The sequence below is a fragment of the Narcine bancroftii genome, chromosome 3, assembly GCF_036971445.1.
Source record: "Narcine bancroftii isolate sNarBan1 chromosome 3, sNarBan1.hap1, whole genome shotgun sequence".
NCBI classification, from domain to species: domain Eukaryota; kingdom Metazoa; phylum Chordata; class Chondrichthyes; order Torpediniformes; family Narcinidae; genus Narcine; species Narcine bancroftii.
The window spans coordinates 150,467,207-150,539,295 of NC_091471.1; the positions used below are offsets into that span (position 1 = coordinate 150,467,207).

At 39.0% G+C, this 72,089-nt stretch overlaps 1 long non-coding RNA gene across 1 annotated transcript; it reads right to left on the reverse strand.

Moving 5' to 3' along the window:
• Positions 1–13,991: 13,991 nt before the first annotated feature.
• On the reverse strand, positions 13,992–35,216 carry LOC138756258 (uncharacterized). Its single transcript, XR_011352920.1, has 3 exons — positions 34,934–35,216; positions 17,233–17,357; positions 13,992–14,215 (listed from the first exon to the last, which is right to left on the reverse strand). It is a non-coding gene; the product is annotated as an uncharacterized lncRNA (long non-coding RNA).
• Between the last annotated feature and the right edge of the window lie 36,873 nt (positions 35,217–72,089).

Below are 72,089 nucleotides of genomic sequence, written 5' to 3' on the forward strand. Positions count from 1 at the left end.
TTGCCTGATATACATTTGTTAAATGAATGGGGCAATTTTACCATTCATTGCATACTCCAGGGTTCTGCCAATCTCCTTCTAGATCAGGACTGCCAGGCTGGGAACTTCTTCCCATAGATGGTAAGATTGATAAACAGTATGCTGTAACTGTGGCAATCATCCCAAATATTTTTTTTAATATATTTATTTTGATTATTTATTTGATCTTTATGTACTGTGTATTGTGTGCTTTTGTGCATTCACCATGGTCTGGAGAAGGAGAGTTTTGTCAATCAGATTATAATAAATGAGCTTGACTTGACAATCCCAACATAGACTCAAGGTAAAGGTACATAACTGCTTTAATATGACAATTGCATCTCTGGGGTACATTATAGATGTTGTATACAACTATTAGATTTACCCCTACAATATAAAATTGCAACTACGCACACACACGCACGCACACACACACACACACACACACACACACACACACACACACACACACACACACACACACACACACACACACACACACACACACACACACACACACACACACTCTCTCTCTCTCTCTCTCTCTCTCTCTCTCTCTCTCTTTGGAAATCCAATAGGCTGTGCAAATCCCCCATTGGAAATATGCCAGGAGTTCTACAAAATTCATCAAGAAACAGCTTAAATAACCATTGACAGCTATTTACACCTTTTCTGTGGAGGATTTTGACAATCTCCTGCTGAAGTGACAGTGGATGATTTCAAGCAAGAAAAACACAAAACAGCTTAATCAAATTTTTAAAACCACATACAACATATGCCTAAAATAATGGGAAACAAAAAGAATGTATTGCATTAATTTTGATTTGCATTATTTATCTCCAATACTGAACAAGGAGATTAGATTACAATATGCCACGTGAGAGATGTATTAAGATCTGGAGACAAATATTCTAAATATTCTTGGCTATCTAGTTTGAACTAAAATGATCCAAATGTATCAAGTTATAAATTTTAACAGTTGATTAATTAATCAGGTAAAATCTGCAGTGAATAACATTGGCTTATTTTGTATTACCCATAAAAGTCATGGGTCCAATATTGATAGTTCCAGTTGTATTATAATGAAATTTTACTTAGTGCCTTCAAAATTGATCAGCAAGACCTGGGATACAACACACCATAATATAATTGGATCCTAGATTTCCTCACCTCCAGACCACAGTAAGGAATGGCAAGAACTTCTACTCCATAATCTCCATCAGTAGCAGAGCACAACAGACCTCACTCTTAGACCTCTACTCTACTTGCTCTTTCACCTATGGCTGTGTGACTCTATACAACAACAAAACTATCTACAAATTAGCTGATATGGTAGTGGGCTGCATAAAAAGTGGCGATGGGCAGTGTGTAGATTTGATGTAATACTGATGTATTCCAGTGTGCAGGAGGAGAGATTGAAAATTTGGCTGAATGGTGTGCCAACAACAACCTCGCACTCAATGGCACCAAAACCAAGGAGATGATTGTTACTTAAGGAAGGGAAAAGCCGATATATACATCCAGTGATCATTGGAGGAGCAGAGGTGGAGAGCATTAGTAAATTTAAGTTCTTGCGAGTTACTATCTCAAAGGATTTTTCCTGGACCCAACACACAAATGGCATAATGAAGAAAGCATGTCAGCAGCTCTACTTCCTTAGGAATTTGCAGAAATTTGGTATGACATTAGAAAAACTGGCAAATTTCTACAGATGTGTGGAGGAAAGAGTCCTGACCAATTACATCACAGTTTGGTATGGGGATACCAATAACCCTGTGAGTAAAGACAAGCAAAGGATAGTGGGCACAGCCCAGGTCATCAGGGGTAAAACCCCCTTCACCATTGAGAACATCTGCAGGGAACATCTGCAGCAATCGTCAAGGATCCATACCACTTAGCACATGCTCTCTTCTCCCTGCTACCATGAGGAAAGAGGCATAGGTTCCACAAGACTCATACCACCAAGTTCAGGAAAAGCTGCTCCCCATCCACCATCAGATTCTTCAGCAACAAACTCAATAAGGACTCTTACTTTTACACTTTCTTGATATTTTTACTCTCACTTTATGCATTGCACAGTTAGTTCCTTTATACATCTTTATTTGTTTACATGTGTATGTTAAGTCAGTTTTTTTTTGCACTGCTAATGAGCGGTAATTCTGACTTGTTAGCAGGAAAAATAATCTGAGGTTTGTATGTGATGTCAGGTATAAACACTGACAATAAATCTGAAATTGAAAATTGAAATCAAATCAAATTTAAATATATTTTTTGTGCTTGGACGGAAGTATTCTGGATAGTTCTCTCAAAAAGAAACATGAGCAAATTAATTTTGTTCCATTTTCAAGTGCAGAGAAGGAAGATTGAAATTGATGCTAATTGTTTATATGAAATGGATATAAGTTTCCCATACTGTACACTCAACTAATGATGTATTCATTGCAATTTGCAGAACATTATTATATACAATAATAAAAAAGAAAATATTAGAAATACTCATCAGATTGAGGAGCACTTAAGAAGTAGAAATCAGTGCATGGTGCTAATTCTCCATTCGTCAATATTGTCTGACCTGCTGAGTATTTGCAGATTTTTTTTTTAACTTTGGGTTACCCCATCTGAAATATTTCATTTTCAGAGGAATCTTGCAAACTGGCTTCTGTTCATTACAACTGTGACATAATTTCAGCCATTTCTTGATGAAGGAAGCCATATGGGATATTTTACTGTTCTAAACACAGAATTGAATTGGTGTCTCTTCATGATGTATTCTACACTATCCTGAATAAAGTAGCAAATCAATTGTATCCAATTAAAACTTATTATTTTTTCTCTATTATTGAAACATCACATTTCTTGTACTTCAGTTTCAGTTTTCAAGACAAAAGAATTTAAAGAAATGGTGATGTGATTCTTTTGCCCACCCCAATGAAGCAAAAGCGACACGTGTTAGATCGAAAGATCTTGACATGGGAAAGGGGTATTTATCACAATACACACTTCCACTGAGGTGCTTTAATGAAATAAACCAATCAACAATGTCACGTTTCACAGAGAAATGTATTAATAATGATCTTTATAAATTGCATTTGACAATGAAGATTTTTCTTTTGAACACTTTTGAATGCATTTTATAGATTTTAGGCTGCTGATCACCAAAAATAACACCTTAATTTTTCCTATTATGTACCGTATTTTTTTTTTACCAATTTCTGTGATTTCCTGTCATATTTTAAGTCTATTTGTATATTTCCCACAAGCAAGCTATTTTTGTTAGTCCAAGCATGCTTGAGCATCCACTCAATGCAAATGTTGTTTTAGTCATGGGCAGAGATAGATGTAGACAGACCGTAAAAGCAGCTCACATAATCAAATGCTGTGCATTAAATTGATAGAGATGGAATGCATGTTGATGCACATGTTCTTCAGGCAATAGCATGGTGAGTGTACTTAACAATAGAATTTACTGCATTTCCACTTGGACTACTTCCCTGCTGATCTTGGTGAAGTCAATGACAAACATGGTGAAAGATTTCACCGGGACATTGCGACCGTGGAAAAGAAATAACAGGGAAACTGGAATCTATCAATGCTGGCCAACTACTTTTGGACACTGACATCAAAGATATCAGATACTGAGTACAAATAAAAATCAGTGGCAAAAGATTTTCAGGTGACTTGAACTAACATAATGTGTCAGTATTATTATGCAATTAAACATGCTAAATTCAAAAACAGTTTATTTAACATTTCTCCAACTTCCTATGTGATACAAAAAATATGAAATTATCTTTATGTTCAGTTTCAAGTTGTCTATCATAGTCCTCAATTTTCTTTCAAAAATCCCAGACCATCCAAAAATCTGGACTTTTAGAAAACTCTCGTACTTTAAAAAAAAAACAAATTAACGGGCTTTTGTGTGCATATGTGAATATGTCACTATCACAGATACACAGTGGCAACCATATAGGGCATACATATTTATATGTATTTATACTGCGCTGGGTAGGTCACATCTCCAGAATGGAGGACTATCGCCTTCCCAAGATCGTGTTATATGGCGAGCTCTCCACCGAGACAGAGGTGCACCAAAGAAGAGGTACAAGGACTGCCTAAAGAAAGCTCTTGGTGCCTGCCACATTGACCACCGCCAGTGGGCTGATATCGCCTCAAACCATGCATCTTGGCGCCTCACAGTTCAGCGGGTAGCAGCCTCCTTTGAAGAAGACCGCAGAGCCCACCTCACTGTCAAAAGACAAAGGAGGAAAAACCCAACACCCAACCCCAACCAACCAATTTTCCCTTGCAACCACTGCAACCGTGTCTGCCTGTCCCACATCGGACTTGTCAGCCACAAACGAGCCTGCAGCTGACGTGGATATTACCCCTCCATAAATCTTCGTCCGTGAAGCCAAGCCAAAGAGAAAAAAAAAATTTATAAACTATCACAATGAATCCTAAAGTAGATAAAAATCCATGGTGTGAAGTGAAAGAATAACATGTGGAAATTGACTGAAAAACTTTAAATAATTATAAAAGTAGAATGTGGTATGAGCATACTGTTCTAATGGAAACATACATCAGAAAGTCTACAATTTATGGTATAAAAAAGACTACTGCAGAAAGTTCTTAAATTTGTGGAACAGAACCATAGCTTCAGTTTTCTAGACATCAAGAATGTGCATATGATGTACAATAATCTTATCGCAAAAGTTGTAAACAAAGGTATTTAAAGAAGACAAAAGAAGCATCAAGTAGTGCGGCAGATACAATAGAAGATGCAAGTGTTCCATCCACATGGAGTGAAGCTTCATTTATTCTTAAATTTGAATTTTAAAAGTACTGTCCAAGGATCCAGAAAATCAGAAAATATAGACTGACCCAATTTTTAGTTTTCTACTGTATCTTGCTATTTTCTTTACCTGAAAATAACTGCTGTTACTTTTTCTTATCAAGGGAAAATACAGAAGACCTTTGTAAACCAGGATACAAAGAACAATACTGTTGCCTGATGTAATGCTAACAATTTGTCTTGATATTTAATATCTGGAAGGAACACCATGGATTCAGTGCAAGTGAATACTTTGAAGTTTCAAGCAGAGCTGTGGAATTCTGAGCAGTTGCCAGAACTCAAGCTAAGTTAAATTCAAACTTCGAAAAGTCACTTGGTAATTGTTGATTGGATCTGAATTCGAGCTTAAGGAATCACAACTGGTTTTGCAACAGAGCAACTTAGGTTTTCTTTCTGTTGATGTTCAAATGAATAGAGATGCACTGTCTTGCAATGCTCATAATGATGGTAACTCCTGCCTTCAGTAGCACTTTCTATGAGCCAAATGCTGCCTCCAAAGTTCCAAAGATCAACCCACAAGGAATTATTTTTGTTGTCTAGTCTGGAGCCAGAAACAATATAAGTGCTGGCATCTGAGCTGCAGTCTGTTATCCTTACTGTTTTTCAGCGGTCAGAATGAATTACCCCATCTGAACAAATCAACAGAGAGACTTTCTTTCACTGACCCTTGCACAGTTTACCCAGTTGGTGAGGGGAAATGGTAGCTAGGTAATAAAGCTGAGGCTTTGAAGCAATTGCAGGCATACAATTGTGGTTTACAACTTATTTATTCATCGCTATAGTGCTGTAGAAAACTGACAATAAGAAAAATATAGGTTCAAAAATATTGGCAATTTTGGGCTACGGTATGAAAATAATCATTCAAACATCCTGGAAAAAAATAGGATTATAAATAACATTAAAATCATTACTTGACTCGGTAAACAGATACAACGTTTTTTATAGAAGTATACTATCTCTCATTAGGAGAAAAATATGTGAAAAATGTCAAATTTACAAAGGATGAGATGAGATGACGATGAGAAACATTTATGCATAATTAAAATGTACAGATGTAATGAAACACTTGTTTGTTGCAACTGCACAGGTACAGAAAACACACTAACATATAATAAGTATCAATTAAATGAACAGAATGCTAAAAAAGAAAAAAAATAGAAACTATAATAAATATAAATGGAACAATAAATATTCACAATTGTGGTACTGTAAAACTTCATTAGAACGCGATAGTTGGGGACCAAAATTTCATACTGCATTACAGCCAAGTTGCAGAACAGATGCCAGGGCGGCAGGCACGGGACGTCAGGGCAGGGGCAGCCACCACAGGATATCGGGGCAGGGGTGGCCGCCACAGGACGTTCTACTTTATTCAGGATAGTGTAGAATGCACCAATTAAATTTTGTTGCTTAAAATTCTAATATACCCCATGTTGCAAAGTGAAAGCAAAAAAAAAATCTGCAAATACTCAGCAGGTCAGACAATATCGACAAATGGAGAATTAGCACTATGAATTGATTTCCTCTTAAGTGCTTCCCCATCTGCTGAGTATTTCTAATGTTTACTGTTTAATTGTTGCACGTAATAATGTTCTGCAAATAGCAACGAATTAACAAAATATTCAATCTTTCCCTCCGATCTTGGTTCAGGCATAAATGTTGACCTGGAAACTAGGGGAACAACCCTGCTCTTCCAGGGAAAATGACACAAGGTTTTTGCATTCTTCTTGAGAGGAAAGATAGTGTTTCGTTTAATGTGGCCTTGTCAATTAATCCTTTTCCATGTTACTTGGGGACCACGTAAATTTGGTGAACTTATAAATGGGAAACAGATGGGAAAAACATGCAAATACTGCCATGAAATTTAATGGACCTTCCTCTTTCTGTCTTATGTGTCTCTTCCCATGCATTTCCTCAGTGCCTTTTCCTTACATACTGAAACTAATGTCTCTCTCACCCAAAAGAAACATGAACCAGGATTAGTGATATGAATTCCTCCCAAGCATCTGCTGCTGTTCCACCAATCGCCATCGGAAAAAAAAATATTTTCAACATAATTCATGTTTTCTCATAGCAGAGTAAAATTAGTTACGAACAAAATAAAATTAAAATTAAATAACTAAAGTATATTAAGCAATATTCATATGGATTATATTTGCAGCAAACAAATATTCTCCATAAAATCAAATTAACATGGACTTACAAATGTTTATTGAACTCTACATTTATGCAAGTGACATGTTTGTGTTGAATGAATATGTTGCATGTAGGAAGGTGAAATGTAATATGAATATAACAAGATTTGATTTCAAAGTGAGTTTGATTCATAATTAAAAAAACACAAATGCTAGAGAAACTCACTAGGTCAAATGGTGCCTTTATGTAGCAAAGGTGAAAATACATCAGGCTTAAGCCCTTCATCAAGCTGTGGGGGAACATGAGAGATGTCTGAATAAAAGGAGGAAGAGGGGTGAGTGTGGAGGGGGGCGAAACACCGCAGGGGTGGGTGGGGGTAGGATTCTGGGCTGAGTGGAGAGAGCAAGGAAGTAGGAACTGGAATAACTAGTTAAAGTGGGGGGGGGAGGGGAAAAAAGCAAGCTGATCAGTGGAATGCAGTGAATTCAATGCTCACGCCATGGGGTTGGAGAGTGCCCAGACGAAAAATGAGGTGTTCCTCCAATCTGCTGGTGCAGGGTGGGGTAGTGTAAAAGCCATGGACAGTCATGTGAGCTTGAGAGTGTGACTCAGAATTGAAATCGTTGGATATGGGGAGGTCAATTTTGTTGCGAATGGAGAGGAGGTGCTGGGCGAAGTGATTTCCTAATCTGCGAAGACCTCAGAGGGTGCACCGGATGCAGTAAATGAGTTCTTTGGAGGTACAGGGGAAGTGTTGCTTCAACTGAAAGATCTGTTTGGGACTTTGGACCGTGGTGAGGGAGGAGGTGTGGGTGCAGGTAAAACACTTCCTACGACCACAGTGGTAAGTGCCGGGAGGGTGATGGGTGGGGAGAGAAGAGTGCACAGGGAGTCACAGAGGGAGTGGTCCCTATGGAAGGCTGAGAGGCAAGGAGAAGGAGAAATGTATCTGGTGGTGGGGTCCTGTAGTGAGTGCCAGAAATTCCGACGGTTAATGTGTTTGATGCGGAGGCTGGTGGGATGGTAGGTGAGGATAAGGGAGTTTCTGTGTTTATTGTTTCTGGTGGTGGTGGGGATAGGGCAGATTAACAAGGAATAGAGGAGATGCGGGTGAGGGCCGAGTTAATAGTGGTGGAGGGGAAGCCACATTTGTGGAAGAAGGCAGATATTTCAGAAGCTCTGCACTGGAAAACCTCATCTTGGGAGCAGAGGAGACGTAGAAATTGAGAGAAGGGGATGGAGTCCTTGCAGGGGACGGGGTATGAGGATGCGTAGTACAGGTAGTTGTGGAAGTTTGAGGGTTTGCCATGAATGTCAGTGGTGAGTCTATCTCCTGAGATGGAGACAGAGGGATCCAGAAAAGGGAGAGAGTCATCGGAGATGGACCAGGTGAGTTTGTGGTCAAGGTGGAAATTTGCAGTGAAATTGATGAAATTGACGAGCTCATCATGGATGTATGAGGCCTCCCCGATGTAGTCGTCGATATATCAGAGGAAGAGATGGGGGGAGGTCTTGACTGCGTAGGCTTGGAGCATGTTTTGCTCCACAAAACCCACAAACAGGCAGGCGTAGCTAGGACCCATGCAGGTACCCATGGCTACTCCTTTAATCTGGAAGTAGTGGGATGAGTTAAAGGAAAAAAATTTATGGGTGAGGATAAGTTCTGCCAGGCCGAGAAGGGTGGTGGTGGAAGATGACTGCTCACGTCTGATGTCCAGGAAAAAGCAAAGTGCTTTGAGGCCTTCTTTGTGGGGAATGGAGGTGTAAAGTGATTGGAGATCCATCATGAAGATGAGGCGGACTGGTTCAAGGAATCTGAAGTCTTGGAGGAGATGGAGTGTGTGTGAGGTGTCGCAGATGTAGGTGGGGAGGGATTGAACTAGGGGAGTCACAATAGGATGAAACTAGTTCCATGGGGCAAGAGCAAGCAGAGACAATTGGTCTGCCTAGATGGTTAGGTTTATGTATCTTGTGTAGAAGGTAGAAATGGGTGTGTGCGAGGATGGGAGACAATGAGGTTGGTGGCTGTGGGGGGGAGGTGCCCAGAGTTGATAAGGTGTAAGATGGTGTTGGAGATGGTGGCTTGATAGGTGATAATGGGGTCCTGTGTGAGGGGTTGATAGGAGGAGGTGTCTGAGAGCTGTCGACTGGCCTCAGCAAGGTAGAGGTCAGTGCGCCAGACTACAACAGCACCACCCATGTCTGTGGGTTTGATAGTGAGGTTAGGGTTGTTGTGGAGAGAGTGGAGTGTTCAACGTTTTGAGGAGGTGAGGTTGGAGTAGGAGGGGAGGGCAGTGAAGTTGAGCCGGTTGATGTCACAGTGGCAATTGGAGAAGGTTGAAAGCGGGCAGCTTGCCAGGAGGAGGTGTCCAGGAGGAGGAAGAGGGTTGGAAGCAGGAGAAAGGGTTTTGTGGGGGGGGGGGGGGTGTGGAGATTTGTTCTTTTCCTAATTTTTTTTTTGTATTCAAAATTTATGCTTAAATTTATGCTTATTTTTTTCCAAATGCCACTTTCAATACCATTTTCAATTAACATTATCGATCTAATCCGGCTACATTCTCCAGACTTAATTCTAGCATTTATTCTATTCTCATTGGGCCAGGATGTTCTCTGTGCACATCTCAGAAATATTACTTTACATTTTTACCAGTTTTTATTGAATAACATTTACGTTCCCCATCCTTAAACATTGGTACCTCTCTTGCTTCTTTAGTTTGTAGTCCATAGTGTACTCCCAAAAGCAAAAAAAAACCTCAATTTTTCTTCACTCTTAACTTTATACATATATGTGATCATTATGTGCTGTGCGAAAAGTGTTTTATGTGTATATGTGCGTGCACCATTGTCTGGGGAAATGCTCTTTTGTCTGGTTGTATATGTACAGTCAGATGGAAATAAATTTGAACTTGAACAAGAATCTGTCTTTGAATTCCACATCATCTTTCACCTGAATACCATGCAGGCAGGAATATTTCAATCTCTCTGTCTTGAAAACATATCTCAGTTATTGCCATTTATCTCTAGGTCTATGTGATTGCTTGTATCCATTGTTCACCAACCTTATAATAAAACAACCTAGATGCCTGATCATACTTGCAAAACAAAAGTGCTTTTAATGTAAAAAAAAACTAAATTTCTGTTGAACAAAGAAACACTGGGGATAAATTTGATGGTGTTGCAAAACATGATACAAATGAATGCCTGCTTGACCCAGTGTAAACAAAAATAAACCTACAAAGTGAGCTAAACCATCATCTGGCAAGATAAATCTGGATTGCTGCATCCAACACCAAGCCCAATGGTGGAGTAGACAGTCATCTTACTCCTATCTTATCTTGTACTTTTTCTTTCACACTGAGGTCCAAATGGCAGCTCGTTCTTACTCCCATCTTATCTTGTACTTCCTCCTTTCACACTGAGGTCCAAATGGCAGCTAGTTAATGCCTCCAGTCAGAGCTCTTCTCCTTACTTTGTCCTCAGGATCACGATTGTTTTCTCTAGTACTATGGTTCGATGATGACTGATGAGGTCAATGTGAGATCTGCATGTCCTTCAACAGACAGGGCTAAGGTGCATGAAAAGTAAACAGGTGAGTAATTTGTGAGGAACCCTGTTCCCAACATATAGATTAAGTATTCAACCTAAATGTTTTCTGGTGTTGTCCAAACTGCTGTGCATTGTTAGATTTCATATTTATTATCAGAGTACATACATGACATCACACACATTCTTTATCCTGCAGAACCAGCAAAATTCCCACTAATTGGAAGTGCAAAAAAAAACTGCACTCAGCGTGTACATGTATACAAACAAAGAACTGTTAACAGGTAATGAATGTAAACAAAATGACTGTTCAATACCGAGAAAATAAAAATGAAAATCAATAAAGTACACAAGTAAGACTCCTTAAATGAGTTTCTGATTGAGTTGGTTGTTGATGAGTCCGATGGTGGAGGGGTAGCAGCTCTTCCTGGACCTGGTTGTGCAAGTCTTGTGGCAGCTATACCTCTTTCCTAATGGCAACAATGAGAACAGAGCATATACTAGGTGGTGTTGATTTTTGATATTTGCTGAAGCTCTCTGTAGATGTTCTCAATAGTTGGGAGGGTTTGGCCTATGATGTCCTGGGCTCTGTCCACTACCTTTTGGGGGCTTTACGCTCAAAGGCATTGGTGTCTGCGTACTAGACCATGATCTATTGAAATTTGCCAGGGTTTCTGATGTCATACCAAACCTCTACAAACTCCTGAGGAAGATGAGGCTCCTATGTGCTTTCTTCATGATGCCATTGGTGTGTTGGGTCCAGATAATGACTCCCAAGAACTTAAATTATTTCAGATTTTTAGCATTTTTCCAGTTTTTTTTTTAACTGTTACACCATATTTATTAGTAACTAATAATATAACATATTAGTCAAATTATACGTGTGCACGTGTGTACATGTGTGAGTGTGTGTGTGTGTGTGTGTGTGTAATTTTAATTAGTCTATCTAATTTGTCTAATTAGTCAGGTTATCAAGGGTTATGGGGAAAAGACCAGGATTTGGAACTAGATGTGAGAACAATTTAATTCAGGGTGGAGTTGCAGAGCAGACTCGATGGACCAAATGGCCTACTTCTGTTCCTCTATCTTGTGAAGTTTTGTAAACATCTTAGAACCTTTCTTTTTGTCCTTCTAGAAATCTCTTCAAATAGTATAGCTCCAAATGGAGTGTCAATGTCAGGGACAAAAACAAAAGAAATTCTGGATACAATCAGCTGGTCAGGCAAGATCTATGGATAGAGAAACAGAAAGAACATTTCATGTTGAGGAACATTCTCAGATTTTCAAGAATCTTTTAGGGAACAAGAAAGACTGCAGACACTGGAGCAACACACAAAATCCTGGAGGAACCTCCCAAAAACATTGATTGTCTGTTTGCTTCCTCGGTTGTAGGTGTCGGTGTGGGTGTGGATGTGGGTGTTTGTGAGTTTGTGTCTGCATGTGCATGCAAATTGCTCCACAAGTTTCTATTTTTTATTTCGGATTGTTGGCATCTGCGGGATTATAGAGTACAATATATTCACGTGGACAATGTAATTATCACCAACAAAGGGAAATTAGATTATGGAGTTTGTAATTGTGGTCAAACTGTTGGAACAAAAGATATTTTAAAGGCTGGATTTTGAGGTAAATTATAAAATTAAGCACTGTCAGGTAAAAAAAATGATTTCCCATTGCTAATTGGTCAATGCATTTCTAAAGCATTCTTTACTTTTCCATTTCAGTTTTTATTTGTTTTATATTACTTTTGATATGTAAGATATAACCTAGAAGTTAGTTGATGGCTTCAATTAATGAAAAATTAGCATATTTGTATGATGTTTCTCTGTCTACTGGGTTAATACATCTACCACAATAGCAGACTGGTGAATATTACAGGAACCTATCTATCATTTGACTGTTGTTAATGTTCCACTATTCGCTTGATTTTATTAGAGTATTAATCAAGAGGAGAGAAAGGTTTGCATTGATAAAGTAGATTTTCAGAATATTTCAAAGTACTTGATAACCAGTTTATGAGGTAAATTTTCTGTCTCACTATCACAAAATAGCAAATACTGCTTTCAACTGTGCACAATAAAATTGCTTTGATTATAATCTGATACCGATTGTTGGTAATTTCTCTTGAATCTCTCTTCAGAGCTACACCTGAACCCATCCAGGAAGGTAAAATCAGTTGATATTTACATATTGAACACTTTGAGAAGTGTTCAAATTCAAAAGCAAACACCACAAATAAAATAATGAATAAAATCAAACCACACAAATAATAAAAAAAAAGATGCTGCATGAAATTACCAAAGATGTGATGCATCATTCAGTTTTATCTATTTGGATCTTTGTATTCAGTGCCTTTCTCAACTTTAATCATTAACTCTAACTTCTGGCCTGTCTTTCTTATTACAGGTGGACAATTCTGTACGCAGTTCTCTTGCAAATGACCTTTTACTTGTCACATTACTTATCGTTAATTCTAGATTATCTTAAAACTCAAAATAGTGATTATTCTCAATGTTCTTACTATGGCTTCTTTCAAGTTGTCCTCATTCTGTACATCTTCTTTCCTCATTATCCAAAATTCACTTCCATAACAATGTCATACAACCTTTCCGTGATTGTAACATCAGTCATTTCTCAGACTACTGAAAATTACAAAGAAAATATATTGATGCATTGATGATGAAATCAGGTCGATTAGTGCAAAATTGCTAACTGTTATGGCATATATGTCAGAATTTTTTATTCACACCAACAAGTGGTTGCACCTCAAAGGAAGAGATATGAAAATAAATCGAGCTTCTGGCTATGGTGCATTGATTAGAAATTACAATGAGAATAATATGTCTGTGAAAATAAATAGACAGCAAAATGAAACTATACTTTGCTTAATCTCCTTTCAAAATCTTATCCATTAAGGCAGCCAATTAGAGGAGACAAATTATTTTAATGTTTGTTTCTGGTAATGGGATTGGACAATAAAGCAAGGTCATTTCTTAAGGTTCTACAGAGAAGATATTGGTCATGATTCTCTTTGTCTCTAGATTTTGTTACATTGAACTGAAGCATTCATCATTAAGTTACACAATAAAATATACGAACAATGGACACAACATTTCAGACAACTGCTCTTCTTCCAGTCAACAGAGTGTCATAGACTTACAGGTCAATTGGACATGCAGATGATTGATCCCAAAGTAAGATTATTTTCTGAACTGGTCTATTTCACTGTAATCTCTGGTACAGATTTTGACGCAATTTTTATCGATGCTTTTCCCAGCTTCTCTTGCAATGTCTGAAGCTTGATATATGATAGATCAGCAGATTCTTTTGATTAGCAACAGATTACATCCAAGAACTTGCAAAGGCAAGATATTTTATTTGTAATAGCTGCTGGCTACATCATCTCAAGGATACTGAAATTTATTTCTTTTTTTAAAAATAGATGCAGGAATGACGCAGCTAGGTGGCTTTCAAGAAGTAATCTAATGTATTTGCACATAAAAGGAAGAGGTTCAAATTATTTGCCACAATATTGCAGTGTCAAGATATTTTAAAGAGCTATGAACAAAGATCCTCCTTTGATTTGCTGATATGAGATCAAGTTATCTGTTTTTTTCTGCTTTTCATTTCCACATTGCTGGTTTTCTTCTCCAAGAAAGTGATTAACTGGAAAAAACAACAACTGAATGAAGAATATTTTACATCTTTCTTACAGATTTATTTTTATTATTGAGATTTTAAGATCATTATGCGCTCTCCCAAGAAGTTTACAGCTTGATTTCTGATTGGATGACTAATACCTTCCTAATTTGCTTATTGACATTTTAAAAACTCTAGAAATATGATAGCTCCTTCCCAAATTCACAGACTTCACATTCACATCAAATCACTTAAGCAAGAGTAAGATAATCTGCTTAGCACTAATTGCACATTAAATATCTGCATAACATTTGTTATAATGAGTACATGACTAATTCATTCAAATATGCTATTTGATTTACGAAGCATGCTTACTAAATCAGAGTTGAAAAGAATCAAGTGAATTGATATAAAATATACAATGGAAGATATCAAAAGCAATATTTTTCGTATAAGTACGTCCCACACGCCACATTCTCAACAGCAGATTTTAATTTGTGCAATTAAAAGACTAAAAATCAATGACTGAATGTCATTCCATATCAATCCGTGGAGGTTGGACTGAACAGAGCTGAAAAGTGCTGATGGCTATTTGGCTATTGTTGGTTGTAATCTTTTCACAAGTAAATTTTTGTTGGAATTTTGCAGCATGCTCATCAAAATGCATAAGTCAAAGAGAAGTTGGAGTTCAAATCCTAGTGCCTGTGACCTCTACTCTGCCACTCAAGTCATAGTTGAGCCTCTAGTGAACACTAACCTGTTGAGAAGAGGATTTGGTTGCACCACATCTTGCCTGCCAGTCATATTGAATGTGACCCTATTCTTTTGAATGGACTCACAGTTTTGTGGATATACATAGATAAGTGAAAATCTATAATCGAGTGAACAAAGGGAGGTTGGAGAGACTCTGCTGGTCACATGATATCAATGGAAAGAATTGGTTAATCAATATTTCAGATCATTTATAAATGATTTATTTTGCTTTATTTCAACAACTTTAGTTAATAAATCTGTATTTTAAGATGATTGAAATTATATATTTTTTTCTTTACATTATTTAAATATACTTGAATAATTTTAAATTGTCTCATTTCAAGACAATTAAAATACTTTAACACATTTTGACAGGCCTGTCAAAGGCCACAGGACATTATTTTGGTGTAGGGTGGTGGCGGCTCTAAGTTTGCTGTCTCTGGCCATGTTGTCTCTCAAAGGGCCGGTTCACCTGCCACTCTGAGGTAGGATAAGGGAGATTCTGGAGGATGGCATGATGGGCAGCAAGCCAGGTGCAGACATAATAACTAATCGTAGTCAGCTGATGCCCACACCTTGATTTATGCATTATGTCTATTGCCACATTTATTATGTATTACTCTTTATTAAAGCTTGAACATACACAGGCTGTAGTCACTTTATTTATTCCAGAATGGCACTCACCGAAGCATGATGTATCACATCACGCAGACCTGTGCGCTTGCATAACACTTTTGGCCCATAAAATTAATTTGTTCTTACTTTATAATTGTAGGTACAAATTACTTCATACAATCACTACATATTTTAAAACAATTATAAAGCTCAACTTAAGTCTGTTAACACTTGTGGATACTACAGTGAATCTTAAACATAACTAACTAGTAACATTAAACTATAAATACAAAACAATCTAACTTGAAAATATACTAAACTAGAAAAACACACAAAGTCTTTACGTCACTGCACATAGTCTTTGAGTTACACTGGAGAGTCTTTTTATCTTTTGGATCTTAACTGGGACAAAAAACAAACCATGGGACAGGAACACAAACTTGTACTTTTCTTGGGCATGTAACATCTTATCACTGGCTGACCTTACTGACTGTATATCTGGTACTTGGCTAGAATCTTGCCTCTAGGTGAGTGGGCAAAGGTATGGCAGATGGAGTCTAATGTTAGTAAATGCAAGGTCATCCACTTTGGTAGGAAAAAAATAGAAGAGCAGGTTATTATTTAAATGGTGAAAAACTGCAGCATCCCATAGTGCAGAAGGACTTGGGAGGGCTTGTGCATAAATTGCAAAAAAAGTTGGGTTGCTGGCACAAGAGGTTATTATGAAGGCAAATGGAATGTTGGCCTTCATCGTGAGAGAAATTAAATTAAAGGAGGTCATGATGCAACTGTACAAGGTACTGGTGAGTCAGCACCTGAAGTACTGTGTGCAGTTCTGCTCTCCATTCTTTAGGAAGGATATATTGGCCTTGGAGGCAGTCCAGAGGAGGTTCACCAGGTTGATCAGGGAGATGAGGGGGTTGACCTACAAGGAGAGACTAAATCATCTCGGATTATACTCACTCAAATTCAGAAGAATGAGAGGAAATCTTGTAGAAACATAAAATTATAAAAGGGATAGATAAGATAGAGATAAGACAATTATTTTTATGGGTAGGTGAGACCAGAACTAGGGGACACAGCCTCAAGATTCAGGGGAGTAGATTTAAGACGGAGATGAGGAATAACTTTTTTTTTTCCCCAGAGATTAGTAAATCTGTGGAATTCTCTGCCCAGGGAACCGATTGAGGCTACTTCATGAAACATATTTAAGGTTCAGTTAAATATATTTTTACATTAAAAGTAAGGAATTAAGGGATATGAGGAAAAGGCAGGTAAGCGGAGTAGGGTTATAGATCATCCATGATCATATTGAATGGCAGAGCAGGCTGGATGGACCAGACGGCCAACTCCTGCTCCTATTTCTTCTGTTCTTATGGGCAGACACCAATGGTGGTGTCTCACCAACAGATAACAGGGTTATCCCTGAGGAAATCAGGTCAATTTGTGCCAAAGGAGAAATATCAGGGATCATCCGAAATTGGCACTGAAGTAAAATCCGTTATTACTCTTAACTGACCAGTAGGTTGTTTCCCTATTATGCCACCAATTATCACAGAATATGAACATGGAACTTAGTTTCTTGAGTAGCACACTTCTCATCCATGTTTCTTTACTCTCCCTGTAATCTTGCACTAATACTTGTTCTCTGATTTCCAGCAATATTGTGAACTTACTCGGAGATGTCGACAGTTGAATATGAAGTCCGATGTTTGGGTACACCACAGTAAGTTGGGTTCTCAGGTTACATCCTAACATCAGCTCTGCAGGCATGCATTTTGTAGTTGAGTGCAGTGTTGTTCTGTATGATAACAAAAATGCTGTAATATTGTGATTCTATTATGCTTTTGATAAACTCTTTGCTTTGATCGCACATTTAAAGTCTGAGCAAAGTGCTCAGCTTCGCCATGTGACACAAACAGAAGCGCAACAAAATGTTGTCAGTCACCTGCCAATTAAGGACATTTCCGTGCCAGTTGAGATGTTCACACATTTGGGAAAAAAGACTGAGGGAATGGGGCAGACTGTTGACAAATGCGAGGAAGGGTACCCAGTCCACACAATGTGTCACATCCATCCAGATGATGGTAACACCGACCGGTACAATTGCCAGCGCTGAACAACTTATTTGGGAAAAAAAATCACCTCTAAGAAATGGAAGAGGAGAATCAGAGAATGGAAGGAAGAAGCTCACAAAAAGTGGAATGAGCAAAAACATAAAACTTGGAGGGTAGACGCCTGTAAAAGAGGCATAATAGTTTGCAGTCCTCAGGGACGACATAAGACATGGCAGGTATTGCAGTCAGAGAATGACTGGCATGAGAAACAACAACAGAGGGAGGGTAACGAAAATCGAAACAGGCACCTGTTAACTAATAAAGTAACAAGTACTTCTATGTCAGGCATAGCGACCCTATTTAACCAGAATGTCAAGGAAGAGGAATCACTAGATCCTTCACGGGTTCCCACCCCACCCTATAGGCCCATTTACCCTCACAATCCAAACCATAGGGCCCAAGGATCGGACACCAACCCTCCAGCCCCAACCCCTGATGCCACTAATGAAAAGGGCCACACTGACTCCTTCCAAACAGGACAGTCTCCCACCCAAGGGCAGGACAAGGGAATCAACCTGACACTTTGCAATTATATACCCCCTGGAAGCCACAGGAAATTAGGCTAATTTCACAAAATGCACCCGACAGGAAAACGGACCCAGTGAAATTTGTAAACTACATACGGTCCACAATGACCACGTGTGCCGCACAACCCCACAATCTCTTCTCCCTCATACATGCAATATTAGACACTATTGAGAATGAAAAATGGACAAAGGCAATGGGTGGGGGTGGGGGGGGGCAGCACCCATCACATCCTTCTATAGTACAAATACATAACACTGAATAGGGTCAACTTAACTGCATGCTGCACGGGGTTGGTGAATCACTGAAGCGACCTATCGGTACGGGGAAGGCACTAGCATGTAAACCACAGAGTAAAGAGTCTGCTGCTGACCTTAGGGACGAATTCACCTCCAGTTACAGAACACATGTGGATGATCAGACCTACAACAATGGGAGAACCTCTCCACAATTTTACGCTATTATAATGCAGTGCCTGCTGGACAAAACAGCCTCATTAATTAAAACTAATCTTGAAATGGACAGATAACACCCAGGAGCAACAATGACGTGCAGTACTCATCTTTTGTTCGCCCCCCCACCAAAGAATTGGAGGCGCACGCAGCACCAAAATTCAAATATGAATTTCCCCTCCACCCGCAAGAAAGTGACCCTGACTACTTCACTGCAAACAACGATCCTAACAGCACGACTGCCAACAGCTGTCAAATACTATTCCAAAGAGCTCAACAGGCCGGTGGTATTGATATGGCAGCACAAAACATTGTCTTGCCTTCTCCATCACCCAGGGATTGGGATGGAAGACATTTACTGATGGGGATGGGTTTTGAAATTGTGTGATCAGAGAGAGAGGTTCCTCTTTGCCTTCTCCTACGAGGGCCAGCAGTACATATGGACCCGTTTATTCATGCATTCACCATTATTTTCACAAGTTTTACAGGGACAACTGTTGGAACTGTCACTCCCAAGGACATCTACTATTATTCAAAACGTTGGCGACCACTACTTGTGAGCACAGGAGAGGACCAGAACAAGGAAGACATCGTCGCTCCACTGAAGGCATTGCAGAACTGTGGATATGTAATCCTAGAAAAGAAAGTGTCCAAAGGACAACGGGGGGTAAAAATCCTAGGCATCATAATAAGTGCCAAAGAAAGACGACTCACCCAAAGTCATCTGGAACCAATTACCCAGTTCTCACAACCTGAGCCACCGAAGCAAATGCGGGCATTTTTAGGACTTGAAAAACAACCAACTGAAAAACCTCACGAAGATAGCATATACAGAGCCGTTGTCATACCCACACTCCTGTTCGGCTCCAAATCATGGGTCCTCTACCGGCATCACCTACGGCTCCTAGAATGCTTCCACCAGCATTGTCTCCGCTCCATCCTCAACATTCATTGGAGCGAATTCATCTCCAACATTGAAGTACTCGAGATGGCAGAGATCCAACTGCGCTAGGCGGGTCATGTCTCCAGAATGGAGGTCCATCGCCTTCCCAAGATCGTGTTCTATGGTGAGCTCTCCACTGGCCACCGTGACAGAGGTGCACCAAAGAAGAGGGTCAAGGACTGCCTAAAGAAAGCTCTTGGTGCCTGCCCATTGACCACCACCAGTGGGCTGATCTCGCCTCCAACCGTGCCTCTTGGTGCCTCACAGTTCGGCGGGCAGCAACCTCCTTTGAAGAAGACCACCTCACTGACAAAAGACAAAGGAGGAAAAACCCAACACCCAACCCCAACCCACCAATTTTCCCTTTCAACCGCTGCAACCGTGTCTGCCTGTCCCGCATCGGACTTGTCAGCCACCAACAAGCCTGCAGCTGACGTGGACATTACCCCTCTCTAAATCTTCGTCCGCGAAGCCAAGCCAAAGAAGAAAATTCTGTAGACAATGGATGCCCGACATGGCCTTATCCACAAAACTCCTATCTCTATTTGGTTCTGTGAATACCCCCCATGCAAACTTTCCCTCACAACAGAGCAAGCAGCTGCCTTTTGGGCACTAAAAACACCCCTAGCCTCTGCACCAGCTGTGGGTCCCCCATTATTTGACCATCCATTACTCCTGTTTGTCACCTTAAAAGAGGAAGGTGTGATAGCGGTTCGCACACAGTATCAGGGAGACCGGTGGCATATGTTTCTGTTAAATTAGACCCTGTACACCTTAACATGCCATTATTATGGTTGCCGCTAACACCACGCTCCATCAGCAATTTAAAGTCTATACACAGCACTCTGTGGCTTCACTGCTGACATCTTCACAATCACAGCACCTTACACAGGCAACGCTGAACCGCTAAGCAATCTCACTCCTGTCAAACCCCTACTTGACTTTTTACAATTGCACTATGATCAACCCTTCTGCCTTCCTCAGTCACCACCCCCCCCCCCCCCCATGGAGCTGGACAACCCTGAACAAGATTGGGTCCACAGGAATAAACTTCTGGCAGGAACGAGACCTGATTTAAAGGTCACACCAATACCAAGAATGGAAACCTGGTTTGTGGACGGCTCAGCGTTCATCAACGAGCTCGGTTACGAAAAAAAATTCAGGGTATGCTATTACTTAGGGGACGTCTAAAATCATTGAAGTAGCCACAATCCAGGCACACACCTCTGCCCAGCAAGCAGAACTATTCGACCTGATATGCTTTGGGGTGGCACACAATTCTGGGGCTCTATGGCAACACGGGGGATTCCTCACAACTGCAGGCACCCCGATCAAAAACTCACTCTTTGTCCTGAACTTAATTCCCTGCCTGTCCAATTCCCTGGCTGTCATTAAATGTGACGCCCTTACTAGTGGTAAGGATCCTGTTACCCTGGGTAATGCATTTGCAGACAAAGTGGCAAAAGATGCAGTACCTCCTCGTCCCCACGGGGGACAACAAACAACTGGTAAATAGACCGGCTATGCCAAACATAGAAGAGATCATCAAAAATGAAGCGGGACGCCCCTGCACAGCAACGCGATGAATGGAAACAAAAGTGGTGTACAATAGATAGTGCTACTAGTCTTTGGCTCACCCCTCTCGGATAAGTCTGTATACCTGATACCTTCTTGCCATTACTCCTAACGCTAACATACTCCGGAAAGAAGGGAATGGTGAAAAATGGCTAAACAAACTTGGTGGTACAAAAAGTTCAACCAAAGGCGGTATCAGAATGTGTTATGTAATAAACATACAATCCGGGAAAAAAACACTTCAATGTATGAAGGGAGTTACTCAAATGCCACAACGGCCATTTAATACTATACAGATAGATTTTATTGACCGACCAAGAGTGCACAATTATGTTTTGTTTCATAATAATTGATGTTTTCAGCAGATGGATCGAAGCCATACCCACCACTAATGCTACTGAGGAAACTACGGTGGAAATCCTACTACAAGAGATTTTCCCCAGATTTGGACTCCCAAATATCATTAGTTCAGACAACAGGCCACATTTTAAAAAACAAAGTTAGCAAAGTTGACCGAGGAGACAAGTTTTAAATGGGTAAAGGTCCTGCCACTGGCGCTATTAGAAATAAGGGTAACCCCACACACATCCACCAGTTTGACTCCAGCAGAGATCATCTATGGCCGACCCTTGCACACCCCATGGAGAGCAGAGACCAGCTAAGCCTTGACTTACATGCCCTAAGTGAGAGAATGATCAAGTAGGTAAAGAAACTAACTCACATGCTGTCAGCTCTGCATTCACAGGTTATCAGAAGTCAGTACCTGAAGGACAAGGTGACACTACCATCCAACCAGGAGACTTCATGTTCATTCACAACTGGGACAACAAGAAGCTGGAACCACGGTGGAAAGGACCTGCCCAAGCACTCCTCTGCACGCTGACTGCATTGAAAGTCCAGGGAAATCCCAGGTAGATCCACCACACTGAATGCAAGAGAATCACCACCACCGCTGAGAAAACGACGTTTTGAGTGACTGAACTGAAAAAAATGTTGTTCTTTTATACTATGATCCATACCCCAATGTCTAAAAACATATGGGTTCAACCACATTATTTAGTATTTAGTTAATGATCATTTCCATGATAAGCAGGAGGGAGTGTGGTATTGGTTGACAATGTAATGAAATGAATGTGCTGTGTATAAGAGTTAAGATGTTATTATAACCGTATTATGAAAGATAGAGTAGAATTTTAAATGATTGCTATGAATTACCAATTACTAAGAAATAGGTATTGGGACACTCACACCAGACAGGTCAACTGCAACTAACAACATTCCAGACCATTATCACCTCTTCCATAGCTACAAAAGTCCTCTACACAATAGCTATTACCTGCCGTTACACATAACGAGCTGTCAGACGCAGCCCATTCATAAACGGGTTCTCGCCCCAAAACAGCTGACCGCACTTTTTTTTCTTTGGCTTGGCTTCGCGGACGAAGATTTATGGAGGGGGTAAATGTCCGCACTACAAGCTTGTCAAACAGAATGTGAAAAGATCAAAAGCCTGGAGAAAGCCGATGGCTTTGCTTCAGTGTCTGGAATTCAACTAACCCTGTTCAAAATAATGAATATGGAGATCACTGGGGGAGGGAGCAACATTTACATGTGTCAAAGAGCCAGGCTAACACTGTTTTAAAGGACGGACCCTTTTTATCATGTCTGCCACGATTCCATATCTTTTAATTATAGGATGATAACCATTTTCCTGTCTTTAGAAATAAGCAAACAACTGACTGTAACACCTCAGCTTAAAACAATCCCCTAACTACTGCTCATTCCCGCTCTAGCGTGACACTAATAAATTCTCTGTGTGTTGTATTTTGCGGTTTGCTTGTACTTCTTGTACCTTGATAGGACTAAATATAACAATTCGATCACTGAGAGTAGGGTGCAGATGATGTGTGTCGCACATTGTTGTTTCACAGGAACTGCTTAAAGGCATCTGATCCAAATTGAGGTCCATCGTCAGAAACCAGTTCTATGGGTAATCCATGATCTGAGAAGACACGTCCTTGTCTCTTCAGCTGTTGTTGATCGCATTCACCACACAATAAGCCATTTGAAGCGTGCATTGACAATAACCAGCAGATTTTCAACCATAAAGAGACTAGCAAAATCAAAAAGTATTTGGTGCCGTGGTTGGGACGGCCATTCCATGGGTTCGCTTCGGCTTGCGGTGCTTTTGGCTGCATTTCTTAACAGATGTGACATCTCCGAATCATCTGTTCAATGTCTTAAGTGGATCGATGGCCACCAGACAAGCATGCGTGCAAGAGCCTTCATCCATATCATTCCTGGATGATTAATGTGGAGCTCCTTTAGAATGGTTTCATGCCATTTCTTGGGGAAGTCAGTTTTTGTCCCCCACAGCAGACAACCCTTCCTCGATCGAGATTTCGTTCTGACGAATATAGAAATCATTCAAGTTGGGGGTAATACTCTCAGCCTTTGGCCAACTATTCAAGGCAAAGTACAACATATTTGATCATGTGATCTGTTTTCTTACTTTGCTGATCGCCTTAGCTGTAGTGGGTAAGTGGTGAAGATATTCCTGGTTGATCGCTGTTGCTTCCACAATCCAATTATGTTATCTTCTGGCTGTTCTGTTACAGGCAGAGGTAAGCGAGATAATTCATTAGCATGATCACTCTTGTCTGCAGGACGATGCTGTGAGAAATGAGTAAAACTGATATAAAAATATGAAGATGAGGAAACTAGTATAGATATATGTGTAATGAATAAAGCCAGTATGAATAGGATAAGAATAGATATTAGAATGTAGGAAGTAAAGTTAGTCTGAATAAGATAAGGGTCTTCTAGCCTTAGACAGAATTAGCAAGTTCTGCATATAAGAAGGTTGTAGCCCTGAGAGTCGGGAAGGTGTGAATTAGAACAAAGGCAGGTTTGTGAATAAGGAATATATAAGGACAATGACATGATGGGACACCGACAGGATACCCTCTGGTCCTCCAAGTTCACAGAAACAGCACGTAGGCAGACAGGATTGCCTAATGCCAAACTCATCCAGGAGGCAGAAGAATGTAAGGGGGAGGATACTTCTATACTGAAATAAATTGTATAAAAGTTGGGTGAGCCCCAGTGTATGTGTGTATTCCCAGGGTAAGGGGAAGCACCCAACTTTGCACTGTTGTATAATAAATGTTCTTTGTTCTCAATTTTTGTCTCGAGCAAATTCTGTGAACGTACTTCTGTTTCTCACAATGCTTTAAGTCATAATCAAGCTCCATCGCCCAATATTGAATTCTTGTAGCTGCTAGCACAGGAATGCCTTTCTTGGGACCTAAGATCAAACTCAATAGTTTATTGTCAGTCAGTCATTAAGGTGAAATACCTACCATGTATTGATAACTGGGTGTGTGGTTGTCCTGTCGGGTGAATGTTTATTGTGTACATCCTCACCAATGGGAACACCAGGAGGTTACCCACAAGTAGGAAATTGACCCCGGGGTCTGAGTTTAAAATCCCCAGGTGGTCCGATGACAGTAAGGTATTCAGCCATTTGGTGGTGTGTCTGGCAAGCCAAGCCAGACCAATTGTTTGGGAAGACAGGTTGGACTCCCACGGGCAGAAGATAGGGCACCATGTGGTCTCCCACCTGGAGTTAATGGGTTTCCGAAGGCCGAGGGGAGTCATGGGGCAGCACTATGGTTACTGATATCCCTACTTATACACCAGTGAGATATCATGTCTGAGATACGCAGCCAGAGATATAGGGAGAAAGAATCCCTGCAGGATAAGTGTTGGGAACTGCAAGAGGCACAGCAGGTGGTCCAAGTGCTAACGACCAATTTAGACTTTAAAATCAAGGAGGTAGTTTCCACGCTGATTGAAACGTAGCAGCTGCAAGCTCTCTGGACTGTCTTGCAGCTTGACTCAGAAAAAGTCTGAGGCATTGTCCAGTGGGGTAAAGGTTCGACATGTGGATGGATGATCTTAACCCTGAGGAAACTGAGTCCCACGAATCACTTCCGCCTCCCTGTATGCCATAGCCTTTACCAGCCCAACTAGTGAACATTCAATTCCAGGTCTGCCATGAGGGCATCCGTCGACCTTCTAACACTAGGAGGTAGCCAAAAATGGGGGACCTTGGGTAGGCATGTAGGTGATCATTGTGAGATAATGGAGCCCCAGGACTACTCTGATAAGGGGCTAACCTGGCTAGGACACCAATACCACCAATAACAAGGTGAACACTTAACTATGCTGCTGCTTCTGTTAGGTTATGAGGGGACTCCCAATGCACTTCACTCTCATTGTGATGTGAGTGACCTTGGCAGTCAGTCTGACCAGTAGATGATTGCCAACACCTTGCAGGCACTCCCAGAAGGGGTCGATGATGACATAACCATATGGGAACAGGTGGTGACTACAGTCTAGGCCAGGTTCCCCACACTCCTAGAATGGGACTGAAATGGCTGGCCTTAGTGGCACACTGCTGGCATTGGGCCATGGAAATAGGTAAATATCTTGGGTATCTATGGACTCACCCACGAGCACCACCTCCCAAAGAGCACAAAGGTGACTGGTGCTTTGGCAGGCTACTTGGTCACTGCCGCGTACCCTGACCTTAGAGGGATGGTCTTGCCATGGGAGTGGCAACCCAAAGGGCAGACCTGGAGGCCATTGCCCTTCTGGAGGAACCAGATTGAACAGAGCAAGGAGCTTCCATTCGAGATCTTGAGGCTGAGGGGAAGTTCGGCGACTTCACCCTGCTGATGACTTACGGAGACATGTGTACTCTCTGGGGAGAGCATTGTGGTGGGAAGCCCCGTGGAAGTGGAGCTTCACATTCACTACCCACTCCAACCTGGACTCACCTCACCTGTGGACTTCCCCGACCAGAGGTGGGTTCTGACTAATATATCTTTTGAGCTCTCTTCTCCTCCTCTCCCCGCCCCCACAGGAAAAGACTACCCTTTAAGCTGTTCCTCTACACGATTTGAGGGTCCATCAGCAGTCTGATGTGATCGAATCACTGATTTCAGCTGCCAAAATCCCCAATGGCTGTGGCCACCGCACCAGCTTGTTTGAGCAGCAGCATTAAACATTCGATTGTACCTACTGTGATTTCCACTGTGAGCACAGACTTTGTGTTGGATCTTTTGTTCTTTTTTTGTTGTCTTTCCTCTTCAGTCATCCTAAGACGTCTTATAAGTAGTATAATTAAATGGACGTTGTGTTTTTTTTATTTCGCTTGACAGTATCAGCATTGCCCCAAACCCCATTAACAGAAACATAACACCTCATGTGGTGGGGGGTGGGGGGGGGGGCTTTGGGAGCTTTTATTTAAAAACTCTAATTTGGATAACTTTCATTCCCAACTCCTCCTGGTTATTGTTACAGGGATCTAACATCTGGCACCCATTTAAAGAGAACGAGAACAGGAAAGGCATCCTGGTGTTGGATGACGGCCCATGGAAATGGGGCATCCTGGGAACAACTTGGATACACGTCTGCTAGCCTGCCCTCTGCCTCACCACAGGATAGCATGGTGGCAGCCATTTGGTTCTGTGCTTCAGGGGCCAGGGCGCAGGATGCTCAAGCCAAGAGAGGGATATGGCACTTTATGGTTGACTCTGTGCTGCTTGCTGACAGATGTTGGTGGTAATGGTGCTCATATTTGCCAGCCAAACCAGAGATGCCAGGCATATGAGTTGGTGACCTGACAAGTTCCTTTTCCTACTCTCCCCTCTAACACTGGGGAGCAGCTCCCACTGCACCCTGTTCTATTGGTAACACTGCAAATTTGTTTGGTCGTGGGGGGGTGGGGGGTGGTGTGGGGGGCTGGTGAGGCACTGTCAATGGATTTGATTATGTGTCTTGCCCAGCATATGGAAGGCATTTGTGTATATTGATCTGCTTGATGACATGTATATAGAGTTACTCCAGAGTAATGTTGCGTCTGAGGAGTGGAATGTTGTGTGTGGAGGAGGCATGGTGATCATGTGTCCTCTCCAACTGAAACCTATTCAGAAGTCACATCACCTGTTAGAACGTTGTGTACTTTTTGTTTCATTCAGAGTTACATTTTATAGATTCAAAGTTACGGATTGCAGCTGGAGTGTCAGTTAAGGTTGGGCTCTGGCCACAAGTTAGTGCACACCTTGCTAATTGAAATCACCTAGCATCCTTATTGGCAAGAAAATTGTATTTAGCACTAGATCAGAACACATTCCCTCTCTGCCTCTCGGTAATGGCCCTGCGCCATGCCAGGTCACTACTGCGGACATCGCTTGGAAGTGTTGCAGGTAAGGTGCATGCTGCACTGAAGCTGAGCCATAGTAGTGCTATTAATCAAATTAATAGTAATCAAATTAATAAATTAACAGTAAAGCCACTGCAACCAATGATCAGAGGTCCGAGGGAATTTGAATACCAGTGCAGATAGAATGTGTACTAGACCTGCCTCCTAGTGATTAGGGGTTCGAGAGGGTGTGTATACCCTTGCGTACAGTGGTACTAGGGCGGCATTCCAATGATCAGGGGTTTGAGAGGCTGTGTTGAACCCCTGCTTATAGTGTGTGAATGTCTGCATCACCTGTGTGAATTAGTAATTGTGTACTGTTTAACCATATAACCATTTACGGAGCAGAAAAAAGGCCATGTCGGCCCTTCGAGTCCACACCTGTTCACTAGAACAACTCCACTAGCTCAAACCTCCTGCTCACCGCCAATAATCCTTCGACCCCCCCCCCCCCCCTCACCTCCATGTTCACATCCAAACTTTTCTTAAATGACAGAAGGGACCCTGACGCAACTATCTAATTCAGAAGTTCATACCATTCTGCCACCACTCGCTGAGTGAAAAAGCCACCTCTAATATTTCTCCTTACCCTTGACTCATGGCCTCTTGTTCCAACCTCCCCTGCCCTCAGGGGATAGAGTCTGCTTATGTCTAGTCTATCTGTTCCTTTCATAATTTTAAATACCTCTATCAAGTCCCCTCTCAGTTGTCTACATTCCAATGAATAAAATCCCAGTCTCCTTAATCTCTCCCTGTAATCCAGATGCTGAAAGACAGGCAACATCCTTGTAAACCTTCTCTGCATCCTCTCCACCTTATCTATATCCTTTCTATAATTTGGAGACCAGAACTGAGCACAGTACTCCAAACCTGGCCTCACCAATGCCTTAAACAGCTGCAGCATCACCTCCTAGCTCCTATACTCTATATTATGATTTATGAAGGCCAGCATAACATATGCCTTCTTAACCACCCTGTCTACAAGGGAATCCACCTTCAGTGAACTCTGTACCATAACCCCCAGGTTCCTTTGCTCCTCTGTGTGCCTCAATGCCCTCCCCTTAACTGTATATGTCCTATTCTGGTTATTTTTACCAAAATGCAACACCTCACACTTGTCTACATTGAATTCCATCTGCCATCTTTCCCTTGTTTGTTTTCCATTATGATTTTTCCACTCTCTTTTATAAATTGTGCATGTATGTTTTATTAAATTGTGTGCATATTTTCACACAGACTTTTATAAATTGTGTGTGTGTGTGTGTGTGTGTGTGTGTGTGTGTGTGTGTGTGTGTGTGTGTGTGTGTGTGTGTGTGTGTGTGTTTTATTCCTGCTATGATCTTGCCATGCTCTTCTATTAATTTTCAGGTATAAATAAAGTTATGTTTGATTGCAAACCTTGTGTCCACATTCATCTCTTGCTAAACCCACCAAAACTAACACTTTCTCAGCACCACACTTCCTAACTGCACCAATTGCCTTCCAATCAGGTTGGATGTATGACCTTCCAAACAAGGCAGGTCCTTTTGTATCCACAATGTAGAGAAGTAATATTTTCTTTGTCTGTCCATCAGATCAATGTCAACTTTACATTTTCCTAGTACTTTAATTTTCTATCTCGTGACAGTCTTTAACAAAATGTCATTTTGAGTTTGGGCAGTAATTTGTCCTTCAGAACTTTTGGCATTAGTGTCAAGTTCCATCTGCACAAATTGTTAACTTTTATCCAAAAAAAGATTTCTGACCTGTGACCCATAATACTATGTATGTACATTAATGCCAATGCACCGTCATCCTTGGAGTCTCGTCCATACTCTGACTCACTGCCAGAACTTTAATCAATTTTGATGATGTTTTTAACATTGAAAGAGAGTTTTTTTTATACTTGAATTTTTGATGTTTCTTCCTCGTGTGTCCCTCTTTCTCTCTCTTCTTTCTCTCTTGTGTTCTGTCTTGGACACTTGAACTTGATGTGTCCCACATTGTCACATAAATAACACTTAGACTTCCTGTAATAACAGTCATCAAGGCTGTGGTTGCTTCTACTGCAAAAGCATTCTCATTGGTCTATGTTTTTTTCACTGTGTGATCCCTATGTATGGCCTTGATGTGCCGATCAGCGTATTTGAAGCCCAATGCTGTCTTGTAGGCAGATTTAATGTCCATTTTTTTTTGTCCTCAACAAGCATTGTTGGGCATCGTGGTCAACCAAGCCATTTACCAACATATCACTCAAGGTCTCATCCCAAAAGCTACCACAAACACGTGTCCAACAACTTATATAATTTAGTTAAATATTGGCTCACATTTTCATCAGTCTTTTGCTTTCTTGTCTGTAGAAATTGTATCTTTCCACCATTACTATGGGCTTTAAGGACAGACGATCTTCGACCAGGTCACATAACTCTTTATAATTCTTAGTCTATGTTTTTTCAGTTGCCAATAGAGACTTGATAAGACCGTATGTTTTGATCCCCACCTCACTCAAAAACAAAGCTTGTTCCTTATTGTGTCAGTATCTTTTATGTCATGGGACATGCAATACATGTCAAACTTATCCACCAAATCAGACCAATCCTCAGTCTCTTTATATTCACCAAAATGTCCTTCTGCCATTTTCACTACTTAATATTCCCTCAATGCTGACAAATACATGCTATAGTCCAGCTACTGCTCGACAGTGCCCCGTCAATAATTTTTACAACAAAATCCCTACCTCCAATGTCCTCTTTATGCCAAATTCTGTGGATTCTGTCATCCAGAATGTAGACTTGTCTGTTTTAATCCTCGTCGCCAGTTCTGTGTGTATTACTCTTCATTAAAGCTTTAACATATACGGATGGCAGTCACTTCATTTTATTCCAAAATGGTGCCACCAAAATGCAATGTGAAACATAACATGATGGATGTTACGCAAACATGGACGTTGGCATAACAACATTGTCAACATGTCTAATTCATAGACGATCCAGAAATTTAAACACTACCTTATGTGTAGTGAATAGCTTAGATATGTCAAAATAGAGTTACATAAATAGAAAGGGTTTTGATGCAGTTAAGACATCTGTGGTAGAAACATTTTTGACATCTATTACATAAATTACTTGGACAGATTTACAAGAAGAATAATGGTGACATTTGGAAATAAAAACAGTTAAGACAAAGGGAAATAACATGAGAAAGGACTCAACAGATTTCAGGAAAACAAGAAGAGGGGAAAGGGCTTCTTCTAAGTGGCTTTTCACCATTCATTTGTGTCTTTTGCCAAGAATAGTGACATGAATAGTATTCTAAGTCATTAGATTCCAGTGGAGGAACAAATATGCCTTGGTAAGTGACAATGAAGAATTTTGGTAGAAAATTGTGTACAAAGGCAACAGGGAAAGATGAGTTTAATGTGTGGAATCAAACACTGGGATGTTTTTTGAAGATTCTCCATATACACCTGCCAGAATTTTGGAGGAAGTTTGAGAGAGCATAGACCATGCTCTGGATAGTGGAGCAGATGTAATCCTGAGTAAAGTTCAGGCTATTGAATAAGAAAGAAGTATCATTGTACTTGTCAAAGATGGAAGTTCATTAACCTAAACTGTTATTTTAGTTGTTTTTCCACAGATAATTCCTGACCAGGTGAATATCTCTATAATGTTCTGCTTTTATTTATTAATTCTGGTTAGCTTGTGACTGAAGCAGTATTGGAAAGGCTGCAAATTAGGATTAGATAGAGAAGTCCTGCTTACATCCATATAAATATGATTTACTGCACTTCTCAGACTTTTTAATTCAGTAAAATTTGAAGGTTGTTGCAAAGGGAATGATGAATGAAAATTTTCTTGTCTGTAATGGAAATTAGATAATCTTTAATGTGTGAAGTATACTTTTAAGAATGTGCTGCATGGACTGAGAGCCATTATTAAATTGGCATTGTGATGCATTGTACATCTTGAAACACTCACACTTGTGGTGCAGAATCAATTTAAGACAACATCAGGATTAGAAAGGTCTTCTGAGCATTCAGAAAGGTTTCAATAGATATTTCTAAGCTGCAACACAAAATGAACTCTAAGTACTTCAGTAGACAGCATGCATTGAAAACTCTAATTTAAAGCCCATCCATCAGTTTCACAAGAACACATGTATAGTCTATAAAAGTTTCTATAAGCACTCTTTCTGAAAAATGGACTTGAACAGTTCCACCATCTTCATGATGGTAGAAGAGATAGAAACTGAGAATTGATGAGGGAGAAGGCAGAGAGTTAAGAAGGATTTCCCTCTGATCAGAAAGGGAAGGGGGTGAGGAGCTGAGGAAGGGGGCAGAGGGGTAAGGGAAAGAGAGAGAGTCTGTGCCAGAGTTTATCATTTGAGGTGATCATTTAGAGTAGGAAAATGGACAAAAACATTTGCCATATTTGTTAACATTTGAAGATCTGACATTCACTATTATTCTGTGTAAGTTTACTCATTTATTCATGAAAAAAAAGAGGGATTAACCAAGAAACTATGAACTTGTCAGCTAAACATGGAAAAACTTAACAGCTTGGTGGAGAAGTTACAGATGTAATTCAATCCAGAAAAGTGTGAAGTGATACACTTTGGAAAGTAAAACTTGAAGGAAGAGTACATGGTTAATGGAAGAATTCTTAGAAGTGTGCAGGAACAGATGAATCTTGGGATCCAAGTCTGTAGATCCTACAAGGTTGCCATGCAAGTCAATGCAATAGTTAAGAAGGCATATGGTGACCTACATTGGTCAAATAACTGAGTTCAAGGGCAGGGAGTTAATGTTACAGCCCAATAAGACTCTGGTTATATCACACACATAGTGTTCAGTTCTAGATGCCACATTATCAGAAAGATGTGGAAGCTTTTGAAGTAAGATTGATAGAGCTGAACAATGGAGGGAGGATGAGATGTGACTTAATAGAGGTGTATAAAATTATGAGAGAAAAAATAGGGAGGACAGACGGTAACTTTTATCCCAGGATGACAACTGCCAAAACCAGGGGACATCCCTTTAAGTTGAGTGGAGGAAAGTAGAGGGGAGATGTCCGGGGTAGATTTTACATAGAGAGTCATGGGTGCCTGGAATGAATTGCTAGGGATGTTGATGGAGGTTGAAACAATGAGGCCATTTAAAAGATTAATGGACAGGCACTAAAATGTTTCCCTGCAGCACACAATATATATCCATGATGACATCGTAAACACGCAAGCATATATTCCCAACATGCTTCCTCCCCCCACAAAATAAGTGCTTCATGAAAATAACAAATAGATATCACGTATACGATAACTAATTACGATTACTATGTAGTACCTATGGACTAATGGTGTGAATTACCACTGCACTATAACATAAGTGCTAAGCAGCCAAGTCACTGTACATAGTCCTTTAAGTGTTCTGGAGGACATCTTTCCCTTCTTGATCTTCTTGAGGTAGAATCCACTGGGAGACTTTCAGACTTCTCCGGACTCTGTCTTTTTGGCAGTCCTTACCTCCTTACTTGGTGGTAAGGACAGTGAACTTTGTCTTTGGCAAGCCCCCATTTGGACGCTGCCTAGGGCTGCTTTGCTGAGTTGAACATAGTGTCAGACTGCTCTGCTGAGCAGGACTTCTGTGCTGTGAAGTCGACATCAAGGGGGCATCATTTTCTGAAGACATTTCTGGAACATTGTCATTGAAAGGAGCCCACAATGGAAGCTCATCAGGGTCCTGAGCAATGTGTGTGGCCATGGATCATCGATCACTCTTCACTGGTTAATGTGGCATTTCCATATTTAATTTCTTATCAGTATGGAATACAAACAGGGACTCCATTTTTTTTTCTGAATCACACCTCTGACCTACAGCTTCCTATTGTCCCACTAGTCCTGTACCAGTACTTGTTCTTCTACTTCCAGAGATCAGGTACGTTTACTTGGAGAAGTGGATTGAGATGTAGATTTTTTTTTTGTGAAGGCCAATGTTCAGGTGCACCATGGAAAGTCTTGTCCTTAAGTCTCATCCAAACATTAGTTCTGCTTGTGTTATTTTGGTAGTAGAGTGGGGTGTGTTTCTAAATATGTGAATTTGAGATTCTTTGATATATTTACTTTTTTTTTAGTTTTTATGGCCTTTTAAAAGTCTGGACGAAACATTCTACTTTCCCATTCATGCTTGGGTGGTAGGGTGCTGATAAGATATGTTGTATATTGTTATTGCGTAGGAACACCTTAAAAGCATCAGATACAAACTGCAGCCCATTATCAGAGACTAGTTCTAAGGTAATCCATATGACACGAACATACTTCTTAGCCTCTCAATTGTTTGGTTTGTTGCTGTTGTTGTTTTCATGTGTGACATTACTTGTCATTTAGAGTGTGAATTGACAACATTAAGGAAATTTTCTCCTATAAAGGGACTAGTGAATTCTACGTAAATCCTGTGCCATGGTCGTGATGGCCATTTCCATGGGTTAGTTTCTGCCTGTGGTGCTTTAGGTTGCATCTCCTGACAAGTGTAACATCTTCTAACCATCTGTTCAATGTCAATGTCCATTCGTAACCACTTGACATGCATATGTGCCAAAGCATTTATCCAAACCATCCCTGGGTGGTTATTGTGTAGCTCTGATAACATGGCAGTATGCCATTCCATAGGAACAGTTGTCCTGGTCCCCCATAATAAACAACTTTAATCAATTGATATTTCATTATGTCATTTATAATAAGGTTTCAGTTTGGGAGCGATGGCTTTGGCCTCGGGCCACCCATTTAATATGAAATATAGGACCTTTGACAGTGTTGTTTCTTTCTTTACTTCTTTGCTGATAGTCTTTGTTGTAATTAGGAAGAATTAAGTTGTTTCTGATTAAAAGCTGTAGCCTACACTGTCCATTTAATTATCTCATCCTTCTGTTCAGTCTCTGAAGAGGTAAGTGAGATAGGGCATCAACATGCCTGTTTTGTTTTGCTGGTTTATGTTTCAAATTGTAAGGTGTTTTTACGTTATCCCCGAGTCTGCGTGAGTTTCCTCCCACCATTTAAAACATACTGGGGGTGTAAATTGGGCGGCATGGACTCATGGGACAAAATGGCTTGTTACCGAGTTGTATGTCTAAATTTAAATTTAAATATGCAGTGAGCTGCATGGACCACCTTTGGATACTTGTTGTAACTAGTACTGTAATCCCATTTTTTAGGACCTAGAATCAAACTCAGTAGTTTTCTTTCTTTTCTAGGTAAATTTTCTATCATAATTATTGGTGGAATCGTTTGACACCAAATATTATGGCAAGCACTTCTTTTTCGAGTGTAATTACATTCACAAGGCGTCAAAGACCAGGAAGCATAAATCATTGGTTGTTCCACTTTTTCCATCACCTGTGACAACACCACTCCTAAGCCAACTGGTGACACATCTAACACAAGCATCACTTCCTTTTATGGGTTGTAGTGGACAAAAAACATTGCCGCGTGACATTAATAGTTCTTTCAAATGATTGACTACATTACCTTTTCCTTCATTCCAGTACTGTTTCTGTTCTTTTCTTAACAATTGATTTAGTTGACTGCATAGCGTTGACATATTTGGAATTTCCTTTGATAATGGTTAACTAAACCTGGGAACAACTCCAATTCAGCTCAATTTGTTGGGTAGGCCGCTTTGCAGACAGCTTCGGTACTAGCCGTATCTATTCGGACTCCTTCATTATTAATGGTGAAGTCCAAATATTTTTTCAGAAGGTATTTTAAATGCACACTTGTCCTGGCTCAAACAGATGTTAACTTGTTGCAATCATGGTAGGACTTTTTCTAGGTTTGATAGGTGCTCTGAGTCATCTCGACCTGTAATTATGATGTCATTAAGGTAGCATCCTACATTTATGCCAAGTAATAATTTGTCCATGACCACTTGAAATATTGCCGGGGCCACTGATATTCTATATGGCACTCAGATATAGGTGAATAACCCCAAATGAGTATTGGTTGCCACATTTTTTTTTGAGGCCTCATCCAATTCTATTTGGTGCTATGCTTGGGATACGTCCATCTTTGAGAATTTCTTTCCTCCAATCAGGGCAGAGAATAATTCATCCACTTTGGGCACAGGATGTTCAAGTATTTGTAGAGCTTGATTAGCAGTGACTTTATAATCACCATACACTTGGATTTCTCAGTTGGCTTTGAGCACTGGGATGATGAGAAATGCTCATTCACTGTATTGAATTATTTCCAGGATTCCTTAATTTTCCAATCTGTTAAGTCTGATTCAATCTTCCCCTTCATTGCAAACAGTACTGCTCTGGGCTTATAGAGTTTGGGTTTAACGCCTGATTTCAAATGTAGCTTCACCTGGACTCCTTGGTTTTTCCCCAGGCCTTCTTAGAAAATCATCCGATACTTCTAAGCACTCGCTCCAATTTTGGCCTGTACTCATCCTCCATGCATGCATTCATTATGGATTCAATTTCCATCCAATTTAATTGAATGTCTGATAACCAATTTCTTCTGAATAACACCAGCCCCTTGGTGTAGACGGCTAATCTTTTTGCTGCCTCTCCTTTATATTCCACATTTACTTTGCATTTACCAAACACCTTGACTTTCTCGGGTTTAATTATGATTATCCTGAATAATATCCCATTTTTTTCAGATTTTATTAAGGTATAATGTGATTTGTTATAATAATATTTTACTGATTTATACATATAATTTTTAAATATGCAATCATATTTAATAATAAGGGATGGAATTTAAAATTTGACATTGTTTACTTTAATTTTGTTATGTATATTTTATTATTTTGTCTTGCTTTATTAAATATCTTGAATATGGATCAATGCATTAAGCTCAATAAAAATAATTTAAAAAGAAAATAAATATTTTAAATAGAAAGACTTTCAGCCCTGTGATCATTTTTAACACCATGTTGGCATCTTTAATGGCGAGATAAGGTAACAGTCCTGTTTTTAACTTTAGTAGCATTTTATTTTTCACACTGTGAACCATATCAATCAAAATACACACAAACATTTCCCTCTTGGATATACACAGTGTCATTTTCTCCCCTTTTCCCCCTCCCTTCCCTCCCCCCTTCGCACCCCCCTCCAAACCCATTAAACATTTAATATATACAATGCAATAAGACCATTAAACTATGTCATCACACAATGAAAATAAACAAAAAATGTGTCATCTACTTTTACACACTGGATCAAGTCGTTTTGTCTTCTTATCATTTTAGGGGGTGGAGATCCGAGGCAAGCCCTCTCTGTTATGTTTCATGTATGGCTCCCAAATTTGTTCAAATAATGTGACTTTATTTTTTCCAGTGGAATACATTTATTCATTTCCATGTACCATTGCTGTATTCTCAGGCTCTCTTCTGATTTCCAAGTTGACATTATACATTTTTTTGCTACAGCTAAGACTATCATAATAAATCATTTTTGCACTTCATCCAGTTTGAGGCCTAATTCTTTACTTCTTATATAACTTAAAAGGAACATCTCTGGATTTTTTGGTATAATTTTTTTTGTGATTTTATTTAATACCTGATTTAGATCTTCCCAAAAATTTCTCACTTTCTCACATGCCCAAATTGCATGTACTGTTGTTCCCATTTCCTTCTTACAGTGAAAACATCTATTTGATAATGTTGGATCCCATTTTTTTTAACTTTTGGGGCGTGATATATAACCAGTGTAACCAATTATACTGTTTCATGTGTAACCTTGTGTTTATTATGTTCTTCATAGTTCCAGAACATAAGTTTTCCCACGTTTCATTTTATATCTTTATGTTTAAATCTTTTTCCCACTTTTGTTTGGGTTTATAGCTTATTTCATCATTTTCCTTCTCTGGCAGCTTGATGTACATGTATGTTATAAATCTTTGTATTATCAATGTGTCTTTAATCACATATGGACTCGAGTCCACGCTGCTGAAGATCCAGCTGCGCTGGGTGGGTCACGACTCCAGAATGGAGGACCATCGCCTTCCCAAGATCGTGTTATATGGCGAGCTCTCCACTGGCCACCGTGACAGAGGTGCACCAAAGAAGAGGTACAAGGACGGCCTAAAGAAATCTTTTGGTGCCTGCCATATTGACCACTGCCAGTGGGCTAATATCGCCTCAAACCGTACATCTTGGCGCCTCACAGTTCGGCGGGCAGCAACCTCCTTTGAAGAAGACCGCAGAGCCCACCTCACTGACAAAAGACAAAGGAGGAAAAACCCAACACCCAACCCCAACCAACCAATTTTCCCCTGCAACCGCTGCAACCGTGTCTGCCTGTCCCGCAACGGACTTGTCAGCCACAAACGAGCCTGCAGCTGACGTGGACATTTACCCCCTCCATAAATCTTCGTCCGCGAAGCCAAGCCAAAGAATCACATATTCAAAGCTGCTTCCTTCTGGTAATCTCAATCTGTTTCCCAATTTATCCTTTCAGTAGGCTTTCATTTGATGGTATGCAAACATTGTACCATGAGTTATTACATAATTGTACTTCATTTGTTCAAATGTTAATAAATTATTTCCCAAAAAACAATTTTTTATTCTTTTAATTCCTTTTCTCTCCCATTTTCTAAAGGAAATGTTATCTATTGTAAAAAAAGGATTAGCTGATTTTCTGTCAATATTAATTTCGGTATTTGGTAATTTGATTTTTTTTCCTTCTAAGTGAATTTTCTTCCATATATTGAGTAAATGATGCAATACTGGTGAGCTTTTATATCGTACCAGCTTTTCATCTCACATAAAGTATATGTTCTGGTACCTTCTCCCCTATTTTATCTAGCTCTATCTTAGTCCAATCTGGTTTTTCGCTTGTCTGATAAAAATCTGATAAATACCTTAATTATGCTGCTCTATAATAATTTTTAAAGTTTGGTAACTGCAAACCACCTTGGTTGTACCTCTCTGCTAATTTATCTAGCGCTATCCTCAGGTTTCCCCTCTTTCCATATAAATTTCCTTATTATTCTCTTTAGTTCATTGAAGAATTTCTCTGTTAAGGGAATTGGTAACGATTGAAATAAGTATTATATCCTTGGGAAGACATTCATTTTAATGCAATTTACCCTCCCTGTCAATGTAAGTGGCAATTCTTTCCAATGTTCTAAGTCTTCCTGTAATTTCTTTATTAGTGGCTGATAATTTAATTTGTACAAGTGGCTTAAATTATTATCTAACCTTATACCTGGGTATCGGATTGCTTGTGTTTGCAATTTAAATGGTGATTCTTTTTTTAAAATTCTGTATAATCTGCATTACTCATCGGCATCACTTCACTTTTATTTGCGTTGATCTTGTACCCCAATATTTCTCCATATTCCTTCAATTTCTTATGTAGTTCTTTTATTGATATTTCTGGTTCTGTTAAGTATACTATGATGTCATCTGCAAATAAACTGATTTTATACTCCTTCTCCTTTATTTTTATCCTTATTATTTTATTTTCTGTTTTTATCAGTTCTGGCAATGGTTCTATTGCTAAAGCAAACAGTGAGGGAGATAATGGACATCCCTGCTTAGTTGACCTACTTAATTTAAATTGGTTCGATACATATCTATTTACTGTCACCTTTGCCAATGGTCCATTATATAATGCTTGAATCCAATTAATATATTTTCCTGGTAGATTGAACCTCTGTAATACTTTGAATGAATAATTCCATTCTACCTTGTCAAAGGCCTTTCCTGCATCTAAAGCAGCAGCCACTGTTGGCTTCTTATTTCCTTGAACTGCATGAATTAGATTAATAAATTTACAGACATTATCCACTGTTCGTTTGATCCAGTTTGATCTTGTTTTACTATTTTTGGTACACAGTCGGCTAATCTGTTTGCTAAGAATTTTGTTATTATCTTATAATTTGAATTAAGTAGAGATATTGGTCTATATGATGCTGGTGTTAGTAGATCCTTCCCTATCTTTGGTATTACTGTAATTATTGCTGTCTTACATGTACCTGGCAAGTTTTGTGTTTCTTCTATCTGGTTCATTACTTCCAGGATAGGAGGAATTAATAACTCTTAAAATGTTTCATAGAATTCTATTGGGAATCCATCCTCTCCAGGCATTTTATTGTTTGGCAGCTTTTTTAATATATCCTGTACTTCCTCTATTTCAAATGGTTTTATCAGTTTATTTTGCTCCTCTTCTTGCAATTTCGGCAGTTCAGTGTTAGCTAAAAACTCTTCTATTTGATCATCGTTTCCCTTGTTCTCAGTTTGGTATAATTGTTCATAAAATTCCTTAAAGTTCTCATTAATCTCTGTTGGGTTATATGTAATTTGTTTGTCCTTTTTCCTTGATACCAATACAGTTCTTTTAACTTGCTCTGTTTTAAGTTGCCAGGCTAATATTTTGTGTTTTTTCTCCTAGCACATAATACTTTTGCTTTATTTTCATTATGTTCTTCTCCACCTTATACGTTTGTAATGTTTCATATTTTATTTTTTTATTCGCCAATTCTCTTCTTTTTGTTGTATCTTCCCTTGTTGCTAGTTCCTTTTCTGTACTTACTATCTCCCTTTCCAACTGTTCTATTTCCCGATTGTAGTCCTTTTTCATCTTAGTTCCATGACTTATTATCTTCACTCTAATGAAGGCTTTCATTGCATCCCATAATATAAGTTTGTCTTTCACTGATTCTGTATTTATCTCAAAGTACGTTTTAATTTGGCATTCAATAAATTCTCTAAATTCCTGCCTTTTTAGTAGCATGGAGTTTAATCTCCATCTATATGTTCTTGGTGGGATGTCCTCCAGTTCTATTGCTAATAACAAGGGTGAATGATCAGATTGCAATCTAGCTTTATATTCAGTTTTCCTAACTCTCCCGTGAATATGGGCAGACAACAAAAACATATTAATCCTTGAGTATGTTTTATGCCTACTCAAATAATATGAGTATTCCTTCTCCCTTGGGTGCTGCCTCCTCCATATATCCATAGTTTCATTTCCTGCATTGATTTAACCATACATTTGGCCACTTTATTCTTTTTACTAGTCTTTTGTCAAGTTTTATCCAACATTGGATCCAAATTAAGGTTAAAATCCCCTCCTAACAATATATTCCCCTGCGTATCCACAATCTTCAAAAACTTTCTTGCATAAACTTTTGATCCTCTTCATTAGGTGCATATATATTGATCAAATTCCAAAATTCTGAATATATCTGACACTTTCCTCCCTGCTGGACCTACTATTTCCTCCTCTATTTTGATTGGTACATTTTTATTAATTAATATAGCAACTCCTCTAGCTTTTGAATGATATGATGCTGCCGCTACGTGCTCTACCCAGTCCCTCTTTAATTTATTATGTTCCACTTCAATTAGATGCGTTTCCTGCACAAATGCTATGTCTATTTTTTTCTTTTTTTCAGGAAATTTAATAGCCTCTTTCGTTTAATTTGGTTATGTATTCCATTCATATTTATAGTCATATAGTTCAACATGACCATCTCATATCCTGTTTACACCTCATTTCCACTTCCTCACCACCATCATCCCCCCTTTTCCCCATTTTCATCTCCCAATTTTCCCTTTTTGAACTCAATGTATGACAACACATTTAAAACATAAAATACTTCAACAACTCCCACATCTAATATTCCCTTAGCCCCAAATGTCCCCCCCCCTCTCTGAGTTGCCCCTTATCTCTTGCTAGGTAACCACAACTCCCCTCTCCATTTGGATTGCGAACCTGCTCACAAGCGTCAACTGATTTTGTAGTGACGGATATTCTCTCCCACTCAACCCCCTCCAGAAAAGATTTTTTTCTTCACATATTACAAAGCTCACCCTCTTTTTCCCCCTTATTTCCTTTCTTCCCTTTTCTTTCCCTTCTTTAGTTCTTACATATACATTATTTTTACATCTTTATAAGTATTTTTTCACCATTCTTCACTCTTTTTACATCTCTTCATCTCTCCTTCTGTCCTGCAGGCATTCTGCAAATTCTCATGCTTCCTCCGGAACAGTCTGCTTTGCTCCTCAGGGATAAATATTTTAAGCACAGCTGGATATCGTAACATAAATTTATAACCTTTTTTCCATAGATTCAATTTTGCTGTATTAAACTCCTTCGTCTTCTTTAAGAGTTCAAAACTTATGTCTGGGTAAAAAATATATTTTTTGACCCTTGTATTCCAATGGTTTTTTGTCTTCTCTAATTTTATTCCTTGCCCACTCCAGTATATTTTCTCGTCGTATATCTCAAAAGTTTTACTAAAACGGATCTTGGTTTTTGCTGTGTCTGTGGTTTTGGAGCTAATGTTCTGTGTGCCCTTTCTATTTCCATTCCTTCCTGTATTTCTGTCATTCCCAGGACCTTTCTTTCATTCTATTCTTTTATAAATTCTTTCATATCTGTACCTTCTTCATCTTTCTTTAGGCCCATTATCTTTATGTTGTTTCGCCTACTATAATTTTCCATCATATCAAATTTCTGAGCTAACAGCTCTTGTGACTCTTTAACTTTTTTGTCTCTTTCTTCCAATTTGCTTCTTGTCATTCACTTCCATTTCTACAGCCGTTTCTCGTTCTTCCACATTTTCTAATCTTTTCCCTATTTCTGTCATGACCAGCTCTATTCTACTCACTTTTTCTTCTGTCCTTTTTTTTTTTCATTTCACTAAATTCTACTGTGAACCATTCTTTTAATGCTCTCATTTGTTCTTGAAGTTTTTAAAATCTATATTCTGTCCATCTATTTTACCTTCTATTTCTCTGTGCAGATCTTGGTCTTCTTCTTCCTCTTCTGTGTCTGCACCTATGTTTGTGTCTTCTTCATCTCTTCCTTGTTTCTGTGTCTCTTCTGAATTTCCTGATGAGTTGCTTGCGTCACTTTACTGGGCTTCTTCTTGCTTGGCTTCTTGCTGTTGGTCCTCTTCTTCTGGGCTACTCATCTACTGCTGCTCTTCCTTCCTTTCACTCCCTTTCCTGTCACTTTCCTCTTCTTCCAGCTGAGAGCCCTGGTGTTGGGCATCCCTCAGCTGGTCACGTTGTGTTTGCCCACTCTTCAGTTGGGCGCCCCCATCATGTCAGTGTTCTCCTTTTCCTTAGTAAGTGCACTTTTGTTAGGCTCAAAGAGCCATTTTTGCAGTCCATTGATCGGGGGGAGGGGGGGGGTCATGACTCTGTGGGCTGGAGAATGGGCTCTCTTCATGATAGCTCTCTTCATGCAGGTTCCTTTCTCTTCCAGCATCTTTTCTTCTTTTTTTCCCATTGTTTTTACTTTTTCCTTCTTGGTGCCATTTTCTTTATTTTCTCTACAACTTTATCTTTTATTTGTTATGTTTTGTATTTCTTGAACTTTGTATTTTATTTACTTTATTTCTTCTTTTCTGGAGAGGGCTGGTATTCCCCTGCCGGCCACTGCTTCATGACTCCCACCAACTTTAGTGGCATTAATGACACTGCTGCCCCTGTGTCCAACTCCATTCAAAGAGGGTTGTGGTTGATTTTTACATGGAGGTAGATTTCCAATTTCTTATCCTTTGATCCGCGAATATACATTTCTTCCAGTGCCTTGTCTTCCTCTGAGTCGTTAGTTTCACTGCTAGGGCTTTCATCTCTTTCATCCTTCTCGTCCATGGTTTTCACCCTAGAGGGCTGTTTTCTGTCTCCAGGTTTTCACTTTTTCTCCTTTTATTTCCTTGGTGGCACAGTCTTTCTTTATTGGACACTTGATGTCCCTCTCTTTGTGATAGATAGCATCTAGATTGTCTGAAATAACAATTATCCGGATTGTGGTTGGATTTTCTGCAACAGAAGCATTCTTGGTGGGAAAATTTATCTACCACCTGGTTCACCTTGCCCAATCTCCAAGTTGTTATTGTCCATCTCAAAACTCAAAGCTGCATCATACGCTGACTTAAGGGTTAGTTCTTTTGTACTTAGCAATCGCTGTCTGGCCATTACTAAACCCATTACTAAACAGTCTCTTAATGCCTCATTCAAAAATGCACCGAGCTCACAGTTCTCGGAAAGTCTATGCAATTTAGCCCAAAATTCACTTACAGATTCACTTATTTTCTGCTTTCTGAAATAAAATCTTTGTCCTTCCTGCCATAACTAACAGTTTGGGACATAGATAAGCTCCCATTATAGCACTGAAATCTGCATAAGTTTTTGCATTTGGTCATTCAGGTGCTATCAGTGAAATGTCTTGCTTCCTACATGCATCAGAAACAGTGCTTGTTTTTGGTTCAAAACCAGTGTGTCAGTAATATTATGGGCAAGATAATGTTAATCAAATCTTTCTACATAGTTATACCAGTCTTCTTCTGCTTTCTCAAATTTTCCAAACTGTCTCTCCACCATTTTGAGCTGATTTTGTTGTCCCTTTTCCTTTGTTCTCTGTGTTTGAGCCTGTAGGGCTCATTGCTGTGGTAGCATTGCATTTCCTTTTTAAATCTCATCTCCAATGTTTGGAGCTTAAAGTAAGTATGTTTCGATCCTCATTGCCAATCTATTGTGTATTCAAGGCATAGAACTACACTATCACACAGAGACATGGTGCTTCATTCATTCTTTATTACTAAATTAAAATGGCTTTCCGCAGCACATACTATAACATATGTGTGATGACATCATCCGTGATGATGCTATACACATGCAGACATATATTCCCAACACATGGTTGTAATAAAAATGGGAGATTGTGGGCTGTGAGGTGGCAAATGATTGATTGATATGGAATAGGTTTATAAAGGTCAGAATATCTTTGTGTGGCAAAGGGCTTGGATTGTGCTGTGGTGTTCTATGTTTGACTGGGATAGACTTATTAGTGAAATTGAAGCATATGAAATTAAAAGGACGATGATAGCTTTGAACTAAATTAGCTCAGGGACTGAGAGCAGAGAGCAATATTGTATTCTTTTTTTCAGAATGGGGGAAATATACAGTGATGTTACACAGGGGTAATCAAACCATTCCTTGTTGACATACATTATTCATCTAGGCTTCGCTATGAAAGGTAACATTTCAAAGTATGCAAACAAAACTCAAAAGCATAGATTAATTGGGCAGCTTTATCAAACGACTAGCATAGCCAAATAGGGCAATTAGCTGTCTTCTGTTCTGCATTGTTTTATTTTTTTTTGTTTCTGGAGTACAGAGCATAAACTATATTGCAATACTATGTGGTATTCTGCCAATCATTCTATTTTACCTTTTTGCTTGTTGGTTTGGTTCACTCTGTCAGAAAGTACCGAGTTTTAGACTCATTACTTCCTCCCATATGCTAATTGCATTTTGTGGCAGCATCATCGTGCAAACATTCATATTAGAACCATCTTGCGTGGCCTGGGTAGTGGACGGTCTTTGAGGATAGAGGCTGCTCTTTTAAGACACCGCCTCATGTATATGTCCTTGATGGAGTGAAGCCTAGTACCTGTGATGTTTCAGGCGAGTTAACAACCTTCCGAAATTTATCCTTGACCTGAGAGTTAGTGCTTCCATACCAGGCAGTGATGTGACCAGCCAAAATGCTCTCCACGGTCCACCTGTAGAAGTTTACGAGAGTTTTCGGTGACATACCGAATCGCCTCAGACAACTCACAAAGTGTAGCTGCTGGCGAGCCTTCTTTGTGATTGCATCAACAAATATTAAATAATGAAAACAATAATTTTATATAAATATCAAAATAGTAATTAAATATATATAGATTCTGACATTATGTTTATTTGATGTGATGTGAGCTTTGTGGCACAGTTCAATTATTTCAAATCTTAGTTACTAACAAGATCACTTGTGATCGCTTTGAGAATACAAAGTAAGTTAAAGTGATTTGGTTACACAGCCCATTAGGAGCTTATCTCTTTGAACATTTTGAACATTTGATAGTCCACATAGACAGATATGGGGATTATGATTCATTTTGACCCTTAACCTTTGACTGCAAGTCAGGCAGCTAGCCAAATTCATCATGGTGATTCATGTCAAGAAGTCCAGTATCTAGTAAGTGTAAAGTCAACTGTGTATCTTCTGGGCACATCAGCTGGGAGATACAGCTACACACAGTTAAAGCTGCACAACACTGCTTGAAGCTATTATTTTTATTACTTGAAATTATCACTTTTAAAGATGTGGTGTGAAGTGGTTGCTGGTAGTCACACAGAAGTGATTTTGGCTTTGAAAACATGGAGGTGGTGGTGAGGTGGAGTGAGATGAGGTGTGGGGGATGGGAGAATTGTATTGAGGTCAATGGCACATGACTAAGGAGCTCAATGCAACTGCAGACAATTCAGTCATCTCATAAAATTGGTCATAGTCATACAACATGGCAACACTCACAAAAATGTCCCATCTAAACCAATCCCACTTGCTTGCATTTGACCTGTATCTCTCTAAACCCATCCTATCCATGCAAATATTCAAATATTTCTAATATGTTGCAATAGTACCTGCCTCAACTACCGCCTCTGGAAAAAAAAACCTACCGCCTCTGGTAGCTTGTTCCATACACCCACCACAATTAGTGTAAAAAAAAATCAGCCCCCAGGTTAATACTAAATGTCTCCCCCTTCACTTTAAACTTACTATATGTCCTCTCATTACAGATTCCTTTCCTCTGGGCAAAAGACTCACCTGTTCTATTCCTCTTATAATTTTGTACATCTCTGTGAGATCATCCCTCATCCTCCTGCACTCCAAGGATTAAAGTCCTAGCCTGCTCAAGCTTTCCTTACTGCCCAGGCCCCTAAATCTTGGCAACATCTTCATTAATATTCTTTGCACCCTCTCCAACATTTTATACAACTGCAACATGTCCTCCTAATTTCTGTACTCCAAAATGACCGAAGACTACCTGTGATAACATTTTCAAGGTACTATGTACCTGTACTCCAAGATCCCTCTGCTCTGTAACACTATCATCACTGGTGGGTCTAACCCAGTGGTTCTCAACCATTTTCTTTTCAATCACATACCACTTTAAGTATTCCCTATGCCATAAATGCTCTGTGATTAGTAAAAGATTGTTTAAGGTGGTATGTGGATGGAAAGAAAAAAGTTTTAAAATGACTGTCTTAATCATACCTAATTGACTCATTATGTGCACGGTTTCAAAACTCTAAAGGAAATTGGCCAATGACATTTTTTTCGCAAGCAAAATATTTCAGTAACAATTGGGTCTAGAGCAGTGGTTTTAAACCTTCCCTTCCTACGCACAGAGCACACTACCATGCAGAACCTTACTGAATGCCTTGCTCAAATCCATATATACATTTATAGCCCTGCCCTTGTCAACCTTTTTGGTCATATCTTCAAAACACTCATTTAGATTTGTGAAACATGACCTCGCAGTTACATCATGCTGACTTTTCCTTTTCAGCCCATGTCCATCCAAGTAAATGTGTATCTTGTCTTGCAGAATACTCTCCAGTAACTTAACAAGCACAGCTGCTAGGCTCACTGGCCTGCAGTTCCCAGTCTTTTCCCTACAGCCCTACTTAAATAGAAGCACAGTTAGTATTGGATTTACACAGTTACTGCAAGCTATTACCAGTGCCAGTGACTCAGGTTCAAATCTAACATTGAATGTAAGGAGTTTGTATGTTCACCCCCTGTTTGTGTGGGTTTCCTCTGGATGCTCCAGCTTCCTCAGACCCTCCAAGTCATACTGGGGATGTAGGTTATTTGTGATTTTTAGTTTCATGGGCTCATGGGCCTGAGGTGCCTATTAGAGAGTATGTCTAAATTAAATTAAATCAAAACTAAAAAAAAATAAATTAAAAACTTCCATCCTCCACTCTTCCAGCACCTCTTCTATACTTAATATGGCACCTATTTCCTCTTAAAGTTCCCTCAATGCCCTTTGTATAACTTTATATGCGCCAGCCCTTCCTCAAGTGCACTAATGACCATCCTCAAGGAACCACAATTGATTGCAACTGGTTTCCTCAGCATGAGAAGTACTCATTGAGGAGTTTGTCTATCTCCTTTGGGACTGATCACAATGATTCATGAGGTGTCCTTTTTTCCCCTCTCTGGTTACCTTTTCCCTTGTGCACATAAATTCTCTTGAGATTCTCCTTAACATCTTCCAGAGCTATTTCCTGTCTCTTTTTTTGCGCTCCTGATCTTTTTCAGCTTGCTCCTCAATTTCCTAAATTCCTCCTCCTGTCCTACGCCTCCTCCTGCTCTTGACCAGAGGCAGAATTTCCCTTGTCATCCAAGATTCCATACCCTTGCATGTCTGACCATTCACTCTGACAGGGACAAGACATGTCCTGGACTCTTGTCAACCTTGTTAAAAACATCCAATTTCCCTAACGTTCATCTTCCTTCAATCCAATTAACTTGAACTAGTCCCCATCTTACACTTTCAAAGGTACACTAATCCTGAATAAGGCATAGGATAACCACCTAAACTTGATACTCTTCAATCTGATATTGTGTGCAGGATTCAGGAGTGATGCACATTAAGCACTCTTCCAAATTCTATTTTTTTTCTTTCCATTTATGAATTAATTGATAGGATAATTAACAAAATATTAATTCCCTGTGCCTTCTTCCCTGTCGCACCTCCTTCAATGGAATTTATATACTAATTTGAAAACTGATCAAATTGATTTAGGCTTTTGTGCATCTTTGGATGTACATCAATACATTTAACTTCTGATTCCTACCCCACCCCAAAAAAAGATACTGTTTTTTGAGGAAGAGTTAAACATACTTTTCTCTTCAGAAACCAGACATATAAATTGCACTTAATGTCTGCACAATCAGTCCACACAAATAATTCTGTTTATTTCAATGAGTTGAATTAAGCAGCATTTTAGCTGAAAGCCACATCACAAATGTGGTAAATGAGCATCAAGCACAATGCTGGTCCCTATAATTTCCTTCCTGTAATATGCATTACTGTTTATTTCCTTCCACTGACATCTGAATAAACAAATGTTCATTTCCAATTCTTCTCGTGCGTCCTTCAAATAACATTCTTGATTGATTATCATGAGATATTCATTTACGAAGTGAGTCTGAGACCATTATTTTGCTACCATGAGATGAAACACTCTGCCAGTTTGTATTCACTAGAAGTCGATCAATGATCCATGTCCCTGAAGTCCACATCTCGACTACATGCAAATCATGTTCTTTTACCTGGAGAAGCAGTTAAATGTAACCAACTTTTCTGTTTCTTGATGCTATGGTCAGTTAATATTAAACATTTTTAATTACATTTCAAATACACTGTACTATAACTGCCCCCTACCTAGTCAGTGGACACACCAGCTGCCAATCAAGATTTGCTCTCTTTTGAATTAAATAAATGGTTCAATTCTTTCTTAATAGTTGATTTTTTTGTTAGTCTTCCAGCAAACCTTGTTTTTTATATTTATGCTTAATTGGTTGCTTTCAATATTTTACAGGATGTAAATAATGGCACACATATTTAAGGTTGTTTTCTTTAGCATTCTTACCTTTCGCAATCACTGCACCCTCCTCCAAACATAAAACACTTCAATAATTCTTATTGGTTATACACCTCCTATTTTTTCAACCCATTTTGGTGTCCATGCTTATAGATACTAAACTATTGAAAAATGCAATTCACTTTTTTTAAAGCTTCCAAACTCCATATTTTTTATCCCTATCTTTCTTTCGGATGATTATGTGTATTGGGAAGGGTTGTGGCAGTCACGTGATAGCACTGCCCCCTACCTAGTCAGTGGACACACCAGCTGCCAATCAAGATTTGGTTCCACTCTACCCATTAATGCATACCTTGCTGCTGGTGTCATGTAAATTAACTGGACTGGACTCTCCAGCCTACATTTACTTGGCCTTGGGCCATTGGCTGTTGTAAATGGATTTACCCTCCTAGAACTGAGCCATTGTCCCTGTTGACAACTTGAGCTGAACCTTCCAGCACTATAAAGATGCCATGTGTCTTTGTTCTCCCTCTTTGCCAGCTTGGGACTACCCTACTTCACTTCAGGACCAGAAACGTGGAAGGGTGCTGGAGAAACTGTTGGTAAAATGTGCACCGTTAAAAGGGTTTGGAGCATTTAATTAGTGTCCCTTGTAGCAAAGGGCCGTGTCTGCACTGAGTCAAGGAGTGGTGGGGCATCGTAGTAATTTTTCCTTGATCATTGTGTGTGTGTGTGTGTGTGTGTGTGTGTGTGTGTGTGTGTGTGTGTGTGTGTGTGTGTGTGTGTGTGTGTGTGTGTGTGTGTGTGTGTGTGTGTGTGTGTGTGTGTGTGTGTGTTGTTCCCACACTATTTTCCCCACATTCATTATTAATTGTCAGCTATTACTTTCCCATGGCTGCTGTGAAGAGTGTGTGTGTGTGTGCACTGCATCAGTTACGATTTCCCACATTTACCTTTTGTAAATAAAATCCTTCCCCATCAAAACTGTGCTCAGTGTCCTTGACTTTTAGACCTACCAAACCTATTTCCTCATTCACAACATTTTGACAGTCAAATGATTTCAACATTCAGGTTTTTTGTAAAAGAAAATCATTTCCAATGAAATACATTAAATTTCCAAACAGAAGGAGATAATCTATCTTTCACATTTATTATCTCTTTACTTATGGCAATTTAGCATATCCTATTGGAGTTTTTTTTTAAGTATCTCTTTGATTGCAGCTGGAATAAATTTTGGTGCATTTTGTAGTTGCACAAGTCATGCAGCGAGCAAAAGAACCACAGAGTCGAAAGTGAGTTGAACCAACTGACTTTAATAGGACTCTCACACATTTAAATCCCTCAAAACCCGATGAAGCTTGTGACTCCTGGGACCTTCATGACATCAGCCACCAGGCTGTGGGCTTGCCCTGCATCTGGAGCACTCACAGTCAAATCTGCCATGGACTTGCCCGCGACTCCATGAGCCGGTTCAATTGTTGCGTGGGTGAGCTGTCACAATGTATGCATTGTACTGATGTTAATGACAAGAAATTCATTATCCTTATTCCCATACTTCATTGTCATTCATGCATAGTTTTAAATCTTGTCTGATAATTCTGTTTTAAAGTCTTTTGAAAATGTTGCGACTTAAAGATGCTGAATAAATCCAAATAATTTGGCAGTGTAAATATTTTAATTTGATATAAGTACTAACTTGCAATTCATGACATTGATCTTTACATTAATATCAACCTGCTCCAGATTATTTGTTAAAAGAACACAGAATAGACAGAAGCCCTAAATACACTCCATTTAACACCCTAAATTTACTTTGTGGATAAAAATCCATGTTAACTAGATAATCCACCATTTGGATCATTTGCTGTTCAAACTAAAGGTTATAAAAGAACAGTTACATCAGAGCAAAGTTTCCATAAATAAACCACAAGAGTTAAAAACAACTCAAGGTCAAAAGTCATAAATGAATCACAGACCACTTGCTATTGCGATAAGTTAAGCAAGTCATATATTTGGAAAGTAAGACCAGCACATAATAGGTGCATTGATTGAAAAAAAATGGTGGGCAGACTCGATGGGCTGAACAGCCTATTACGCTCCTATGTCTTTATGGTCTAAAATATCTTCCTTAACTTAGAACTTAGAAAATTTTTCCTTCAAGTATTTATCAGTTCGCTGTTGAACAGGTTTTAAAATTTCTTCTATCTTTTCAAGCAGTGAATTCCCCAATTTTCAGATTCAGCAACATCAAGGTAGGTTCAAAAAAATGTAAAATAGACAATATAAATCAACGTTTGCCTGCCATGAAGACAAACAAAGAGTCACCATGAGCATTGCCTAGTCCCATCAATAAAAAGAGAGAGAGACAGAAGCAATAGAGAGTCCCTTCTGAGGATTGATTTACCTCCAGCACTCACACAGCCTCATACACTCCTGTTCCATCCACTCATACACTCCTGTTCCATCCACTCATACACTCCTGTTCCATCCACTCATACACTCCTGTTCCATCCACTCATACACTCCTGTTCCATCCACTCATACACTCCTGTTCCATCCACTCATACACTCCTGTTCCATCCACTCATACACTCCTGTTCCATCCACTCATACACTCCTGTTCCATCCACTCATACACTCCTGTTCCATCCACTCATACACTCCTGTTCCATCCACTCATACACTCCTGTTCCATCCACTCATACACTCCTGTTCCATCCACTCATACACTCCTGTTCCATCCACTCATACACTCCTGTTCCATCCACTCATTCACTCCTGTTCCATCCACTCATTCACTCCTGTTCCATCCACTCATACACTCCTGTTCCATCCACTCATACACTCCTGTTCCATCCACTCATACACTCCTGTTCCATCCACTCATACACTCCTGTTCCATCCACTCATACACTCCTGTTCCATCCACTCATACACTCCTGTTCCATCCACTCATACACTCCTGTTCCATCCACTCATACACTCCTGTTCCATCCACTCATACACTCCTGTTCCATCCACTCATACACTCCTGTTCCATCCACTCATACACTCCTGTTCCATCCACTCATACACTCCTGTTCCATCCACTCATTCACTCCTGTTCCATCCACTCATACACTCCTGTTCCATCCACTCATACACTCCTGTTCCATCCACTCATACACTCCTGTTCCATCCACTCATACACTCCTGTTCCATCCACTCATACACTCCTGTTCCATCCACTCATACACTCCTGTTCCATCCACTCATACACTCCTGTTCCATCCACTCATACACTCCTGTTCCATCCACTCATACACTCCTGTTCCATCCACTCATACACTCCTGTTCCATCCACTCATACACTCCTGTTCCATCCACTCATACACTCCTGTTCCATCCACTCATACACTCCTGTTCCATCCACTCATACACTCCTGTTCCATCCACTCATACACTCCTGTTCCATCCACTCATACACTCCTGTTCCATCCACTCATACACTCCTGTTCAATCCATTGACAGCCGAGCTCCAGATCCAAACCTCTGATACGATCAGGAAGTCTGAGACTCTTCGAGAGCCCTTCTTGCCCTTAACACCTTCTCAAATCATGGTTCAGATACCTTCTTTTCCTCTGTTTCTTTGGCCAATTAACTTTGATTTGGATACACTAATTATTGATATTTATGCTGCTGGAAATAAATCTCTTCATTTAGTCAATCCAAATATTTTGTGATTTTTGACATCTCCATTAAATCTCATCATAATTGTTTAAAAAAACCTCAAATTAGGTAATCACACATTAAGGGTTAATAGAGGCTGAAAACATTTCATAACAAAACCTTCTCACGGCAAAATCATTCACAGCTTGTGGTCAGATGCCATGGCACCCAAGTCCAAAGTCATGAACAGAGTTAATGGCCTCAACTAAAAACCAGACTAACAGAATCTTTATCTAAGAAAGGGCATCTGGTGAGAGATCTGATATATGAGTCGTGTTTGTTTGCAACAGAAACTAAAGGCACCAATCATCAGCAAAGTCATCTGAAAAGAGAGAAATGAGGTGACCGTGTGTGAAATTGGCCACTTCTGCTGTTTCTCTTTGTTACGGGATGACATTTTTAATTGACCCATATTTGGGTAAAAGAAGCAGGAAAATTGCTTAATTGGATCATGACCATTCTAATAGTCATTTCATCTGACCCTTGCCTGGGTCTTTGGAAGTATCATGGAAGGTTGTATTTCCCTGACACAAAGAAGAGGGGCGTGGTGACAATAAATCACATGAAAGAACATTTCTCTGGTCACAACTTGACAAGTAATCATGAATTTTGAGCAGCTTGATGATTCAGTGTCCCACCTACTTCATAATTACTTCTGACCAACAGTTTAAAGGTTTTGAGTTTAAAAATGTGTGCAGCATAGCATTTTGCAGCAATATGTTGAAGTACCCACTAGAGAGGGGGCAGAGTTGGACCTACTATTGAAGAATGACATAGAGCAGGTGATGGAGTTGTGTCTTGGGGAGCACTTCAGATCCAGTGATCATGTTTCAACGTAATTATGGAAAGGGATAGGTCTGGTCTGATGATGAAGATCTTTGAGTGGGGGAAAGCCATATTTGATGAAATTAGAAGGGATTTGCAGGGAGAGGTTTGGGCTGATTTGTTTTTTGGGAAGGAGATAGAGGAGAATTGTAAAGCATTTAAAGGTGACATTTTGAGGGTACAGAATATTTATATTCCTGTTAGGATAAAAGGCAGGGACAAATGTTTAAGAGAGCCGTGGTTTTCAAGAGAGATTAGGAAGTTGCTTCGAGATAAGATAGAGGCCTACATTAAATACAGGATGAGGTACTTGAAAGATACATAGATTGTAGAAAGAATATTAAGAAGGAAATTAGGGAAGTAATTAAGGTGTCTCCAGCGAATAGGGTGAAAGTAAATCTGATGGTTCTTACAAATATGTGAATAGCAAAAGAAGAGTGAAGGATAGAATTGGTCCACTGGAGATTCGGAGCAGATGAATGTATGAGGAGCCAAATGAGATGGGGGCGATATTGAATGAATTCTTCTCGTCGGTATCGACTTAGGAAAGAGAAATGTAATTGTGGGGGATAAGTGAGGCAAAGGGGTAGTTATGGGAAATATAGGAATTAGGAAGAGGGTGTGTTAGAACTTCTGAAGTATATAAAAGTGGATAAGTCTCCAGATACTGACGGGATTTCCCCCAGGACCTTAAGGGAGGTCAGGGAGGAAATAGCGGAGACTCTGACAGTGACTTTTCAACAGTCACTGGAGGGAGGTATGGTGCCGTGGGATTGGCATGTTGCAAAAAATGGTTCCACTGTTTAAAAATGGCTCCAGGTTTAGGCCCAGAAATTATTGGTCAGTAGATTTGATATCGGTGGTGGGTAAACTCATGGAAAGTATTTTTAAGGATAATATGTATATGATTCTAGAGGGGTAGGGACTGATCAGGGACACCCAACATGGGTTTTTGAGGAAGTGACTAAAAAAGTTGATGAAGGTAGAGCAGTAGATGTTGTCTATTTGAATTTCAGTCAGGCTTTCGATAAGGTTCCACATGGAAGGTTGGTGAGGAATGTTTGAGCTCTAGGGATTAATGTTTAGATAGTCAGATGGGTTCAATGGTGGCTAGAAGATAGGCACCAGAAAGTCATGGTGGACAACTGTCAGAATGAAGGCCAGTGACAAGCGGTGTGCCTCAAGGATCGGTGTTGGATCCTTTGTTGTTCATTATTTACATTAATGATTTGGATGATGGGGTGGTAAATTGGGTGAGTAAATATGCAGATGATACAAAAATAACAGAGTTGTGGATAGTGAAGAGGGTTTTCATGGACTGCAGAAGGATTTAGTCTGCTTAGAAAAGTGGGCTGAAAGGTGGCAGATGGAGTTTAATGTAGATAAGTGTGTCGTGCTTCATTTTGGGAAGAATAATCAAAAGAGGACATATGCAGTGAAGGGGAGGGCAATGAGGAATGCAGAGGAACAGAGAGATCTTGGAATATTGGTTTAGAGTTCTTTGAAAGTGGATTCAAATGTAGATTATGGTGGTGAAAGTATGCATTTGGTATGCTGGGCTTTATAACTCATAGCATAAAATATAGGAGCTGGGAGGTGATGTTGAGGCTGTTCAAGGCCTTGGTGAGGCCAAGTTTGGAATATTGTGTGCAGTTCTGGTCTCCAAATTATAGGAAGGATATCAATAAGATATAGAGGGTGCAGAGAAGATTTACTAGAATGTTGCCTGGATTGCAATATCCAGAAAACGGAGAAAGATTGAGTAGATTTGGATCTACTTTATTCATTGGACCGTAAAAGGTTGAGGGGGGATTTGATAGAGGTATATAAAATTATGAGGCGAATAGATAGAGTAGATATAAAAAGAGGGTAGGAGAGATTGAAATGAGGGATCATCAGTTACAGGTTAGGTGTCAAAACTTTAGAAGTAACATAAGAGGAAGCTTCTTCACTCAGAGTGTGGTGGCTGAGTGGAATGACCTTCCGGAAGAAGTAGTTGCAGCAGGGTAAATTTTGTCATTTAAGAGGAGGTTGGATGAGTACATGGATAGGAGGGGGTTGGAGACTTATGGGCAAGGAAGCAGGTAGGTGGAACTAGTGAATTTTCACTTAAATCAGTGCAGACTAGAAGGGCCGATATGGCCAGTTTGAGTACAGTAATTGTTATAAAGTTATATGGTTAACACAGTATCCCTAAGACTGAATTTTGGGAATTGAGTTTCCAGAATTGCGCCTAAGCTGTAATCCACGCACGCACGCACGCACGCACGCACGCACGCACGCACGCACGCACGCACGCACGCACGCACGCACGCACGCACGCACGCACGCACGCACGCACGCACGCACGCACGCACGCACAATTTATGCAAGATTTTATATTATTAGTAATTATAAATAAAAACATTGTTTTAAAAATAGCAGTGTCATGTTGAATTTCTATTGCTGCTGGTCTATGACAAAACACTTCTTTTAGTCTCAGATGAAACACCTTAGTTTCTCTGTTCAGTTGACATCATTTACTTGTTAAGTAGAGTGTTATTTTTTCATGATTTGGAACATCCTGATGGAGATTGGGGCTGCCACACAAATTTCACAACCTTGCAGAGTCTTGGAGTTATTCATGGAATGCTGAGCTTCATCACTGAAGCATTCAGCATTTGCTGCAGAAAACATTCCTTGTTAGTTTGGAAGATGATTGTTCTGAAGTTGCAATATAAGATCTTATTACATTAAAAGAGTATCCTTTTCCAGAGGTGTGAGCATAATAAAGTAAAACATTTCCTCCTTGTTGCACCCAAAACTGCCTGTGAATGCCATCCGGTCAAGTTGCATTCATCAAAAAGCATGGATGCAGGCTCTCTGACTGACCATTAAGCATTCATCTACTCTCTCACATGTCCAGATTGCATGAATTGTTGTTCCTATTTCTTTTTTACATCGAAAACATCTATCAGATACTGTTGGGTCTCATTTATTTAACTTTTGCGGTGTAATGTATAGTCTGTGTAACCAATTATATTGTATCATACGTAGCCTCGTATTTATTGTATTTCTCATCGTTCCAGAACATAATTTCTCCCATGTTTCCTTTTTTGTCTTTATATTTAAATCTTGTTCCCATTTTTGTTTAGTTTTACCATTTGTTTCCTCATTCTCCTTTTCTTGCAGTTTAATATACATATTTGTTATAAATCTTTTGATTAACATTGTATCTGTAATCATATATTCAAGGTTACTTCCCTCTGGTAAACTCAAATTGCTTCCTAATTTATCCTTCAAGTAGGATCTCAGTTGGTAATATGCCAGTGCTGTATCTCCAGTTATATTGTACTTATTTCTCATTTGTTCAAAGGATAAGAATCTACTTCCTGAAAAACAATTTTCTATTCTTTTAATCCCTTTTTTTTCCCCATTCTCTAAAGCAAAGGTTATCTATTGTAAAAGGGAGTAGCTTATTTTGCGTCAATATTAGTTTTGGTCATTGATAATTTGTTTTATTTCTTTCTACATGTATCTTCTTCCAAATATTGAGGAGATGATGTAATACTGGAGAAGTTCTATGTTGTACCAATTTTTCGTCCCATTTATATAATATGTGTTCAGGTATCTTTTCCCCTATTTTATCTAATTCTAATCTCGTCCAGTCTGGTTTTTCCCTTGTTTGATAAAAATCTGATAGGTATCTTAATTGTGCGGCTCTATAATAATTTTTGAACTTTGGCAATTGTAAGCCTCCTTGTTTATACCATTCTGTTAATTTATCTAGTGCTATCCTCGGTTTCCTCCCTCTCCATAAAAATTTCCTTATTATTTTCTTTAACTCTTTGAAGAATTTTTCTGTCAGTTGTATTGGCAATGCCTGAAATAAGTATAATATCCTTGGAAAAATGTTCATTTTAATACAGTTTATCCTTCCTATCAGTGTTAGTGGTAGATCTTTCCAATGCTCTAAATCGTCCTGTAATTTTTTCATTAGTGGATTGTAATTGAGTTTATATAATTGGCCTAGATTTTTGTCTATTTGTACACCTAGGTATCTTATTGCCTGCATTTGCCATCTGAATGGAGATTCCTTCTTAAATTTTGAGAAATCCGCATTATTCATAGGCATTGCTTCACTTTTATTTACGTTTATCTTGTAACCCGACACTTCTCCATATTCCTTCAATTTCTTATATAATTCTTTTATTGATAGTTCTGGTTCTGTTAAGTACACTATAACATCATCCGCAAATAGACTGATTTTATATTCCCTGTCTTTTATTTTTATTCCTTTTATATTATTATCTATTCTTATCAATTCTGCTAGTGGTTCTATAGCTAGCGCAAACAATAAAGGTGATAGTGGGCATCTGGACATGTGAGAGAGTAGAAAAATTTTGGGATGATCTCAATCAGATATTAAATAAAATAACAGAAAACAATATACCAAAGAATCCAGAGAACTTTCTCCTAAGTAACATAAAAAACAAAGAATTTGGAATTGATTTGGAGGATGCACAAAAAAGATTTGTTAAGATAGCCCTAGCCGTAGCAAAAAAATGTATTATGTCAACCTGGAAATTGGAAAATAATTTGAAAATACAACAATGGTATATAGAAATGAATAAATGTATTCCATTAGAAAAAATAACATATAGTTTAAGAAATAATATTGAAATATTCGAACAAGTATGGGAGCCTTACATTAAATACAATAGCGAAAACCTACTGGGGACAAACATTACCTAAGTTGATGGAAGGAGAAGGAAAGAAGAGAATGGACTCAGAATTTCTGGTGTATTTTTGTTGAATTACAACATTGTCTGACTGGTGGGGGGGGTGGCCTGGGAGGAGGGAGGAGGGGGGGAGAAAAAGTCACTGTATATGTGTGAAAAAGAAAAAGTGTATATCATGGCTAATGTGATTTATGGTGTGAAAAATAAAAAATTACAAAAAAAAGAATTCATCTATTGTTTTCCCTTTACCTGTAATTATTCTGCAATTGCCATTGCATTGGTGATTCATTTGCTTTACCAGATAGTTCTTGAATTTTGTGAGAATCTGTCACCTCCATCAGCTTCCAAAGCAGTGTGCTCCACATTCTAACCACCTTCCAGGTGAAAAAAATAAATCTTCTTAAGATATCAAATAAACTTCAAACACTTTTTCCTAAACCCACACTACCTAGTTAAAGTACTTTAAAGTAACTAAAATAACACACCAAATTGTGGAATTCACAGATGTTAATGCAAGTATGCTGAAAATAGAAATATCTTTGACTGATCTTCAGATACTGATGGTTCTACAATTAGAGTTTTAAAGGAAATTTGTAGAACATGTATTTGGAACCATATTTTTAAAACAATTATAATGATTAGATAATTGAGAATGGTATGCCCATGTTACCCAAATACACCAATTAGCATACAAACTCCATAAACCAGCAAATCTCAACCTTTTTCTTTCTACTAATATACCACTTTAAGTAATCCCTATGCCATCGGTGCTCTGTGATTAGTAATGGATTGCTAATGTGAGTGGGAAGGGAAGGTTGAGAATCACTGCTCTAGACCCAATTGTTACGGAAATATTTTGCTTGAGAAAATAAAATTAATTTGCCATCTCCTAACCATCTTATGAAACCGTGCACATAACAAGTCGATTAGGTTCAATTAAAACAAGTGGTTTTCAAACTTTTTCTTTCCACTTACATTCCTTCTTAACCAATCCCTTACTAATCACAGAGCACCTATGGCATAGGGATTACTTAAAGTGGTATGCAAGTGGAAAGAAAAAGTTGAGAACCACTGCCATAAACTTTGGAGGGTGGGATGAAACTGAAGCACTCAGGAAAACCCATGCAGACACAAGGAGAACATGCAACTTCCTTAGACAGAGCGGATTCAACTCAGCTCACTGGGATGGTAATAATGTTGTGTTAACTGCTGTGCTGTCTCACCCCAAATCTTCCAAACTCTAATAATTCAAGACAGTCCTTCAGACTAGAAAAATAAATAAAACCTATTATTTAAAAAGGTGGTGAAAAGGGGAAATCAGGATATTCTAGCAATTTAAAATCTTTGTGGAGAAGTTACAGCACCAAATAATCAATAACAACATATTTAAACTCAGAAGTCTAAGTGGTTAGAGAGTGAAAATATGAATTTGTTAAACATGCTCATCTAATGAACTAATTAAAAACCTTGGGAAATTAATGGATGTGACAGCTAGGAAAATACCTAACACTATAATTTTTACAAACTTCCAGAAGACATTCAATATTTATTCAGAAAGGAGATTCATTATATATAAAAAAAAAATCAAACTATATATTGCAGGTTGAGTACCCCTTATTCAAAATACTCGGGACCAGAAGTATTTCAGATTTTGGATTATTTTTGGATTTTGCAATAATGTGTTTAATAATGTGAATAACTTTGTATATTACCAAAAAAAAACTTGATTTCTGCTGACAGAAGTTAAAAGCAGCACCAATTATGAGAAATTCTGCTGGACAGCAAAAAAACACAGTGAGTAATGCATGTAGATCTAGCAGTGATGATGGTTGGTAACAAATCGGTGCCCACTTGTGGCGTCTTGTCAGAGCTCAAAATGTTTCAGATTTTGGAGCATTTAGGGTTTCGGAACTTCGGAAAGGGGTACTCAAACTGTATAAATTGTAGGTATGTGTGGAAGCTTAGTCTTTTAGTTGATATCCAGAGATGTGGACTATTGTTCTGGAGGTGGCAACTGGGTAATTTACATTTAAGTAATGAAATGGACCTTGATAGTAATTTTTTAAAAAGTCTCTGAAATAGTAATTGTGATCCTGAAGCTTTCCAGAAATCTTAAAATCATGCTGGATATATTTAGGAAAGGGAATTTTCTATTCTTAACAATTGATTTGTCTGCAGTTCCAATTTCAGAATATTAGAACCATAGCGCTCTACCACACAGAAAAAAGGCCATTTGGCCCTTCAAATCTGTACCAAAACATCATATCATTGGTCACATTGACCTGCACCCATTGCATAACTCTCCAGACATTTCCCATCCATGTATCTATCCAGTTTATTTTTAAAACTTAAGAGTGAGCTTGCACTTACCAAGACACATTGCTACTCGTTCCACACTCCCATCACTCTCTGACTGAAAAAGTTCCCCCTAAAACTTTCCCCTTTCACACTTAACCCATGTCATCTTGTATTTATCTCTTATAATCTAAGTGGAAAGAACCTACTCACATTTACTCTGTCTCTACCTCTCATAATATACCTCTATCAAATATCCCTCATTCTTCTGCTCCAAAGAATAAAGTCCTAACCTGTTTAATCTTTTCCTCTAGCTCAACTCCTGAAGACCCAGCAACATCCCAGTAAATCTTCTTTCAATGTTACTGATATTTTTTCTGTAGTTTGATGACCAAAACTGCACACAAAGCTCCAAATTTTGCCTCACCAATATCATATACAACCTCACCATAACATCCCAATTCCTGTACTCAATACTTTGATTTATGAAGGCTAAGATGCCGAAAGATTTCTTCACAACCTTGTGACACCACTTTAAGGGATTATGTATCTGAATTTCCAGATCGTTTTTTGCCTCTGCACTCTTCAGTACCCTACCATTTACTTTGTATGTCCTATCATGGTTTGTTCTTCCAAAATGCAGCACCTCATGCTTTCTTCCAGTTGGACCAGCACCCACTACAAGCTTTGAAAGCCTTCCTCACTGTCAACAGAACCTCAAATTTTAGTGTCATCAGCAAACTTGCTGATCCAATTTATCTCATTATCATCCAGATCATTGATGTAGATGAGAAACAACAGTGGTCAAGTCACCAATCCCTGAGGCACAGTACTAGTCACAGGCCTCCAGTCTAAGAAGCATTTATCCACTACTCTTCTCTGTCTTCTCCCATTCAGCCAATTTCAAATCCAGTTTACAACCTCTCGATGGATACCTAGTGTCTGAACCTTCTGAACTAGTCTCCTATGTGGAACCTCGTCAAAGGTCTTACTAAAGTTAGTGTAGACAAAATTCAGAGCCTTTCCTTCATCTACTTTCTTGGTAACCTCCTTGAAAAACTCTATAAGAGTCATTAAACACAACCTACTACACACAAAGCCATGCTGACCATCCTTAATCAGCCCTTGTCTATCCAGATACTTTTATACCTAATCTCTCTGAAAATCTTTCAATAATTTACCTAATACTGACGTCAGGCTCACCAACCTCTAATTTCCTGTTTACTTATGGAGCTTGTTTTAAACAATGGAACAATGTGAGCTACCCTCCTATCCTCTGACACCTCATCCATGGCTAAGGACATTTTAAATATTTCTGCCGGAGCCCGTGTAATATCTACACTCATCTCCCTAAAGGTCCAAGGTAATATTATGTTAGGCCCAGGGGATCTATCTACCTTTATTCACTGTAAGACTGCAAAAAAACCTCCTCCTCTTTAATGTCTATATGATCCATGCCACTACTACTTGTTTCCCTTCCTTCCTTATACACTGTACCAGTTTCATGTGTAAATACTGATGCAAACAAAAACTGTTTAAGTCACCCCCCCCCCCACCCCATCTTGTGAGGCTCCACACATAGAAGACCACTCTGATCTACTAGGGGACCAATTTTTTCCCTCACTATCCTCTCACTATTAACATACTTGTAGAAACCCTTCCAGTTTATCTTCATATTATCTGGCAAAGTAACCCCATGTCTTCTTTTTTTCCTTCCTGATTTCCTTATTGAGTATTTTTGTACATTTTTTTAATACTCTTCTAGTGCCTCAATTGCTCCTTGTGTCTCTCTTCTTCTTAACCTGATCGCCAATATCACTGGAAAACCAAGGTTCCATATGCCTATTAACTTTGCCTTTAATCCTGACAGGAATATCCAAACTCTGTACTCTCAAAAATTAGCTTTTGAAGACCTTTCACTTACTGAACACATCCTTGCCAAAAAAAACAATCCCAATCCATTCTTCCTAAATCCTTTCTCATTTCCACAAAATTGGCCTTTCTCCAATTTAGAATCTTAACTTGAGAACCAGACATATCCTTATTCATAATTAACTTGAAACTAATGACATTATAGTCACTGGACCCAAAATGTTCACCTACATCATACTTCTCTCACCTGACCTGTCTGGTTCCCTAAGAGGAGATCAAATATTGCATCTTCTCTCATTGGTACCTCTATATATTGATTTAGAAAACTTTCCTGAACACATTTGACAAACTCCAAACCATCCATCCCTTTTATAGTATGGAAGTCCCATTCAATATGTGGAAAGTTAAAATCTCCTACTATCACAACACTTGGTTTCTTACATTGGTCTGCTATCTCTTTACAGATTTGCTCCTCCAGTTCTCTATAATACAATAATATGGCTGACTACTAACTATCTCCTGAAATGACTCAGCAAGTGTGGTGGTATGTACTGCCTGGAATTCCCTCTGACCCATCCCAGAAAATTCCCTAATAAAAGGTCCCGACCCAAGACCTTGACCCCAGATCATTTCCTGTTCGGATCCAGGCCAGATGCTTTCTGAGCCCCAGCTAAAGTCTTAGCTAATAGAAGCCTTTTGACTCCAATCTACTCTTTGGTGGAGTCCCTTGATTGCCCATCATCAAGTTACTCTTTTTCAGACACATTAGGGATGTCAGAAACACCAAAATCCTGTCAATGACCAAATTAACTATTGTAATTGGTGTGTTTGAAAAAGAAATGGTTAAGCAATCAAAATCAGAGATTAGGTACATAAACATTAAAAGAAATTGGGATAATCTTAAAAGGGAATTACGCTGGGACTCAGTCATCCATTATATTAACAAATAACTTGGATAACAGAATAGAAAGCAATATATCCAAGTTTGCTGATAGCAGAAATTGCTGATGTTGTTAGTAACATTGACAGAAGCATTAAATTACAAACAGCACTGATGGATTAAGTAAGTGGACAACACTGTAGCAGAAGTATTTCACTGTAATCAATGTGAGGTCATTCACTTCAAACAACAAACAAAAAAGAACAGATCCAAGCATTTCTGTAAATAATTTAAAAAAAAATAGGGAAAATGTGGTTTGAAGAGCCCATGAGGTCCACCGACACAAAGCACAGTGGTTCTCAACCTTTTTGGCCCTAGGCCCCACTTTAATTTTTCAAAAAAACATGTGCCCCACCATTAGCAGAAAAAGTTATATATTTAAAAGAAGTTTTAATTAAATCATTTACTGCAAGTATATTTCAGTGCAATTAAGGTTGGAAATATACTGGAACACATATTTCATATTCATTACTCAATATGTCAACCATCTCAAACATACATTCAATAATTGTCGTCATTTCAGTGGGAACCTTGCCCCTGAAGCTGGCTGCAAATTTTTTTTTGATTCACGGGATTAATTTTGTTAGTTTCAACTTTAAATCTTCAAATTTTGTAATTTCCAGTTGTTTTTTCTTAGCTTGTAGGAAATCACTAACAGCACTGAAGCCACATTCTACTAATTAAGACTATGGAAAATGTATCAAATGTTCCCTTGCTGAAGTAGTCAAGTTTGGGTATTTCTTTTTTGATCTTGTTCGATCTTGGTTCCTTTCACTTTGAACAGTGTTTTCATGGATTCATCAAGTTGCAACTCAGATAACTCCTCTTGGTATTGCACTGGAACTTCAAATAAGTCCACCAACAAACGCAAAGTTAACCAAGAGGAAAAATCCATTGCCTTTAAATCATAAAATCTATAATTGAAATCATTAACCAATATTTTCAAATGGTCAACAATAATGTTTGTAGCAGCATTGGTTACCTTACACGTATTCAACTAATAGAACTGACTGAAATTTCTTGCAGAATTTCTTGGCATAATTCTAGAAGAGTCATAAATCCAAATATCTTTGTTTTTGCGTCAATGAGCATCATATTTGCTACTTGGAGTGGCTTGTTCGATATACTTAGTTTCTCAAAAATATCCATCAAGTAACTCACATGAGCTTTACCATCTGTTGTTAGCAAGAGCTTCATTTTGGGTTTGTCCTTCAAAAACTCACTAAGGAGATCAAACAGTTCCAGAAACATTTTGAAGCAGTTTCCCTTTGACAATAACCTTATTACAATGTGAAGCAATAATCTCACATATTCTACATTTTAATCGACATAAAACTGCTTAAAAGACATTCACATTTGGCATTAGCATTGATGCCATTGATACACTTGATCACAGAATGTATTATCTTGTGTAGAACAAGGAAACCTTTCTTGGCAACTAAGTTTTCTCAGTGGACAACACAATGCACAACCCACATGTTTGGATCTTCATCCTTCATTAATTTTTCATTTGTCAAAGTCTGTTGGCATAATAGGCAAACAGGTGCATGTTCATCGACTACAACAGGTATAACCCCAAACTTCACGAACTCCACTGAATAGTGATGACTCTTCTGCTTGCTTGGTCTGCTTATTTTGAATATACAACAGCATGAGCTCTCTGAAACAGATTAATACAACAGTGCAAGCTCCCTGAAGCAAATTAATCAATATTTTATTATGTCTTAGAATTTAAAAATCTAATAAAATAATGATTAAATCAAAAGAAGAATACTGACTCTTAAAAAAAAAGAAAAAAAACACTAACGCGGTTTCTGACATTTTTTTTTCCTTGCAGAGTGCGTCAAAACTGTGCCAGCCTCGTGCTTTACTTTCTGGGGTCCCTAATATTTTTACGATTTTGGTGTCCCCCTTAGGCTGGTGCCTGGGGCAGATGCCCCCGCCTCCCCCGTTCCCCCCTCAATGCAGTAATGCACAAAGAGACATTGAAGTACAGGACTCATTGATAACTGAACTGAAAAATAAATGAGTATGGACAGAGACATGATTGTAAGATAATTTGGAAAACTTGTCGCCAATGAGATAATTTGGAATGAATGATAGTAAGACCAGTCAGAAAAGAATATAATTATAATGTTAACTAAGGATAACAGCAGTTAAAATGAGAGAAATATTGGAAGAGCAAAAACATGTTATGAAAATAAAAATAACAATGTGATTTTACTTGGAAGTTCCTACAATTGTGTTGAACGGACAGTGTGGTCAAGTCATATCTCTCACACCAACATAATGAGTTTATTTTTTCCAAACCAACTTTTTAATTATTACCCAAAATATTCCCACGCCCCACCCGGGGTTCCAGTTGGAAAGTGTTTTGAGACAGTTTATCAAGGAAGTGATTGGTTTGGTAGTTAGTTATGAAGATGATTGAATGATTTTTTGAAGGAGGTCATTTCAGGTGTGATTGATTGACCAGAAAAAAATGACTAGAGGAAGATTAGGGAATAGAATGAGAAACAGTCAGAAAGGGGATTGGAGGAAACATTAAAATAAAGCATTTAAGAAAGAACCTTTCCAGAATAAGGCAGATGTCTCATTCCTTCAACAGTGTAAATTTTGATCTCCTTCAAAAAAAAACTAAATTTGGAACACAATCAGCTGGATAATCCTGTTTGTGAAATGCAATTTTGTAAAACTAATTTGGAATTAATCATTTTTATGCCTTTTGATAAATCTGGACAGGTATGGCAGTCTTTGTGCACATGTGGAATCCTAAAACAAAATTCCTCAATGTGCTTTTGATACAAGATAAGAATTATATTATTGAGAGAATTGCATTGCATGGGTGCAAAAAAAATTCATTGCACATAATAGAATTTTGGAGATAATATTTCTTCACAGTTAATGAGTATCTTATTTTAGCAACTGGAATAAAAATCTGTATCCGTCTGCTTGAAAGTTTTATAGTACTCTTGGCATATTCCCAGCTATTGTCATATTTAAGATTCAAGATTCATTTATTGACATGTAATAAAACAGGTGCACTATTATGCAAAATCTGCTTTAGTCTAAGGCAGACAGATTTGCCATCATCAGAAATTACTGTGCATCTCTTAAAGTCAGAGAAAGAGAAGCAAATGTGAATCCCTTCAGAATCACTGAGTGTCCATGGATTCACCTCCATCACTCCTGCAGCAACACCGACTCCAGTCCAAACCATCAGCAAATTGAACTAAACATATACTGCCATAACAATCTAAATTTGCAGTACACCTATTATAAAAAAAATTACCCAAATAAAAGTTGCACAAGATGCCACATATGTTGATGACAATCTGCACAAAATTGATGAAATGTTCAGCATATAAAAGACTGCATTATCGACAGCTACAGGAGATCATCGGAAAGCTGAGCAGATGTTTTGGTATGATTGCCAGCTGCATCCATTTATCTTGCATTAAACATGCAACTTAAACAAATAAAATTATTCTTCTCTCAGACTAAGATTGTATTTTCATTTAGGTTTATGTAGGAGGACAAGATTTGGTATTAACTTTTGGCATGTCTGAAACTAAAATAAATGTCAACTTAATAGGGGTGGCTTAATAGAGGTATACAAGATTATGAAGGGTTTAGATTGGGTGAACAGTCAGCATTTTTTTTTCCCAGGGTGACAATATTCCTCTCTTTGGCTATGGGAAGATGATGGTTCCTTTCAGTCAGTTTGTGGGGTTTGATATGTGCATCCTGGAGTGGCTGTACAGGCCGATCCTTGACAGGCCCTGCGAGGATTCCCCACTCCTCAGAAAGGAACAGCGTGTGTGTAAATGGATTTTAGGTGAGTAGGAATTGCACAGGTCCAGACCTACCATCTTGAGATCTCCTCCCAGATCCAGTGACATAGTGAGGTCCAAGGTAACCAGACCAAGTTTCGATGAAAGGAAGTCTCTTCCCACACTTCATGGCACATATTTGCTAGATGGCCATTGATCCCACGAGAGAGTTTGTCTGCCCTTTGACAGGTCTTGTTTTCCATCCTGCAGGGCATCTATCCATCCTCCACATTAGGCAAACCAGGTAGGGGAACCAGTTTAGTAATCGACCACCCAACCATGCCTCAAGTAGTACTGGGTTACATGGTGCCAGTAACACTCAGACCAGTGTCCTGACCGCAATAGTAATGGTTACAATAGTATAAGGTGAGTGGAGGAAAGTTTAGGGTGATGTCAGAGATAATTTTCACTCCAGTGGATCTAAACTTTTGTCTTTCCACTTACACACCACCTTAAGTATTCCCTGTGCCATAGGTGCTTTTGATTAGTAAGGGACTGCTTAAGGTGAGATGTGGATGGAAAGAAAAAGTTTGAAAACCACTGTTTTAATCGTACCTAATTAACGTTATTTGTACAGTTTCATAACTCCAAAGGAAATGGGCCAATGAGAATTTTTCTCAAGCAAAATATTTAAGTAACAATTGGGTCTAGAGCCGTGATTCTCAGATATTCCCCTCCCACTCACATACCACCTCAGGCAATCCCTTACTAATCAAAGGACACTGATGGCATAGGGATTATTTAAAATGGTATGTGAGTAGAAAGAAAAAGGGTGAGAACCACGGTTTTATTCAGAGAGTCAGGGAATATTGCTGTTGGAGGTGGTGGAGGCTGGGACAATGGAGCCATTCAACACATGCTTGGATTGACAATAGGGGCTTATTGGTGTGAGGTAGTGAAAAAATGAGATTGTTGTTGAGTAGACTTACATAGATCAGCACAATATCATGGGCTGAAAAGCCTGAACTGTGCTGTAACGTTCTATCTTTTAACTTGGAAATCAAAATAATTAAAACACAATCTGTCTTTATTTTGCGATATTCCATGTGGACATGAAAGATGTTACTTTCCCCCCCCCCCCCCCCCCATAATCGTGCATATTTAAAGAAAATGAACTATTGATGAGTGGAAAGCCCCTGTCTCAATTATGATTTTCAGTGGTTGGTTTTAATTTAGAAAATGTCTTTCTGTTGAGTCAAAGGAACTGGGAGCGTTCTACTGGTTCAACCTTGCTGATCACCATAAAGGCTCCACAAGCCAATCTTCCCATTCATTGCATCCACTGCTCGATCCAGCCATTCATGTGAAACCCATCTTTCCTTATTTATTCAATGAAAAGAAATCAACTGTACACAATAGTCCAAGTTTCATCTCAATTTGAGCTTTATTATTACAATATTCATTTTAACTCTTTCTGCCTATCCCCTACAACATGGCTAAATTACACAGTGCTTTCCCAACCGCTTACTGTATCTGCATAGTAACATTTTTATCTGGAGCAATTTCCACAAAAATTCTCTCACACTTCACAAATATTCTGTTTCTCCGCCATTGTAGTTGATTCCACATTCTTACACACCAATACAATCTGCCTACATTATTTTGTAAATTCCTCCTCACTTTTCTACCCAGCCTTCTAAATTGTTTAAATGAGTACATTGCATATAATCACCTCAAATATGGCATCAATAAAATAATAATTGCAACCTAAACATCGATCTACATGTTGCACCTCACTATTTCTTGCCAGCCATCCTGAAAATCACTCTTTCAGTCCATCTAGTCATATTACCATCAATTTATGGCGTCATAGTCTATTTTAATAAGCTTGAGTGTTTTTCCTCTCCCTGGATGTTTTCTTAATTTAAATAATCATGGCCATTAGTTTCTTTCCACCATTCTTCAAATTACAATCTCAATTAATTCCCACATTTAGAAATTATGAAAATACATGCCAATATATTCATTTTTATATGATTCTCTACCATGTCTAAAATTATATTATTTTCTTCATTATTGATATTAGGTCAATTGGTCTACATGCTTTCTTCTTCTGGTTTCAATTTTAGGCATTGCACTTGCTAGTTTCCATTGGGCAGGTGTCATCCAGAGGATTATCCAACAGGTTGGATAGGAAGCTGCTCTGAACAAAGGATAATCCATGTGCTTGCTCCTAAAGTATCACCTGACCTGGTAGGTAAAAAAATCATTTCCAAATGTCAATCAAGGATAGCCCACCCACAGGAGAAGGCACGCATTACAATGAGCTCTCTTGAAAACCTTACCTCATTTGGGCATACCTGAACTGGCCATTCCAGCTGGCTGCAGTATAAAGCCCACCAATATGGAGCAGATCTTTTTCTTTTTCCTCTGAGAATGGACCCTAGTTCCACTCCAGTTGTGAGCTATGAGTGCTGGTACAGGTATATATTCTTGTTATCATTGTGATTAGATTCTGTAGTTAAGTGGGAATTCATGGCTGTGGATTGTGGGTATGTTTGTTTAACCCCTTCTTTCACAGTCAGAACTTGCAATGAACAGCAATTTATCAGGAGGTGTGATAATCAGTGATTAACCAGCACCTGTTGTGCATGAATTATATGTTGTTTCTTTTCCTGTGTGTGTAAGTATGATCCCTATTACAATTTCCCCTGTGTGTAAATAAAGATCTCTATTTGTGGAAAAACTGTGTTCAGAATTATCACCCTGCAAACATTACCCACATCACAAGAAGACATTTCTAAACTATGTAACTTTCTGGGTCATCCCACTGTTAGGAACCCAAAGTTAAAGCTTTTGCTTTAATAGTTTATCCTGGAATTTTGCTTTGTAGTATTGGCAGCAATGATTCATATGTAAGAGCAGCTCTGAGAAGGCGGGGTCTCTCCAGGTTTCCCAAAGATGTGTGGGTTGATAAGTTAATGTGCCACTATGTTGTACCTTGTGTGACGTGATGGTAGTGGTTAGACTCTGGGGGAGTTGATGGGAAAGTGGGGAGAATAAAATTAGATCAGCACCGAAATGCTTTAAATGGATACTTGATGGTTAGCTTGTACTTAGTGATCCAAAGGGTATGTTTCTATGTTGGACTGGGCAAAAATTTATTGAATTTCACCATCCATTTTTGATTTGTTTGACTGACCCAGACAACACAGGCACCCAATTTGTTTTTCCTAGTTGGAACAAATCTTCCTGAAATAGAATTGTAACATTTCCTGAGCAAAACAGTTTATTAATGAAAAATTGTGAAAGAAACTGTTGAAATTACTTTTCAAAAAATGTTCAGATAAACTTCTGGAATTGTATTATGATCCCAATATAAATAAAGAAGTTGCAACGCAAGATAGAAATAATGACTAAATTGAAAGATTATTTTTCCCATAATTTTTCTAACATAAATTTCAACTTATTGTTTATATAAATCTTCTGATAATGATTAAAATAATAAAAAGATATTTGGTGCTGGAAATCTGAAATAAGGACAGAGAGTGCTGGGAAATGCTTCACGGTTTGGGCAGCAGAAATTGAAAGGGAAACATTCAACAATTCAGGTCCAGGACCTTTGATCAGAACTGGACAAGAGAGAATTTCCCAGTCCAGATGAAAGAACTCAGACCTGAAGTATTAACAGTTTCTTCTTTCAACATTTCTTTATTCCAAGCACCATGCAGTTCTGGGTATTACAAAGGATAGATCAGAGGTGGCCTCCAACTAATAACCAAGCAGAAAAGAATGATAAATTTCCATTGATATGTCAATAATTATTACATCAAATAGTTGAAACTCTTCTAGTGTATGGGGAATGTTATAGTTAATATCTGGATAGCAATGAGATCATAAACCTGTCTTTTGTGCTGAAGTTGAAGGAGTAACCTTGGTCAAGAAAACGCCCAACTCTTGTGTTTAAATGTGTTATGATATCAATTATGTCTACCTTATAGAAATTTCATTCCACAACTCAGTCTGAAAGATAACACTTCTGGCTCTGAAGGGCTACTTTGGTTCTGGACAGAATCAAGACCATTCTTCAAAGCAGAAGATGTCTGCAAAATGACTTCATTGATATTGAAGAGAAAAATTCAACTGTCATTCAGAATATATCAAAGTAGAAATACAGAATATTTATATTAATGTGTGGCAGATGTAAGTTGTAGACAAATGCCATCAAGTTGAAATAAGATGAATAACGGGACCACACTTCAGGTTTCAGCCAGAGTAAAAGAGCAATTTATTGATGTGCTGTCAGGCTAGATATAGACAAACAACAGGTGACCTGGCGTCACAACATTTGGAGTATGTACTACCTCATGACATTCACGTTGAGTAGGCCAGGGCTTCTCAGCAGACCTATGGGTGCTGCTGAGTCACTATGCTGTAGCGGCAAGTTGCCAGCCTGTTGTGTCTAGCTATCATGAGTTTGGAGCTGTTAGTGCTGGTTCAGTCCATTCCATCCCCCCACCCACTAGCGTACTGCTACACAGCTCCCCCCAGAACCAGTGGTAAGTGAACAAGTGGCTCAGCAGTTCTCAGAAGACGTGAATGCCAACATACTGCTTAGAATTGTGCAGGGAGACCAAAAGCAACGTGCCGTGTGCATGGTGTTGTACTGTTACATCGTGTACTGCATACAAAAACTGCTAGGGAAGGAAGTGTACAATCAATTGGTAAGCCAAAAAAAAAAATTGTTGACAACATGATAAATAGGAATCATATGAGACACTTAAGTTCTGCTAGAAAAGAGTTAAGTTTAGAAAGTCTAGTAGCAGCTGAAGCCTTCAGTGACACACAGGAGCTGGTTGGTGGCGCTCTATGGAGCAATTGTTAATTGCTTCTCAAATCTGTGATGTCATACAGGAGCTGGCAGGTGGCGCTCTACGGAGTGACTGCCAGAGCCATGAAAAATCTTCTGGCTGTCCGCCCAGCGTGTAGGCAACGTTATGTTGAACAGGAGACCAAACCCTGTTACAATGAGCTTGGTCTGCAGTTCGAGGTCTGAGACAGGCGCCATTTTTTTAAACAGGTCAATACCTGGGTCGATTCTTCTTTCGGGGGTGTTCCCTCCAGGATGCAGGAA